This window comes from Salmo trutta, chromosome 9, assembly GCF_901001165.1.
Source record: "Salmo trutta chromosome 9, fSalTru1.1, whole genome shotgun sequence".
Taxonomy (NCBI): domain Eukaryota; kingdom Metazoa; phylum Chordata; class Actinopteri; order Salmoniformes; family Salmonidae; genus Salmo; species Salmo trutta.
The window spans coordinates 17,586,055-17,647,002 of NC_042965.1; the positions used below are offsets into that span (position 1 = coordinate 17,586,055).

The window sequence follows — 60,948 nt, forward strand, 5'->3', positions numbered from 1 at the left end:
TCAATTAAACACGAATAACCAGATACAACTTTCTTTCTTCAGATGTGTTTTATGGGCTCCCGTGTAACAGGGGAATTCAGCATAATATTCTCTACATCTACCCACAGTTGGCAATCTCCACTGCACGACTTAGTTCATTAGGGTTAAAAATGGTAAGCATTTTAGAGACAGATGTACTTGTTAAGTTTCATCAGGGACAGTTTGAAAATGACCTGGGTGGTGGGGGGTGATTATGTGCCAACGCACCAAACACGCCACACAACCAATAAACAAAGCATAACTGCATACCTATTACCGACTTCAGGTACTACGACGTCATGGTTTGAGTTTCAACACCACAATCAAATAGACTGTCTCGACAAACAGAAAATACATCCCTCCCTACCTTGTACTCAGTATTGAAGGCTTGGCTTGACAATTGCTGCATGTCATTACACTTTTGGTGTTTTGTAACAGATGTCTCTTTCCATTCATCAAATGCATGGCCGGTGCACAGTTCGGATGCTGGAATTATATTACAGTGGTGTGGACGAACATGCGCAGGTAGTTTCAGGAGACTTTTGAAGTAGCCTAATCAGATTAAAACATTGTGGCTGGTTATGTTCATTCCTCATATAAAAAGTAATACATGCTATATTGAAGCGTTCTAGGTAGTCGGTAAGTCGTTTTTGGTAATACACCTTATTATGAAAGTTAGATGCCAATCGCCATATAAAGTTCAAAGAAGAAAACACCTGGAAGGAGGAGAGATGACTAGAAATGATTAGGTTGACCGTTTTATGTGTAGATTAGTTGTCAGAAAAGAGGACGTTGTGCATTTCAGGCAAAATAACAACTCAACGTTTATATCCCAGGACAAATTAGCTAGCAACAGCAAGCTAGCTAAATAGGACAAATTAGCTAGCAACTGAAAGCTAGCTAGCTAAATTGCCATAAATGTTTAATGCTTTTCGACCTGTCCCCAAATTAATATAATTGGTTCAGAGTTTGTGTTGATATTTCAACCTTTGTGTCGTGATTGCATTTGGTATGGGGGGACAAAATCAATTTGCGCACAATGGCGCACACGGACACATGTGCGCTTCCGGTTTGGGCATGGTGTAAGGGAAGTACCAAAACTCCTTAATAGGGGAGGTGCATGCAAACAGCCCACTGGGCAAAAACTGATTTAATCAACGTTGTTCCACATCATTTCAACCATAACAATCTATGTGATGACGTTGAATCAATGTGGAAATCTGATTGGATTTGCAAAAAGTCATCAGCATTTAGTCTTTTTTTCACCCAACTTTTCACCTTAATCCAATGACATGTTGACATTAATAAAAAAAAACACAACCCTTCCCAAAGCAAAAGGAAAAGTTAGACAAACCTCACATATTTTGGCTCCCAATTAAAGCAGAGAAAAACTCTAACAGAAAAGTTTTTCTCTTTTCTCTGAAGTGTTGGATGTAACGTTTTCTCCCCAAGCCATAACTGTTAGCCACATCCTTATCAAGGAGAGACATCAAAGGGGTTCCTCTATACATTATTACCACCAACAGCCTGAGATTGGATCTCAAGATTATGTATATAATAAGAAAATAAACCACATAATCCTTCCTGGGAGATGTTTTGCTTTTCAAGTATTGAAACTAGGAATGTATTTGTACATCGGACAACATCGTGGACTAAACATCTATTACAATGATATAGGCCTACTCCCCAAAGCAATATGTGTTGTCTTTTGTATCACCCATGATCATTTTGATTCTTGAATACCAAAATCCATTCATAATGTTTTCCTCTCTAGGATCCTTAAATACATAAGTTAGTATACCCAAATCCAGTTACTGAGCTAATGCTGAATAGAATAATGAATACACTAAGTGCATTAACTGTATAAACAATCCCTCTGTACAAACTGATACAATTTCCTTTAATGTTGAAGGAGACTGTCATCCAGGTCAGGTATAAGTGTTTCAGAGGCAAACCAGGGGGAGGTTGGTGCCTGTGATGTGGCTAGCTATAGCTAGGCTCCAGTGGATGTGTCCTATGTGAGCAGTTGCAAAGGCGAGAACAAAGCCTTAGGCATTTCTCAGCCCAGAGAGGTGTGCTAGAGGCTGGGCTGCTGTGCCTTCAATTCGGTTACAGTGCTGTCACTATTCATTGAGAGGGCGCTCCTCCTTCCAGCACCAGAACCTCAACAGGGGCATCGCTCATGATAGAAAACAATGAGCATGATTTGTGAACTCTCGCCGTCTTTGTAATTTCATCAGTGTAATGGGATTATATTTCAAATCACCACTCCTTTGTTCATTACACATTTAAACTCCTCTGACAGACAAAAACTTAAATAAAATGTGCATGTCAACCCTGGTTGACTTCGCCAGCTCTCGTACTTGATTAGACAAACAGTGCACCAGGGCTCCGGAACGGGAGGAAATAATGTGCTCATTTATTCATTTTTCAGACGAGTCACAATAGATTTTTAACGACCAATGTCTGACCTCCCTTGGGTGCTTCATGTTTAGGGGGGTTAATAAAGCCTAACACTCTGGCGCTGAAACGCTCCACAGAAGAGCCGGGTGAGAAGACGCCTGCAATGAAATAAAGAGTATTAGAACACCAGCCCCAACTCCAGAGAGAAAGAGAAGAGAGAGAGGCGAGAGAAAGAGAGCGGGAGAGAGAGAGAGAGAGCGAGAGAGACTGGTATTCTACTTAGATTCCAATTCCACAGGTCTCTAAGGGACAATTAAACCAAGTGAGGAAGAAGTACTCTTTTTTCACAATGCGCTGGGGCATACATATTAGAAGCTTTACCCATGGCAATATACATACAGCAGGACCTGCCAAGACAAGAAGGGGGGAGCCTGTAAAGCGGCCCCTGAACATAATAACTATTTATTTCATGACAGAAAGGAATCTGTCCTTACAATGTTTTAAAGGTTCTGAAACCCAGTGTTTATACATCAAGGTTTACATAAACAGAGTACAATATAAAAGCGGTCTCTCTTTCTCAAGAGAACATTGAAAATATACCAGAAACGTCTTGAATCATGTAATGTCAACATAATAATCCATAGAACGTTTTGTTAGTTATTTTCATGTCAATCACTTTTCAAAACATGAAAATGAAATATTAGCAGCTTTGCTTTTATGTAGCTGGAGAAAATGTGAAAGTTTAGGCTTACTTACTCTCCACAGTGAGAAAAGGCCTGTGGTGTGTTGTAGTGTTGCCAGCAGACATCCATCTTGTTTCCCCTCAGCACAGTGCTCTATTTGTCTGAATCTATGTCATTTTAGCTCAGTCAGGTCAATGGCAATTCAACCTCCTCTTTCGTCGGAGGCACTTCAGATTCCTAATGTGATGCATGTACGATAGGAACCAGCTAAACACAATCCCTGTCACTGCACACACATAGCTGGATATAAATGATATATCCTGAGCTCACATTCTCCATATTTTACTCCTCATTTGGAGATACTGAATGATATGTTCTGTTTCCTTTCTTTTTGGTCCATGACCGGCATGCAAGCTCCCTTCTCACACCCTCTCAGGTAGAACCTTGTCATAGTGTTACATTGTAACCATTCCCCGCGGAAACAGCAGCCATCCCAAATGTAAGCAATATAATGTGAAGAGAGAAGTAAAGTACAATACTTTCTGTTAATTCATTCTGGTTTCTCTCTTCTACGTTAGTGCAGCTCTTTGTCAGGGGGCCACATGGGAGAGGAGAAAATTACAGACTACCTGATAATTACTAAAGTTCAGAGCAAACTAAAATCTGCAGGGCTCTCCCAGCTCTCCCAGCTCCCCGCTACTGGCATATTTCTCTTAGCAACTAATTAAGTCCGCCTCTGAGGTTCCAAGCAGCAACGATGGTGGATGCTGTAACAGCAAAATTAAAAAAGAAAAAGACAGGGAGAGGAAAGTGTGGAGAGAGAGAATCAGAGAGTGAGTGAGGTTGAGGGTTTTATTCTCGTTTTGTGTAGAAGAATAAAAAATGTCACTGGGGGCTTATTATTGTTTCACACTTGAATGGATTGAAATAGAAATAACAGTGGTGGTCACCATTATGTGCAGTTGTAAATAGCACAGCTCCCTCTGTTCATACTATTCTTTAATTATTACAATGTCATTATCCATATGCGGCAATGTTGCATGAAAAAGAAACCCAGGCCCACCGGGTATTAAGTGCAGCTTTTTAATCTCCTCACTGTTAAATGAGATCACACCATAAAGAAGGCATTATTAGTGATGCTATCATCATCAGTGCAACACAATACTGGAGACTTTTGGCAGATGTATCACACAAAGCCATTTTCCTATAGTATTCTCTGTTGTCTCCCTACATGATAATACTAGGATGCATATTTGTATTATGCTACATTTTAGTATTTTCTTTTGAAATTGTCAAGCCAGATATATATATATATATATATATATATATATAAATATATACAAGCTACTTTAGACAGGCAAGTTAGAAAATGAATCCAACATGTTCCCTTGAGTATCTATATTAGAACATGTATTAGTAGGCAAAGAAAAAGGAAATACCAAAGACCAGGATCTAGCAGTAGAGGAAGAAATAGACACTGGAGGTAAATAACGCAAAAACCAAATACATCACTTCATTCATAAAAAAACAACATAGCAGACATTAGAATAGAAGCCAATGGTAATCTGTCATAAAGCTCAAGTTAAACACTTTGAAGTAAGCACCTCATTAAAGACATCAGAGCCATTGGAGCACTCTGATGACTAGCATTGCAAATTGAGGATGCTTTAAAAGAGGACAGAGTGGCCTCCCTGATAAGGCTCCTGGTTTCACTTAGACTGTTTGTGATGCGCAATCCATGAGAGACACAGCAACCAGGCAGGCAGTCATTATTTTCTCCACAATTACCTGAAGTCCTTGATAATGAGCAACAAAAAAAGCCACATAATTAGAAAAACACCACAGACACCATTATTGTAAGGAGAACACAACTGTATAATGAAGCAATTATAAATGAGCACCTTTGTGCTTGTCATTCATTTCTGCTTTTAAGGATGTGGAGATGAATCATGGCTAAACGCTGGAACCTTGGAGAGTTTAGAGCATGTTTAAGGTAGGTTAGACTAGCGAGGCCTCTGAAGGGTTTCTCCTTAGTCAGACCAGGTCTGGAAAGGAAAGCCCTTGGTGATGACTCCATAGAGCCAGGCAGAGCCGAGAGGGAAGACATATCTACTGGGGCCAATTCAAGATATTACAACCCTCTCAGACACACTTCAATGGTACCAGTCTGCCTGACCTCCCTAGCGTATATGACATTACGTTCAGTGTAAAAACTGTGAGCCATGTGAGTGGCCTGTAAAACATGGCATAGATACTAAGGAATACATACCAAGCTTTCACTGCTTTTGTGACAAAAGTTTGACATGTGTTATCTGGGTGTTTGTTTGTATTGTGAGTGGTGTTAGAGGATAGTGATCTGGCTACAACTGAAAGGTAATGAGGAGAAAGTTTGCTGAACGAGAAGCATAATTGAGAGTGATCTCTACTGGGATTGGATTTAGGAAATAAATTCCTCATCTGATTTGAAATAGACCCATGTTTACTGTAGCTTTCCCTTTGAAATGCACACTGCACTCCTTGTAAAGCCACGCAATTAAGCCTGGAGTTGTATTTCATTGGAATAACGTGCTCTTCCTCCCCGACCACTGAGCGGATTGGAGACCCAACGTTTTATTAATTAGCATTTTTTCTCTTTGATTTTCAGCCCATATTTAGATTAGTAGTGACATGCAGAAATCCCAGGTTCCTCCAGATATGTGAAGAGTTTCAATGAGCTCAGTTGTTTTGCTGCCTCCACAAAGGCATCAAACAATAAACATGTGAACAAAGAAAAAAAGAGAAGGAGTGAGAGGAGTCACTCCGCCTAGTTTACACAGGGAATTCAACTCCAAAGGAATTGTCCTCCACAGTTGGAAACACCATCTTATTAATAGGCAGACACATGCTACAGGCACACTGCATCATTATTGTCTTGAGAATGCAATTGTATGGAAGGGGCAATTAGGATGGAGAAGCTGTGAGGTTGCCATTATTTTAGCATTTAATGACCAGGCAGTACGGCAGGAGCTTGATGTAGAAATGAGGACTGCAATACTAAAATTATGCATAATCTGGCAGATTTTACTGCACCCCCCCACACTCTCTTCCTTAGCCTTGAATAAATTTACATGGAAATGCTTATTCCTCTAATTTATTCGGAGAATTAGAATATACATTACAAATATTTCCATAGAAGACATCAACGACATGCAGTTAGGTTTTTAACGAATTATTTCTTTGTTTTCAATGGGTGTGGAATGGATTGTTACCCTCCCTAAAAAAGCTTTTTAGGAAATCAGATAAATAATTACTGTAGAGGTATGAATATATATTTGGATTTGTCTTAAATACTGTAGGAGGACCTATATAATTAAAAATCTTTCAGGAGGAAAAACTGTGGCACATACTGTAGGTAGTGCACATACGATAAATACCACAGACATACCACAGGATATGAATGTAAGATGGGTGTACGGACAGAATCCAAAAGCATGGGATATTGACATGTATGCTAGACCATTAATAAGCTGCTGTATCCGCTGTGTTCAGGGTCACCATTGCCTGCTGTAACTATACCTTGTCAAGACTGCCTCAGCCTCACAATATGTACCTCATGTACCTCCTGTCAGCAGACATAATTCCTGTGTGCTGGCACACCACTGACTTCTGCATAAGTGATGCAAGCCTTCCACTAGAGTTAGGAGCTGGCGTTTTTTTTACCACTGAAAGATGTTCATCATTCTTGATCTGTCTCTGTCAGGGCCTAGTGTTTTAGTGCCTCTCACGATTAGGCAGAATTGACAGGCCAAGAAGGCAGCGAATAGCAGAAACGTGTGCAACTAAGGGAGGTGTGGCGTAGGGTGGAGGATGAAGTGAAGTGTGGCCGTCATTTAATCTGCAATTTATCAGTTTAGGCTGCACCATGTAACATCAGGATATTACATTCCAGAGAGGAGAAGCAGTATCTCTCCTCTGCCTTCTTTTGTATGCTTCTTAATGTCGTCTAGGGAGTCTGGAAGAAGAGAGGGCGGGATTTCTTTATTGTTATTATTATTATTCCTGAAACCCTTCATTAATATATAGCATTGTGGACTCATCTGTGGGGTAGATGTGGAGTGTTGGTGACAGAGTGATGGAGTGAAAGAGGTGTGCTGCAGGAAGAGAGAAAGTGAGAGAGCATCTCGCATGATGACTGGTGTCATTGCCTGTCGTGAGACCGAGGTCATACAGTATTGACACACACACATACACACCCGCAGCGCACACTCCTGCACGCATGCACACACAGACACACACACAGAGCGAGAGAACTGGTGCCAACTATGTCTACAAAAACAGTATCTGCTATTATACATGTTCTCTCTAACAACACTGACTTCGATACATGACCTCTAACAACACTGACCTCTATACATGACCTCTAACAACACTGACCTCTATACATGACCTCTAACAACACTGACCTCTATACATGACCTCTAATAACACTGATCTCTATACATGAACTCTAACAACACTGACCTCTATACATGACCTCTAACAACACTGACCTTTATACATGATCTCTAACAACACTGACCTCTATACATGACCTCTAACAACACTGACCTTTATACATGATCTCTAACAACACTGACCTCTATACATGACCTCTAACAACACTGACCTCTATACATGACCTCTAACAACACTGACCTCTATACATGACCTCTAACAACACTGATCACATTTTGGAGTAATCAATGTTTAATTGGCACGTTTTCCATTAGGCATCTATTGATCCAAATGCATCTATTGATGTTTTTTCAAAGCCAATACATATGAAGTGCTTGCTGGTCCCACTCGACACTAAATAGATGTATTGATTTAGTGGATGGTTACATTCACTGTATTACCTTCAGTTGAAATTCCTTTACAAGATTAAATTGATTTACAAGACAAAAAAGTATGTAAATGATCCTGATGCATTGTAATTTTATAAGATGTGTGTTTTCCTCAATAGCATTTCCTTGTGGTAACCCCTAGGATGGGAAGCCCAGGGGCATTGTCTCCTGCTAGTAGACAGGGAGCAGCGGCCAGTGGCCAAATAAACTCCCTCCTCCAGAGGTGTCACTCAGATTACCTCCCAGTAAGTGATCCCCAGCCCAGTGTTTAGTGGACTGTTACAAAGCCAAATCACAGTTAGTGGCAAGGGGCATTGCGTTTCTCTCTCAAAATGGATTCATTTCCTCCTTTCTTGGGAGAGCTTACTCCACCTCATGTCCTGCACATACGGCTAGTAGTAGTGAGCAGACACTGCAAGTAGGGCCTAGTACAGGGGTGGGAAATTCCAGTCCTCGAGGGCCTGATTGGTGTCACAGTTTTGCCCCAGCTAACACACCTGACTCCAATAATCACCTAATCATGATCTTCAGTTTAGAATGCAATTTGATTATTCAGCTGTGTTTGCTAGGGATGGAGAAAAGTAGGATGTGTGCAAAATTATGAACCAAAAGTATGCTAACTGAAAAGAGAAATGCATTGATAATTATTAAAGTTAAAGTATACCTCAATTTTAAATCACCAATATACAACAATAGCATAGTCATCATGTAGTCTACTGATAATGTAGTCTGCCCAGTACATCACTGGGGCCAAGCTTCCTGCCATCCAGGACCTCTATACCAGGCGGTGTCAGACGAAGGCCCTAAAAATGATCAAAGACTCCAGCCACCCAGGTCATAGACTGTTCTCTCTGCTACCGCACGGCAAGTGGTACCGGAGTGCCAAGTCTAGGTCCAAAAGGCTCCTTAACATCTTCTACCCCCCAAGCCATAAGACTGCTGAACAGTTAATCAAATGGCTCCCCGTACTATTTGCATTGACCCCCTTTTTTACAATGCTGCTACACACTGTTTTTTTTATCTATGCATAGTCAGTTTACTCCTACCTACATGTACTGTACATATTACATCAATTACCTCGACTAACTTGTACCCCAGCACATTGACTCGGTACCGGTACCCGCTGTTTATAGCCTCGTTATTATTATTTTATTGTGTTACTTTTTTTAACTTTAGTTTATTTATTTCTATATTTTTTGCATATATTTTTTTACTTACTTTACATAAAAACTCTGCATTGTTGATTAAGGGCCTGTAAGTAAGCATTTCACGGTAAGGTCCACACCTGTTGTATTCGGCTCATGTGACAAATACAGTTTGATTTGATTTGTACAGTCAGTACGTATTAATAAGGCTGAGAGCAGCAGCTATTGATCAAGCTACATTGTGTTTTTAGTGGTTGATCCATTTGGCTTCCAGAGCAAGAGTCAACCTGGAAATGCAATGGGTGTTTAGGTCACAAAAGTCAGGCAGGATAATAAGAGCAGACCAAGGTGACCCGTCTGAGCTGGGTGTCTGTGCGCAGTCCACCTACAGCTAACGACAGACTGGAGCCTGGGCTGACACACTGGGCAGGGAATCAGGCTCTGAACCCTTTTAAGATAGGGTTCGACAAACAGACTTGCACAGCAGAAAAGTTATGTGCAAGTCAAGTACCTTCAGGGCATACGGGGGGGTAGAGAGGGGGAGCAATCTAGGGCATCTGAAAAGGTAAATTAGTAGGGAGCTATGACTGGATTATGTAGGCAGCAAGAAATAAGTGTTTTAGTTATGCATTGACTCTAGAAATACATTTACAATGCCTTCGGAAAGTATTCAGTCCCCTTGACTTATTCCAAATTGTATTGCGTTAAAGCCTTATTCTAAAATTAATTAAATAGTTTATCTACACACAATACCTCACTACCTCATAACGACAAAGCAAAAACAGGTTTTTAGAAATTTTGGCTGATTTACATGTATTTTTTAAACGGAAATATCACATTTACATAAGTACTGAGACCCTTTACTCAGTACTTTGTTGAAGCACCTTTGGCAGCGGCTACAGCCTTGAGTCTTCTTGGGTGGGACGCTACAAGCTTGACACACCTGTATTTGAAGAGTTTCTCCCATTCTTCTCTGCAGAACCTCTCAAACTCTGTCAGGTTGGATGGGGAGCGATGCTGCATAGCTATTTTTAGGTCTCTCCAGAGATATTCGACCGGGTTCAAGTCCGGGCTCTGGCTGGGCCACTCAAGGACATTCAGAGACTTGTCCTGAAGTCACTCCTGCGTTGTCTTGGCTGTGTGCTTAGGGTTGTTGTCCTGTTGGAAGGTGAATCTTCATTCCAGTCTGAGGTTCTGAGCAATCTGGAGCAAGTTTTCATAAAGGATCTCTCTGTACTTTGCTCCATTCATCTTTGCCTAGATCCTGAATAGTCTCCCAGTCCCTGCCGCTGAAAAACATCTCCACAGCATGATGCTGCCACCACCATGCTTCACCGTAGGGATGGTGACAGGTTTCCTCCAGACCTGATGCTTGGCATTTAAGCCAAAGAGTTCAATCTTGGTTTCATCAGACCAGAGAATCTTATTTCTCATGGTCTCAGAGTCTTTAGGTACCTTTCGGCAAACTCCAAGCGGGCTGTCATTTGCCTTTTACTGAGAAGTGGCTTCTGTCTGCCCACTCTACCATAAAGGCCTGATTGGTGGAGTGCTGCAGAGATGGTTGTCTTTCTGGAAGGCTCTCCCATCTCCACAGAGGAACTCTGGAGCTCTGTCAAAGTGACCATCAGATTCTTGGTCACCTCCCTGACCAAGGCCCTTCTCCCCCGATTGGTCAGTTTGGCTGGGCAGCCAGCTCTAGAAAGAGTCTTGGTGGTTCCAAACTTCTTCCATTTAAGAATGATGGAGGGCACTGTGTTCTTGGGGCCTTCAATGCTGCAGACATTTTTTGTTACCCTTCCTCAGATCTGTGCCTCAACACAATCCTGTCTCGGAGCTCTACGGACAATTCCTTCAAACTCATGGCTTGTTTGTTTTTGTTGTGGGACCTTTTATAGACAGTTTATAGACAGTGCCTTTCCAAATCATGTCCAATCAATTGAATATACCACAGGTGTTCTCCAATCAAGTTGTAGAAACATCTCAAGGATGATCAAAGTGTCTGAATACTTATGTAAATAAGATTTTTTTATTTTTATTATGTCATTATGAGGTATTGTGTGTAGATTGCTGAGGATTTTTTTTTACTTTAGCGATTTTAGAATAAGGCTGTAATGTAACAACATTTGACTGAGGTTCACCACAATTTATATTTTTATATTCCTTATTTTTCTTTGCAAACATTTAGGGATTTATTGGTTTTACTGTAGCTATTTAAACGATACCCATAACATATCCATGACATGTACTTCAACTATTTAAAAAACAGCATATAAGGTTACCATTTTGAATTACTTAGATAAGTGACTTACTGTATTTTCTCCCACAAAAATCCTGTTTCCCACCATGGAATAATGGAATAATCTACCCTTCCAGGAGGATCATAAGCTTTACTGTATGCAGGAGCAGCACAGTACTGTAGTTAAGTCTCAACAGACAGCTCTCTCTCTCTCTCTCTCTCTCTCTCACTCTCTCTCTCTCTCTCTCTCTCTCTCTCTCTCTCTCTCTCCACAGCAGAGAGAAGCCTGTTTCCCTCGCTACAGCCTCCTATTCCCCCCTGGATGCCTGTAACCTGAATACCGGACAGCTAGCCTGGGTTCATGCAGATCCTTCACAGTGCATGGCTTCTCACTGAACCCTGCACTGACACAGAGCTGTAGTAAAATGTTAATGCCTTTGTGCAATGCCTAAAAGAGATGGATGGGACACAAGCACAAGAATTACTGACTTTTAAATGGCTCCTATTGTAAATTGTGTCAATGCTACTGTTTTTGTAGCATGCTTATTCATACATTTTAGATATAGACTGCGACAATGTATGAGTATACAGAAATGTCAAACAGGGAAAGTGAAAAGCAGTTCTGTTCCTACCATCTTACAAAATGAAGCAAGAGATCATTTAAATGTAATCTTTACACCTTGATTAAATGCCATATTTTAAATACTGTATGATAGGGCAACTGTATGTCTGAAAAGGATAGGGACCTGAGGATACACGTATCTTCATGGGTTCTCTCCAATGACAGAAAACTCGATTCCTCCTGAAATGTGGATTGAACTCTTCCAAGATGAAGACATGACATGACATCTTCCGCTCACTTGATGTCAATGATAGGACAGCTCACTTCTAGATCGGGCACGTTGCCAGCCAGCCCTCCTCGGGTCCTGAGATCCAGTTGTCGTCTCAGAGCCCATATGAAAAAATACTATAGTATACTATGTTGAAATACTGTAGTATTCACTGTAGTGTTTTTGCGGACTAAAGTCTACAAAAACACTACAGTGAATACTGTAATATTTACTGTAGTTTTGCGGGCATGACTGTAGTATACTGTAGTATTTACAGTTTACTATAGTATAAATACTGTAGTAAGAAAAAAACTGTAGTGTATACTATAGTAATTACTGTGCCGTTTTTCTGGACTTTAATATACTGTAGCATTTACTGTATGGTTTTGCAGGCATTACTGTAGTATTTACTATAGTGTTTTTGTTTTATTATCATTGACATAGCAGTGGGGGATTTATCCTTCAGGAAACCTACTGGACAAAATACTAAAAGAGAAAATGTTCCATAACCTGTTGGTAGGTAGATAGGATTGAGGTCTGAAGAGAAAGTTCAGCACTTATGCTATTTTTATAACTAGTTGAGACCACAAAATATTGTCTATACTTGGCATGTAGATTTCTCACTTACGGATGGCACAAATTGGGATATGGAGGATGTGAATGGGCAGGGTATATGCAAATTAAATACTGTAGTATATACTAGTAATTACAGTAGTGTTTTTGCAGACTGTGGTGTTTTTGTGGACATTACGGTAGTATTAACTGAAGTCATTTTTGCGGACAGTAGTGTTTTTGCGAACATTACTATAGTATTTACTGTAGTGTTTTTGTGGTCTGTACTATACTGTAGTATTTACTATAGTGTTCTACATTATAATACAATATTCTATACTAAGTACTGCACATGATTGATGTATACTACAGTGTGTAGTATAGTATTCCACAGTATACTACAGTTTACTGTAAAATCCTATAGTAAGTAGTGTAGTATTCTATAGTAAACTGTAGTATTTTTTCATGTGGGAGCAGAGGCTGATGACACAGACAATGCCTAGAAATCCCATCAGCTATTGCTGAAAAGGGCAATCTGCAGTTGAAACCCTGTTATAGTTTTGAGGCTATACAGTGTTTGTTAACAATTGCGTTGTGAAGTTAACAAACAAAGATGGAAAACAAGCTTATATTTTGGGTTCTGATTGGTTAAGAGCTATATATACTGTATCGCTGTCGCGTTACAGATTGCCTAATAGAAATATAAAGGTAATTTCCGATTGAGCCGACATATGCAGCGTTTACCGTGAATCCAGTCCCTGCTTACGCAGGAACATTGCCTTGAAATTTAAATCACGCTGTAACTCTGAACTTCCACAATACAGATTGAATAGAGCCCTAAAACAGATGAGCTAAGCTCATGAGGCATGTATAAGTAATACTCTTCAAGAATCAATGGGTATATATCATGAATTTAAAAGTCAAAAAATGTCTGTAGCAAATCGCAGATTGCCCTTTTAAGGACAGCATAACCAAAGTAGGTCACACAAGGACAGGGGCGGTACCCAAGACATCTTCAGTACATGTGGGTGGGATGATCATCTAACCAATCCGATGCTCCCAGTCAAATCCCTTCTCAAGCTCACAACTGATCCGTGATATCCATCCTGACAGAGATCAACATAATCAGCAACAGCATCACATGCCCTGTCCAGATCATACTCACTCTGAAGGCCAGGCATTGACAGTACGTCCTGCTGGACAGCATGTGTGCAGTAGTAGCTGATGTTTTTGAGGAAATGATTCAGTTGAGAATAGTCTGTGGCACTTAGGCTGATTGTGACAGTATTGTGGGACTATGACTAGTTTATGTAACTGATGAATGGTACAGTATAATAAGAAAGAAGTATCACTTTTTGACTGAATACATCACACGCTCATGCACGAACGCACACACACAATTCACAAAACTGTATATTGCTGTAAACAATACAAAAGAGCTTTTCTCAGAAACATCAGCTCAATTCATTTAGAAGCATCAAAAACGTATGCTTTAGGAATCACATCATTCTCCAGGGGATCTTTTTTTAGAATAGAAGTTTTCCCTAACTATGCTGCTTAATTGCAAGAACAAAGGAAAAGTGCATGTACAGTAATAGCAGCATCTCATTGTTGCCATGTATGGGAATGCTATAATAATGTATGAAAGTGAAATGAGGGATTTGTGCACCTTCACTTGTCAAGTCCACCAGGTAATTGCATGTTGATTGTTTCCATTTACATATGATGGCTAAGTGCATCTAATTCTTGTTATATTTCCATTTCCATGGTTCAATTTGATGTCACCACCTACACTTTCACCCGTAGGTGATTAGACATGCATAGAAAACTGTTTGTCTCTAATGGCGTAGGTAAGTGCAATTTTATGAAGGTGCGCTGTGTTCTAACCACCACAAGCACAGATGTAATTGACACCAATGCCTAATTAACACTTTTTGGTACACAATAAAGGAACATGACAGACACATTTAATTTTCTATCTCTTATTTCAGAACTAAACCACTTCTATTCACTGGTGAGGATGAATTTGGCAGGGCTGTCTTTGACCTTACAGCCTAGTTCAATGTTATATTATATCTGCCTCTCTGTCTGCGAGTCTAGGTTGATACAGTCTCCGAGGAACAAAAAACCACTCTGAAAAACTATACATTTGAAAATGTTCTCTTGAATAATTTTCCTGATCATGTTGATGAAATCAGCTTTTTTATAGTACGCACCAATACCACAGGCTCCTGAATTTTTTTGTAGTCAATTATTTTGTACTGCATTTCAGATTGTAGAATGGGTCTATTGACATGAGACAGTGCTGAGTTTTCAGCTGCATCATATCAGCAGGAGATCTCCATCACGTTGCCCATTCATTCCCAGTCTGTGTAGTTTGGGAATCATCATAGAGAAGAAAGCTGAGTTTCATTATTTACGCCTGTTATCACCTCAGGCACAGATACTCTGTATCCTCCTGAGTTTTAATCTGCTCGTCTCCCAGCATCCTCCAGGCTATTTCATTTAGGTTTTAATATGTGTATTTGACATTTTGTTCATTTAGCCTCTCCTTTAATTGAATTGACGTGCTGCTGCCTTGTGCTGTTGGTATTCTCCTCGGTGAAAGGATTCCTTACAATTGCATGTCTACTTCTCATAGTTGGCCTATTGCTTATTTCACTTCTTGTCTTCACTGCATCCCCAGATGGAGTAGGTTGATTAGTATTAGAGAGGAGGGAAGAAAAAAACTGAAATAGGACTTTTGAAAATTTGAACTAAAATATTAATAGTGACCATTTAGACATACATAACACATAGACACACACACAGTCCAACTTCCAATGTATTTAGACAGTTGGTGTACTACTTTGAGTCATAAATATATAAATGTAACCCTATATGGGGTTAGATGGGGAGTTTTGCAATGCCATCATCAACTGTTTGACCACTTGAATGCACGCATGTATGAAAAGTAGTTAGGAATAGGGGAACAGTGGTGACCACAGACAGGTATGTATATGTAAATATGTATCGATTCTGTCTGTCTACCCAGTAAGTTGAATGTGATGGTAATATGCATTACTTCGAAAATAGCTTTGGATGTTGCGATTTGTTTGAGAGCGCAACTATGCAACGCTAATGGTGAACTGCCCATATTAATGGGGACGCACACCTTTCATTATTACGATTAGATTAGGTGGCGCCAATTGATGGATTCACTTGTGGCCAAATTTACCGCATTACCGCGGTTCCCATCAATTTGGTTTAAGACCAAATACAGGTCTTAATGTTATGGGCACTTGCTAAGTAGCTTTTTGTCTTTGTCAGTCATCCATTAATTGTAATGATAAGTTTACTTCTATCCTTAGGGATTTTGATATAATCTTTATTAAGTAGGGCGCCAAGTAGCCTAGCGGTTAAAAGCGTTGGGCCAGTAACCGAAAGATTTCTGGTTCGAATATCCGAGCCGACTGTGTGAAAAAGCTGTCGACGTTTAGGCCTACTTGGGCAAGGCACTTAAACCTTGTTGCTCTGGATAAGAGCGTCTGCTTAATAACTAAGATGTATATAGACAACAAATAAAGAACATAGGCTTCTCTACAAAAGTAAAGTTTTATTGATGTAATAAATTAAAGATATAGACACAATAATAATAAAGCGAATAGGCTTTATACAATTTGTGTATAACTTACTTTCTAACGCATTATTTGTCCATGCATTTAGATTTTATTTTTTATAATCCTCGTTCGCTCTATCATGGATATTGTTTACAATTACATCAACCGACATGCGTGTGTCCAGATACTTTTAACTTGATAATGTTCCATAGGTCCCTGGTGTTCTTTGTCTAAACTCAGCTCAGGGGACCGTCGTCGGGAATGGTGCGTCTGCCATCTGCAGGAGAGCGACGGCACGCCACATTAAATGACCGTTCCATTGGCCACAGTCCACACATTCAGACGTCCTCGCGGCTGCATCTCTTCTTTTCAGATTATTGATTTACCACATATCGTTAAAAAGGGAAGTGCACTAAACATGTCCAGTTAGAGTGAACCTTCATTTGCCTCAGTTCCCATGGTTTGGGTAGGCCTATTTTCCATTAGAAAACGTCAATGAACACAGTGGAGGCCCACTGTACACTAGTAGCCTAAATTCCTCTCTCTCTGAAGCTAACCTTTCAAATATTGATTGATGAGGCTTACAAAAATGTACCATGGTACTACTATGGTACTTTAATTCATACCATAGTACTACTATGGTACTGGCATAGATGTGGATCATGGAAATATCATGGTTTTAAAATGTGTTATAGCCTACATTCTACCACAGTAACGCACCATTATGATAAATGGTACCAAAAATGATCATATGGTCCCATCTGTATTAATGTGTTAGTTACCATAGTACAATGGCAGTATAATGCATTAACCCCCTGATTTCAAAAGAGGTTGGTTGGCATTATATTGATTAATCTATATACCATTATAGGCTAGTTTCTGATCAAGTCAGAGGCAGGCTACTAGTGGTCCTAGTTTGTCTGTAACATCAAAGAAAAAGGCAAATAGTTGCGGTGAAAAGGGGTAATACTTTCTGTATTAATAGTATAGTTTTTTGCTCATGTTTGGGTTCCCTGTGTTGCCAACCTGAAATGTCGATCATGTGAGATTTTGTAACCGAATTTTAGGCATTTTGTAATCATTGTCAGTATTTATAGTCAAGGGGTGTTGCTCTTGTTTTGTCCCGCAGAGGGAGCCGCTCGTTGCGCTAGCCTGCCTAGTCAGTGAGTCAGTTGAATGAGAGCCAAGCACCAGATAAACTAAATATTTTAAACGTTATCATCACAATGAGTGAGTTATAAAGCATATGATATGAAACCAAGTTAGACGGAGTGTAACGATATGGTTGTTGTTATTTTTTGACGATGTTTGATAGCTTACTGAATTCCTAAAAAAAAAACTAAAGTTAGCTCCAGTCAAGCTAACCTGTCTAGTCATGGCAGCAGGACCACCGAAAGTTCACACACTGTAAACAAAGGGAAACATTGTAATTTGCTGTTTTTAGGGATATGTTGAGAATTACATGATGGAAATGTGTCTATGAGATATGATGATAATTTATACATTTTTAAAAATAGTTTTTAAGTATGTTGACTATTTAGAATTATATAAGACTAGCCAAGTCAGTTGAATGAGAGAGAGACAACTGAAAACTGTAATGAAGAGAGAAGCACCAGATAAACTAACTTTTTTATATCTTCAAGGTGTCAGACTCAATTCTTCTCACCACACCCTATCCAGGTTTTTATTTTATTTTTATTTAAGCTTTATTTAACTAGGCAAGTCAGTTAAGAACACATGCTTATTTACAATGACGGCCTACCCCAGCCAAACCCTAACCCGGATGACGCTGGGCCAATTGTGCACCACCCTATGGGACTCCCAATCACAGCCGGTTGTGATACAGCCTAGAATCAAACCAGGGTCTGTAGTAACGCCTCTAGCACTGAGAGGCAGTGCCTTAGACTGCTGCGTCACTCGGGAGCCAGGTCCCCAGGTTTAAGAGGATGCACTACTCTGCTGGACCATGTGTGTTGTGGTTTTTCACTATGACCTAAAGGGGTTTAAGAGGGTACTACACCTAGACTTTGCCATTGCAGAGCGGATAGTCAATGTTGCATTATGTGAGTACCTACCATAAATTACTATGTTTTTGGTCACTTTACCTCAAAAATGGTGGGACACTTCACCCCAAAACTGGTGGGACACACACCATCATAATACATTGTAAACAACTACCATGCTTTCATGTTTCACTACATGCTGTTAGTACAAAACCATGGTATTCATTTTAATTGTACTACCATGGTTCATTTTTGTACCATGGTAGCTAGTATACTGAATAAAAATGTAAATGCAACATGTAACAATGTCAAAGATTTTACTGAGTTACAGTTCATGTAAGGAAATCAGTCAATTGAAATAAATAAAGTAGGCCCTAATCTATAGATTTCACATGACTGAGAATACAGACATGCATCTGTTGGTCACAGATACCTTAAAGAAAAAAATAGGGGCGTGGATCAGAAAACCAGTCAGTATCTGCTGTGACCACCATTTGCCTCATGCAGCGTGACACATCTCCTTCGCATAGAGTTGATCAGGCTGTTGATTGTGGCCTGTGGAATGTTGTCCCACTCCTCTTCAATGGCTGTGCGAAGTTGCTGGATATTGTTGGGAACTGGAACACGCTGTCGTACACGTCGATCCAGAGCATCCCAAACGTGCTCAATGGATGACATGTCTGGTGATTATGCAGGCCATGAAAGAACTGGGACATTTTCAGCTTCCAGGAATTGTGTACAGATCCTTGTGACTGTGCATAATCATACTGAAACATGAGGTGATGACGGCGGATGAATGGCACGACAATGGGCCTCAGGATCTCGTCACAGTATCTCTGTGCATTCAAATAGCCATTGATAAAATGCAATTGTGTTCATTGTCCGTAGCTTATGTCTGCCCATACCATAACCCCACCGCCACCATGGGGCACTCTGTTCACAATGATCACATCAGCAAACCTCTCGCCCAGACGACTCCATACACGTGGTCTGCGGTTGTGAGACCAGTTGGACGTATTACTAAATTCTCTAAAATTATGTTGGAGGCAGTTTATGGTAGAGAAATTAATATTAAATTATCTGGCAACAGCTCTGGTGGACAATCCTGCAGTCAGTATGCCAATTGCACACTCCCTCAAAACTTGAGACATCTGTGGCATTGTGTTGTGTGACAAAACTACACATTTTAAAGTGGCCTTTTATTGTCCCCTGCACAAGGTGTACCTGTGTAATGATCATGCTGTTTAATCAGCTTCTTGATATGCCACACCTGTCAGCTGGATGGATTATCTTGGCAAAGGAAAAATGCTCACTAATAGGGATGTAAACAAATTTGTGCACAACATTTTAGAGAAATAAGCTTTTTGTGTGTATGGAACTTTTCTGGGATCTTTTATTTTAGCTCACAAAACATGGAACCAACACTTAACATGTGGTGTTCATCACTACCATGGCACAAAAATACCATAGTATTTGTGACCTAGTGACCATGGTATTTTTTCATTGTACTATCATGGTACATTTTTGTAATGGACAGTATTGATATCTACCAAATCGTGAAATAAATTAGCAAAGAAAAAAAAGCCTCTCAATAATTGAGTTTGTTCTAAGTTTACTGAGGTCAGACTTACATTACATTTGCAAACACTATTCAATTCCCTCCTAATTCAAGGAACTCAAAGCACTGAGGCTGGACTACAGTATGTCCCCTGTAATAAATGTTATCATTGAAGAATATAGATGACCACAGTACTCTATTTTGTCTATAGATCTGTAACACATATATAATTTAACTACTCAATGTAGGCTACTAGTGGAGGAGCAAGGAGAGGTATGACTCTCCATGGTTCCCCCAGAGTCAATGGAAGTGTTTGGTGCAGACCAGTGTATGTGAAGTCATGCACAAGCCCCGCTGGACTGATCATCTGTTATTCCAGAGCCATCTGGGCCAGGCCCAGGGCTGTTTATATCCTCATGCAACAATCTGACATCAATATGAAACAAGAGTTGCGTCAGAGAAGCCCAGTCCACATTTTCTATACTTCATAACCCAACAAATAAAAACAGCAAGCATCTTTTGTATCTAATTTAAACATCAGCATAGAATGAAATGTATGCTGTTGCCCATATAGCAGAGGAAATTAGAGCGGTCTAATATGACCACATTGGGATCATGTACAAGCAGAGAAGGGGGAAACAAAGACCTCGTCCTCCATGTATCTGAAATCAACAGAGTAAGAAATAAACAAAAGAGCCAATCTGCAAACGAGGCTAGTTTAGCCATTGGCTTATGAATCCATCTAATAAACCTCAACATTTTGTATTTAAATGAACAATCGGGAGATATCAGGAGATGCAAGGTACCCCACAAGTAGTTTTTTGATAGATAACAATTACAGAAGGCTATTGGTGAAATGAGGGGAGCTTTTAGATGGGGGAAATCCTCAATTACAAATCAGCTGTACACTTGTCAGCAGTAATTCAATGTTCGGTGAGAGGTTGCCATTTGTGGCGCTGCCGAGATATGATCTTGCTCGAATGCCCTCTCCAACAGTTATGTTCCATGTAAAAATATGTGGTCAACATGAACCACCTATCGTGCAGCCTAAATCTCAGAATTTATCAGAACCTAAATCTGAATTACAGCGCTCTCTCTCCCATAGCATGATATTTATGTATTTTATATAACCTTTATTTAACTTGGCAAGTCAGTTAAGAACAGATTCTTTTTTACAATGATGGCCTACACCGGCCAAACCCAGACGACGCTGGGACAATTGTGCACCGCCCCATGGGACTCCCAATCACGTCCGGTTGTGATACAGCCTGGATTCGAACCAGGATGTCTGTAGTGACGCCTCTAGCACTGAGATGCAGTGCCTTAGATCACCGCCACTCAGGAGCAAAACAGAACAAGACTAAACTACAGCATACACCTTCCCTCCATCCACAAGAGAGCCCTCACATACTATACATACCTGCATGCACAGAAATAACAGGATACAGGTACAGAAAAATGCATTTTATTGTTTTAAAGAATTATATGATACATGAATAACCTTAAAAGACAAAACGCCTTCCCCTTCGCATATGTCATAATTGTGCAAGCTTACAAATGTAAAATTGATTATTTTCTGCTTGTTCTGCCTACTCTGTACAGGAACTAGAGCACAGAGAGGATTGTAAAGCTTTGAAGACCAGATTTCCATAGTCAAGTCTCTTTTAGTCCACCATTCTGGTAACTGTCCACTTGTTTGCATACAATCAATGCTAAACTCAGGCTATAGTACAGAATTATTCTCAATGTTAGGATGTGTATTTGTACTTTAACTTCACAATGTGAGGTATTCTGTCACTGTATGAACAGTATCAATCAGGTCAGACACGAAGGCTGGTTGTAGTTTTCTAGCTATTGAAAAGTATCTTTGTTCACTGATATGTAGAAGGCAACATTAATACACAAGCCAGGTCCAGATTGTTTGATCACATTGGTCTGTACTGTACATAATTCTAAAGTGACATCACAAACACTTCTGGATACAGTCCATCTACATTTTTTGACCGATCAGTACATGGGTGTGTTTTCAAACAGGTTAAACAGCAGTATCATCTATTTTGCACAGGTGTATTTAAAAACCATTAGATGCTGTACACAAATTACTCAAAAAACAGGAACATAAGTCAGGAAATGTGGAGACAACACTAATATCACAACTTTAGAGATTGCTTATAAATGTGTGTCCTTATGACTGATGTTATTGGATAAAGTGTAACAGTCAGACCTAGCTAAACTACCCATAGAAATCTCCGTTACAGTATCATTTGTAATGTCAGAGGCTTTAGTTAAAATGAGTGTGACTCATTACTAAAGAGCAGAGTAGAAAACATGTGAAGTTCTGCATGTCAAATGTACGGAGCAAGCTTCGCTAACCTTGTACAAAAAAAAATCCAGAGTAATTAAGCTCTGAACATTGAAAAAGAAATTACATCAGTGACACAGACAAAAGAAAACCCAGCCTCATTCTTCACAATCCTTTCAGAACTGGTCTGAGTTCGAAATTAACTCTAGAAATATTTGTAGTTTTTTCACCAACAAGGATTTACTGCTCATTGAGTAGTACTGTAGTTACAGTAAGGAGATCATCCTGACATTGTGAAAGAGGAGGAAGAGGGTGGACCTCTCAAAAACGCACTCTTAACAAACCAACATATCACACATTCACTGTACAAACCTCTCACGCAACACAGCCCACATTATCCCACACTGCCTTTTTCCAATGGTCAGTAACATATCAGATAGTGTTCTGATTATTTGCTCTTTTTTAGTAATGTCTATTCATGGGATACTGTTTGAAAGCAGTGATTTAAAAGAGAAAATATACATACACTTGGCACAATGCTAAGTTGCACAAACATAGGGGGCAGTGTTCCTGCTTTTTGTAGCTGCAAAATAAACAGATGATTTTGAGTTTTGGTGCCTTTGGCTGTAAGTGATTAGAAACATGCCTGTAAATGAAAGAACACGAAACTGGAATATCCCTGCACTCTAAAATGAAAGAAGAAATCAAATAATATAAGAGTGCATACACATTTAAGAGTCCCTTTTTTGATCGTGTGAGGAAGTAGAGTGCTAATCCAATCACTAGTCTTCCTGCTCTATGCTGAAACATACATGCATTATAACAACTTCAACTACAGAAATAGTCAACTTGTTCGTTTGGAAATGCTTTACTACCTTGTTATACCATGTAATTGCAAGAGAGCATTCATCAGTGTCAATAGAGGAAGCAGATGCTAAACAGTGAATACCTGTTCCATTACTCTTCATATCCAACCAATATTAAAGAGTATTGTGCACAAACAGAAACGTCAGGCTCATTGGTTCTAACTTTGAGGTAGGATATTAAATATTGAAGGGGAACACGGCAATGGGAAAGGAGATGAGTGCAAAGGGAATGAAGCGAAACAACCAGTGGTGTTCCACTCCCAGCACTAAGGTTGGAAAGAGGTTCCTCAAAGAGACCGGCTGTGGGAATCAATGGTGATAATGCAGGGGTGGGCAATCATTTAGGCTTGAAGGCTTTTCAAAATTCAGTGGAGAGGCGCAGAGATTTTTTTCCAGGACCGATTTGTTCGTCAAAAGTAATTCGCTGGCAGTTATTTGAAAACATATAGGTCATTATAACATTCAAATTTTTACATACTTGATCTTGTTTTAGACGTTCAAAAGTGGCCTGGATTATATTTTTAACCCAATAATAATAATAATAATAATAATAATTTCCCCAAAATAACTTATTTTTTTACTCAAACCTCCTGCGGGCCAGACTGAATATGGCTCGCAGGCCGGGCCGTATGTTGCCCACCCCTGTGATAATGGTATGGGGAAGTAATGCCTATCCTTTATGGAAAACCAAAAGCAGAACCCTCATTCTCAAGAAAACATTTAAAAAAAAAACTGACTTACACAAAGTGGCCCTCCTCAAGGCACATTTCAGTATTTCTAAAAATACCAGCACTACTGATATTGTGCAGGAGCTGATCAGTGGTGACCCTGTCTATAAGCTGTAGCAAACAGCCAACATCTTATCCTGGGCGCTTCTCAGTCTGAGGACAATGCTGCGCTTGCCCTCCTAACACTATTAAAATATCTCAACCCTTACAGCTGCCTTAAATCTCCTAAATAGGCATGATGTGTGATTTCATTTATAGAAATAAAATACAATTCCATTAAATAGAATGAAAGAAATAAATACATTTTATATATAAATATGTGGGCCCTTCTGTCCAAATTGCCACGAAAAGTATTTAGGGAAGGATGAACCGAATAATGAATACATCTGTTTACATTTTATGAAAAAAGCTGTCCTATTATTGATGTGCTAATGTAGAAAAAAAAAAAGACTAATATTAGCATGATTATTTTGGGTTGAATTTACTTTAGTCAGTATCTATTGAGTTTTGTGATTACCCAGAATACGATGCATCTTGAAGAGCATTAGGATGAAGAGTATTTCAGGGGAAAGATTGCACAATTTAACAACCTTTCTCTCTCTCACCTTCAGGTAGTCCCCCTTCCACAACATATATCTGAGATCATCTCTAGGAAACATGGTCCCTTTTCATCTGATTAGACGCTTTCATCCGCCAATTTAACGTCAGAATCATAACTTTAGATGTAACATTCAAGACATAGACCACCACACCATGACTAGAGAAGAGATTAAATGAAAAAATGCTAATTAGTTTAAGTTCAAAGTTAACATTTGCCATTTTTTTCCAAGGCCTTTTTCTCCATGATAAAACCTGGATTTTGTCCACATAATAATCATATATACTTTTAATCTCAAAGTCTCTGACTATGTACAGCTATACAAACAGAGAGCAGACAGACAGGGTGTGGGTCTGGGTCCTGGGGTGCAGAGGGAGAGGGAGCAGTTGGTTGGGAAGTCTCCCAGTCTCCCGTCTCCTTCCCCATACAGGTGGCGGTTCTGCTTCACTTGCGATCATCGATGGTCTTAATGAATTCCACTGCCGCGGTGAACTGCATCCACCAATAGCACTCCTCCCCACTCAGCCGGCTGGCGTAGAAATTATTGATGTACTGAATAGTGGACAGCAGGCAGGGCGGGTTTGCCTGGGGGGTAGGGGTGCTCACATTAACCACAGAGAGCCATACACCAGGCCATGTATAATACATGCCATGTGTAAATATGTCTATACAGGTTATCATACAGCAAGATCTTCATGCTACTACACATTTACTATACAGCTGTCAATGTGAGAAAGGATTGTCATAATGTGTGCGGAGGATTCAGTTTCTCCCTCTGTGCATTAGGGAGACTGGGTTCATACTTCTAGCAAGGCCTTTTGCTCACAGTTGAAGCAGTTTGACCATTTAATGAGGTATAATTTGTATTATCTAAAGTGAATATGATGTTGACGTAAACATCTCAGAGTAACTTCATATCAATGTGCGATGGATGCTCACCTTTATCAGGACAAAGACGAGCACAGGGACGAAGTCGTCAGCTCCAGGGACAGAGTCCTCGTTGGCCAGACTCAGGAGGTTCATGATGGTGGAACACATGCGCAGTATACACTGCACTTTGTCCCGAGGAGTCTTGTAGGCACTGATGGTCCGGATCTCCGACTGGGCAGACGGCCAGGGAGCCTCCCTCGCATACACCTGGAGCCAGACAGGAAAAAGCATTCAGCATGTCAACTCTGTACAGCTCCAAACATCAACACAAAATGAAAAACAGACTGATGGACAATTGAGGGGATACAAATCTGTGGGGAGTTACCTCTGGGATTTGAAGAGCTTTGTGATTTGCTGTCACCACTTTTGAGAGACGCGCTATGTGTTCCTGAAGAAGCCTAGAGGGGGGAACATACTGTATTGATTGGTCACTTAATCTAAGCTTGAAACCTACTACTATAGCAATACAGTGTAATCTTCATTCAAATCTGTAAAGGATAATGACGGTAAACTAGCATCCGAGGAGGACAGGAAGCTGGGTAATTTCTAAGCGTGAGTGGCAGCAGCCACACGAATGCTGGGGCCATGTGACCGAACTGGGGTGGCTGCGGTCACAGTTACTCACTGGTCTCTCAGGATGTCCCCATCCTGGTTGGGGTAGAAGGCCAGCTTGAAGATGCGGTTCATGACGCTGCGCTCTATGGCCATCTGGGCATCCTGCAGCTGGTCCTCGCTGGCGTACTGCCAGATGGCATCATGGGCCATGGCCCCATACAGGTAGCGCAGGAAGTCCTCCACCGCCGCCGTCTTGTCGTCTGATGCTGTGCACCCCTGGAAGGCTGGGGGGGGGAGGAATCAGAGATAGACACACTGAGCACTGGAACAGAAACTGAACACTGATAAACACGCTGAGTACTGTTCACCCTGGAAGGTTGGGGGAAGAACCTGAGGTACAGACACTCTGAGCAATTAGTATTTTAGAGGTTCCAGATTGTAAATGACACACTGCAATGTGATGCAGGTAGTTAGGTTGAATTCCAGTGTCTGTATTTTGAATTCCATACTATGGCCCTTCAGAGGTCAATCAACTAGCAGAGACACCATCAGTCAATTCATGGTTCCAAAGTCCCAGTGAGCACATCAGTAATAAGGAGCAGAGACCTTTGATGAAGTCCAGGGACTTCGCCTCCATGTGTTCCAGTAGGAGACGAACACAGACTGTGGTGAAGTAGCGGTTAGCCACCTCCTTGTCCCTCAGCACCCGCTGCAGCAGCCGCTCCAGGTGGGCCTGGGACGTCTGCAGGCCTTGCCGACACCGCGTCAGATACGCTATGTAGGGCGCCCGCTTCCTAACAGGGGGGGACACGGGGGCATTACGGATTATGCTTCTGAACGGTTGCGTTCAGTGACAGTGACAAAATTAGATAGTACTACTGAAATCAGACAGCCTATCAATGAATATTGTGAGTGATATCTAAATGTTTATTTTAGCCTTCCAAATAGAGCTACAGTTGAAGTCAGAAGTTTACATACACCTTAGCCAAATACATTTAAACTCAGTTTCACAATTCCTGACATTTAATCCTAGTAAAAATGCCCTGTCTTAGGTCAGTTAGGATCACCACTTTATTTAATAATGTGAAATGTCAGAATAATAGTAGAGAATTATTTATTTCAGCTTTTATTTCTTTCATCACACTCCCAGTGGGTCAGAAGCTTACATACACTCAATTAGTATTTGGTAGCATTGCTTTTAAACTGTTTAACTTGGGTCAAACATTTTTTTGGTAGCCTTCCACAAGCTTCCCACAATAAGTTGGGTGAATTTTGGCCCATTCCTCCTGACAGAGCAGGTTTGTAGGTCTCCTTGATCACACATGCTTTTTCAGTTCTGCCCACAAATGTTCTATGGTATTGAGGTCAGGGCTTTGTGATGGCCACTCCAAAACCTTGACTTTGTTGTCCTTAAGCCATTTTGCCACAACTTTGTAAGTATGCTTGGAGTCATTGTCCATTTGGAAGACCCATTTGCGACCAAGCTTTAACTTCCTGACTGATGTCTTGAGATGTTGCTTCAATATATCCATATAATTTTCCTTCTTCATGACGCCATCTATTTTGTGAAGTACACCAGTCCCTCCTGCAGCAAAGCATCCCCACAACATGATGCTGCCACCCCCGTGCTTCACAGTTGGGAATTTTCCTTCTTCATGACGCCATCTATTTTGTGAAGTGCACCAGTCCCTCCTGCAGCAAAGCACCCCCACAACATGATGCTGCCACCCCCGTGCTTCACAGTTGGGAATTTTCCTTCTTCATGACGCCATCTATTTTGTGAAGTGCACCAGTCCCTCCTGCAGCAAAGCACCCCCACAACATGATGCTGCCACCCCGTGCTTCACGGATGGGATGGTGTTCTTCGGCTTGCAAGCCTCCCCATTTTTCCTCCAAACATAACGATGGTCATTATGGCCAAAAAGTTCAATTTTTGTTTCATCAGACCAGAGGACATTTCACCAAAAAGTACGATCTTTGTCCCCATGTGCAGTTGCAAACCGTAGTTTGGCTGTTTTATGGCATTTTTGGAGCAGTGGCTTCTTCCTTGCTGAGCGGCCTTTCAGGTTAGGTCGATATAGGACTTGTTTTACTGTGGCTATAGATACTTTGTGCCCGTTTCCTCCAGCATCTTCACAAGGTCCTTCCTGTTGTTCTGGGATTGATTTGCACTTTTTGCACCAAAGTACGTTCATCTCTAGGAGACAGAACGCGTCACCTTTCTGAGCAGTATGACGGCTGCGTGGTCCCATGGCGTTTATACTTGCGTACTATTGTTTGTACAAATCAACATGTTACCTTCAGGCGTTTGGAAATTGCTCCCAGTGATGAACCAGACTTGTGGAGGTCTAAAAAAAAAAATCTGACGTCTTCGCTGATTTCCTTTGATTTTCCCATCATTTCAAGCAAAGAGGCACTGAGTTTGAAGGTAGGCCTTGAAATACATCCACAGGTACACCTCCAACTGACTCAAATGATGTCAATTAGCCTATCAGAAGCTTCTAAAGCCATGACATAATTTTTCCTAACTGTTTAAAGGCACAGTCAACTTAGTCTATGTAAACGTCTGACCCACTGGAATTGTGATACAGTGAATTATAAGTGAACAATTGTTGGAAAAATTACTTGTGTCATGCACAAAGTAGATGTCCTAACTGACTTGCCGAAACTATAGTTTGTTAACAAGAAATTTGGGAAGTGGTTGAAAAACAAGTTAATGACTCCAACCTAAGTGTATGTAAACTTCCGAATTCAACTGTACATATTACCAACAAAACAATACAAATCAACTGTACCACTGAACTATGTCCTTGCAGTAATAGAAGTGAATGTGCAGTGCTGCTCCTTTTGCAGCGTCTCTCTTCCTCCACAGTTACCTGTAATCCTCGGCGATGGCTGCCAGCAGCTTCCTGCAGGTACGTGCGTCGAAGCGGCTGACGCAGCGAGTGGTCTCCTGGATCTGGGCCATCTGGTTCTTATCCTGCAGGTTGATGGCCTCCGCCAGCTGGACCTTCAGGAAGCACACGATCTCATTGTCTGGGAAGGAGACGGGAGACAGACAGCGGTGGGTGAGACGCTCAGACACACTGGCCCCTCGCTGGGAGAAGGACTACTGCTGTAATCAGATCAGCCTGCCATGATGACTACCAAGAGTGTCTTATGGATTTCAAATGTAACCATTTCAAAGGATGTCACTTTCTATTGTGTAGTCGTGTCCTGCTGGTAAACATGCAGCGGGCAGGCTTACTTACAGGAATGAATGTGGCCAGATATAACATGGCCAGCAATAATAGAATGGTACCTTCAGAGTCCGTGTGGTCAGGCAGCCCATTGCGTGTGGTGGCAGGAGCCATGAGGGGGAAAGCCACAGAGTCTGCTGAACACAAGGCCAGTCTCAACTTCTTCTTTGCATCACTGCAACATATGAGCAGAAAAAAGGAAAATGTAGATTTGGTTTGGTTCTTATCACTTTTGTCTTTTGTTAATTTTCATGCCTCTGAAGCACTTCTTGTTAATAAAGCATTGCATGAAAGCTGAAGTATTAACACATATTGTATTATTACTGTTATCATAGCTGTGTGACTTCTGTGAGTTGGTAAGGGTTTACTGACCTGAATGAGAACTTGCTGGAGTCGTGTTGCTGGGCTGTCTGGCTGGCTGAGTCTGGCAGGTCGTCTGTGGACATGTTCTGCAGAGCTTCGTCGTGCAAACCCTCCTCTCCACATAGCTCTGTGCACAACACATTCACACGCTCAAATTAATTCACTGAATGTGTGTGTGTGTGTGTGTGTGTGTGTGTGTGTGTGAGAGAGAGAAAGACCCTGACCTCCTGTGGTGTCATAGGCTGCAGCGGTGGCTCCTTCACTGGGGCTGGTCCTCTTGATGTTCCTGTACTTGTCCAGGATGTCTTCTGCTGCCTGGGCCTGGGAGTTCCTGGACAGAGTGTCGTCTGACAAACACACACAGGACACATTTGGGTTAAACCTACCATGGGAAACATACCCCACCCCCCGATTCAGCAATATCTGAGTGCAATGACAAATCAGGACAGACCTTGTGGGACGCGTTCATGGCCCACATCATCTTTCTCCTGCCTGTCCCTTTTCCGGAAGGCTATCGGAGCTGTGGAGAGAGCATAATGAGTGGGCTAGGAGAAGTGATGCTCTACTCTCACTCTCTCTGGACCACAGTCTCATCATGACTCATGACAGCAGAACAAGAAGTGTTGTTGCACACATTGTGCATTTACCATTGACTAACAATGTAGATGAGAGATGCACACAGTAGCATAGCAGCATATAAACTGAACAAAATGAAGATGTATCCCTATTTTCACTGCCCGATAATAGCAAAGGAATGCTAGAGAGGTAAATAAAAGCAAAATGGCTGAAATAATACGACTGCCAGACCGTAATGGACAAAACATGTCAGATACACCCCGAATGTAGAAAACATTAGGAACATTTCCAATGACAGGCTGACCAGGTGAATGCTATGATCCCTTATTGATGTCACTTGTTAAAGCCACTTCAAATCAGTGTAGATGAAGGGGAGGAGACAGGTTAAATAAGGATTTTTAAGTCTCGAGACAATTCAGACATGGATTATCTATGTGTGCCATTCAGAGGGTGAATGGGCAAGACAAAATATTGAAGTGCCTTTGAACGGGGTATAGTAGCATGTGCCAGGAACTGTGTCAAGAATTGCAACGCTGCTGGGTTTTTCATGCTCAACAGTTCTGTGCGTATCAAGAATGATCCACCACCCAAAGGACATCCAGGCAACTTGACAACTGTGGGAAGCATTGGATTCGACATGGGCCAGCATCCCTGTGGAACGCTTTTGTAGTCCATGCCCTGACGAATTGAGGCTGTTTTGAGGGCAAAACGGGGTGCAACTCAATATTAGGAAAGTGTTCCTAATGTTTTGTCCACTCAGTGTACACATATTAAAAGATAAATATATACAGTGAGTGTATATATGTGCAAATAAGCAGGTGAGGCTATTAACACACAAGTGTCAACAGGACAAACAGGGGGTCTAGATCCAGATGACAGAATAATCTTACAGGTCGGTATTTACAGCCAGAGAACGTGGAGAGGTAAAGCAATGTATAAATGCGTTGCCATTCTGTGCACCCTAATGCTGCATTGCAAACATTACAGTACAGAAAAATGGGGGCATCCAAAAGAAATGCATGAATGAGGAGCCGGGACATCAACTCAGGCAGCACCATGTCACATCACAGCTCTCTCTATCACAAAGGGCCACGTCTACAAGCGTCATGGCTTACAGCACTCAGCCACTAGCACTGCCGTCAGGGCAGCTAGCTCGATGATGACAGCTAGTGTTGGAAGTGTTACCTGGGACTTCACTCTCAGCCGTCCAATACAGCACTGTGTGAGGAACACAACAGACAGGGTTGGCCTTTCACACACTCAAGTCTACCTGGCTGACACTGAGGGGTTAGGCTACACATCACCATGATATTTCACAGCACAGCAGCAGCAGGACCAGGCCAACAGAAAGGCCTTTTTGTGGACTCTGGTTCTCAACAGTTTGACAGAGGGGTTGATATTGAATGGATGGACAAGGACCTTTTTTTCCTAAAGACTAAAATATTAATAGGCTATTCCATGTACACTAAACGGTGCTCTGCTGTTCTTTCTATCAAACTCAAACTTAACGGGTTTACACTTCTCTGTGCAGACCAGGCTTTATTAAGACAATGTTTAATGTTTACTAAAGGAACATCATTATCTAAAAGAGTAATAAGCAGTCATCTCTTGTAGGCACAGCTCATTATTTCCCTGACACTTCTATGAGAGATGGTTTTGGAGTTTAACCGCAACAAGAGATGTGTAATCAATCAGCGGTGATGACAGAGAGGTCTATGTAATGACCATTAGGCTGGGGATGACAGGACCGCTGGGAGGGGTACCACCGCACAATCTACACCCGCTCAAGCCCCTCACATGATTGATTCGTTTTTAGAAACTAAAAATGAAAATCTAGTGCAAGTCAGATGTAAGAAAGCACTTGTCCATTTGTCTGGTGTAACTTTCAACAACAAGAAACTGTATTTTTCAATGCAGAACATTGACGGTGGAGTGGAGCGATCGTGCATCATTCTTCTCACATTACAAATTGTTAAAGTACAGGTCTTTAAAAAAAGTGTACATTTTCTGCAATAGATGTGATTGAGAGAACATCGTGAAAGAGTGAAAATAATGAACGAAACAGTAACAATTTCAAGCAATTTTCAAAGAAATTGTCAAAATGTTTAACCCACCAAAAGAATTGGTTGCAACATAGAAAAGAGGGCGTACCAAACTGACACAGAGATGGAGGGGGAAAGAGCAGGTTTAGAAGTTATTCCTTACCTTTGGGAATGGCTGACTGAAAGCGTTTCTTCCACCATGGTCTATTACGATCAGACTTTTCCTCATCACTGTCCTTTCTCTCCTCAACCTTTGGAAAATAAATATTCAAGTATGTTTTTGAATGCATACTGACGCTGTACACACACAGGAAAGAAAGGCCTAATATACTGACAAAGTGACATTCTACTTCCTTATCTCACTTCACCTTTTATAAATGTAATCTTTAGTGAAATGACTAAGACTGTTGTAACAGAATGCAGTTGGTATAAAACTGGGCTTGGAGTGCAGAGCAGTATGCAGGACTGACGTGACAGTGATGAACAGCAGCTCTCACCTCTCCTTTTAGGGAATCCTTGCTGGGGGACGAGGACGGCCCCATGGAGAAGTGCCCGGCAGGGTCCCGCTCCTCAGCTGCCGCTCTGCGGTTGAGGCCCGGGTCGCTGGTAGGCCGGCGGCCTTGGCAGACAATGTCAGAGCTGCGGCTGCGTACCAGCCTGTCTGGGTAGGAGTGGCGCTGCTTGGTGTGCTCCAGCTCAGCTTGGACCAGGCAGTGGGGCGTGAACAGGGAGTAGCGGGGCTCCTGGCCCAGGGCACAGGCCTCTGGGATGGGAGGGTCAGGGGGAGGATGAAGGGGCCTGGCGTAGTGCACTTTGGGCCTCACGATGGTACCAGTAGAGAAACCTTTGGAGAAAAAAAAAAGAAAAGAATATGGCTTAGTTTGGTTATACATCTTAGCACATAGGGGTGTATCTGAACAACAACTACCTCCTCATTCCTCAGAAACACTTTCACAATTATCGAGTGTGTCCAGAAACAAAGGAACCACAGCAAAACAATGAGGAAGTGGAGGAAAGTGAGGCTGGTTGGTGGGAGACAAGCCCTAGGTGTGGGTAGGCCACCTGTTCCAAGGGTAGATTCTCTCTCCTGAAAAGCTTCCAATGGCAGCCTGGTGCCATGAGCACAGTGGCACAAGGGACTGTGCCAAAGTGCCTGGGGTGAGGTCTCTCAACCCGTCATCGCCTCACCTTGCCACACAGCTCACCTCACTCAAATTAGCTAATTGAAATGACATTCCCACCCTGTAGACATTTTTATTGCACTAATGTTTTGTCCAGTAATTAGGGCAAGACTCTTTTGGTTCATTTTCTCAGAGATCAAGCTGTTCTGTGAGCCTACGCCACTAGAAACAACTTAATGATGCTAATTTCCTGGTCTGATTGGGGGAGCAGAAATTACCTTCCCCGGAGGATAGGGGATCGAACATGGCCAGTAAGGAGTCTGCCTGCGAGGCCGGAGAAGACAAACTGTGGTGTGCTCCTGAAACAAGAATGTTATTCATACGTTAAACAGAGAGCCACTTTCTGATAGAATTGTTCATGCCATTAAAAAAAAAAACACATGGGCTATTCTTTGTATTGGTCATCATGGACCAATGCTTTGTATGAGCCATCTGGTCTAAACATTCATTTGAAAACAAAGCAGAACATTTCCAACAGGGTCAGCAGCATTCTAGTGTAGTGGAAAGGTTATGGCAGCTCATCTGACAGGGATTGATAGGTCTAGCTGCTGACAGTGTAGTGATGCCACGGCCCGGCCACACGGGAGTTGACACTCTCTCCTACCATGAGACGACTCCTCCCCATCTGGACTGGTGACAGAGTCCTTCCCCCCAAAGTCCGAGCTGCACTCCGACCGCAGGTCCTCCGTCTTGCCTCTATCTTCTGATGTCGCTGCAGGAAAAAAAAGAAAAAAAGATCTTAAAATCTGTGCCATCCAGGATTTGGTAACATTTTGTGAAGACTTGGTTTGGATTTGGCTGACTAGCTCCTATTCTGAGTGACGGGGAATGTGTGACAGTTAGCAGTCAGAGCATACAAAGCGTATTGAGAGGATATGCTGAATGGTCCCTCTCAGGCAGGGGCCCACTGGGACCTCTAAATATGGTAGCAGGAGCTCCCATGGGTGGGAAGGGAGATGCAGCAGTAAGATTGATAAATCAGACAGAGCCTATCCATCGGCACGGCCCTTGTGGGACAGGTTCCTACAGGAGCTCAGCCGTGGGCACAGGCCTAGTCATCTTAATCTGAGATGCTACGTCAAGCATGTCAACACACCCTGATCACCTGAGCTACCAGTACAGAGTGCCAGTGTTAACCTCTGTGTCCTAGCCAAACTCTCATAAAGACCTGGTTGTACTGGCTTATCTAGCACTATCGGACTGATCTCCAGCTAACGCAGACAAAACCCAATATGGCTCTGAAATACATTCATTATAATTCTTTGAAATAAAACAAGTCTAACCAGTCAATCTGTACGTTAGTATAGAAACTGATGCGTTGGGTATACTGTAAAGCTTCTATGAGTGAAAGAGGTGCAGGGTACCTGAGATGACGCTGAGCCCTGGGGTGCTGGGCCGGGAGCTGACCTCTCTGATCTCTGTGTCATCGGAGGTGCTGCCCAGCCCTGAGCAGCTCTCCAACTCCTGTAGACGCTCTTCCTGCTTCAGGTCTGGGGCTTCTGGAGGGGGAGGAGCAACACACACACACACACACACACACACACACACACACACACACAGAGAGCACAGTTACATCCAGTTATAGTCAACAATGTAAGTTGTTCATAGGCACATAGTGTATGTAAGAATGCAAGTGTAGGCATATACCTTACTGTATGTTTAGTCTCCATTTTCTGGCAGGATAAAGTAATAGCTAAGAAAACTAATATGCACGAAAGCAAACAAACCATCTACAATTGACAAAGGGAAAAGCGTAAACTCGAGTCCAGGCCGTTTTGTGGCTGCCCAATGGAGCTGTTCAGCTTAACCCAGAGGCCCCAAAGTAACCGCAGTACTCATTTGCATGCTCGTTAGTAATAATGTGCTAGTGAAGTGCTCTTCGGAGTGTAGTTTTCTGCTGCCTAGCCATGAAACAAACGCTCAACTCCAGGCGCGCATCAGATAGGGCTATTACAGAGCAGAACAGGGGCAGCAAACGGAAACAAAAAGCAATCAAGACACTCATGCATGTCAATTTAACACTGCACATATTGCAATGGTGCACTTCAATTAACAGAGAGAGTCCGGGCTTTCCCAAGAAACACTTGTACTGCTGTTACTAAAGTAATCTATTGATATTCATGAAACGCTGACTTTCAAGGGGGTTTAACCACGTAATCTAACATACGATTTTAGGACATTGTGTTAACCAAAGAATAGACATATTTTAAGATTGATTTGACTCCTACTGTTCATAATGTTTGGTTTGTAATTGCTGCAATGGGACCATATTCACACTGTGCTGGAACTGCTCAGCACAACATGTCCATACATAACCCCCCCCCCCACTGTCAGAAGATTGTGTTGCAATGCCTACAGATTTGTGAGAGGATGTTGCCAGCAAAAAGGTTGACACCATGTCAATAGACTGCAAACAGCTGCTGTCCTTGAACATTTCCTCATGGTTGTTCCTCCACTACAGGTGCAAACACACCTGGAGGTTCCTTTGGGGAAACCCAGAGCTGTATTTTACTGGCAAAGGCAGATCTACCCTGATAGACAGGGTAGTGTACACAAACATGATGACAGATTGCACCCACTTCCTTGATATGGAACTGGGGGGGGGGGGGGGGGCACACCTGGTGTGTCCACCCACACACATGGAGTCATACCGTAAACACACCTACTGGAGTGATTCCTGCCGATGCAATGCACGGAGGAAGACAAGAAAAATACTTCTACGTAGAAACTTATGGAAAATGTTTGTAGAGTTACGAAACAGATAATAGGAGACTCCATTCAGCCCCTAGAACCCCTTCTCAACATTAAACCCACCTGAGTCGCTGGGCAGGACCTCCACACTCCAGGCCTCGCTGGTGGTCTCTGAGATGGTGGATCCATAAGGGTCTAGCAGCACTGAGCTGGAGCCTGGTAGGCACAGCAGGCTGCCCAGCATGTTCTCTACAGTCGCCCCTTAGCACAGACAGACAGAAAGAGAGAGCCTGAGGTCACAGGCATTTCACGCTGGGCCCACAGGCACACACTACTGTGCCAAAGTTCAAAGGTTAATGGTAATATCTCACCCCACCCCTGCCTCCTGAGCCATGACTTTGAGATGTTGATTAAGCCAGGCATTACTCACAACCAAATTACCCCACACCCACCCTCCCACGACGTCCTCCACACGACGTCCCTCCATTTCATTTGGGATGCGGCAGGTTAACAAGGCGGAAGAATGCGGAGGAGGGAAAAGATCTAGCAGGTGTGAGTGGGAGTATGGTGGCCGGGGAGCGGATCAGGAGTCGACCCGTGGTACCTGCACCCACAGGTACGCCATGTTTCCACTTCACAGCACACACACCATGGGCGCACGTGCGTGCCAGCGCCCAGGCAACAGTCTGCGGGGTTGGGCGGGGCAGGGCCCTTTCTAGCGGCAGGAGAGCTCTACCCTGCTGTCCATGTTTACAGTCTTCAAGGTAGGGGCGCAGAGCACTTGTCTTTCAGGTGGATGATTAAATGAGTGGCACAACAAGAAGTGAAACAATTAGAATTTCTGCCTCATTATCATGGTAATCTTATCAGTGGGATAATGAGGTATTAATGGATATTTAATGTGCATCTCATAACCCAATCCCTTGGAGAAAACACATAAGGAAATCGCTGTAAATTCACTTAATGATGGAAAAGTCCCCCAACGCCATATTCCAAGCAATGAAAAATGGTGGATGCAAATGAGAAGGAACCAAGGTCAATAAGACTTCAGGGACTGAGTGAATGTCAGAGCGAGAGAGAAACCAGTGAGGGAAGAAAGGAGAGCAGAGGAAGAAAGGTTTGCGTGGAATAAAATGAACATTCTGATAATTATGTCTTAGAGAACATTGAAGGTTGTCCTTATTTATTTAACAATTGAAAGAAAATAGATGGAATGCTCCAGAATATCGCCCCGTAGCGCTCACATCTGTAGCCATGAAATGCTTTGAAAGGCTGGTCATGGCTCACATCAACACCATCATCCCAGACACCATGGACCCACTCCAATTCGCATACCGCCCCAACAGATCCACAGAACGACGCAATCTATTGCACTCCACACTGCCCTTTCCCACTTGGACAAAAGGAACTACATGACAATGCTCTTCAGTGACTACAGCTCAGCAATCAACACCATAGTGACCTCCAAGCTCATCACATAAGCTAAGGATCCTGGGACTGAACCCATCCTGCAACTGGATCCTGGACTTCCTGTCACGCCGACCCTCAACACGGGGGCCACTCAAGTCCCCTCCTGTACACCCTGTTCACCCACGACTGCCTCGACCGCCACGTCTCTAACACCATCATCAAGTTTGCTAACAACACAACAGTGGTAGGCCTCATCACCGACGACGAGGCAGCCTATAGAGAGGAGGTCAGAGACCTGGCAGTGTGGTGCCAGGACAACAACCTCTCCCTCAACTTCAGCAAGACAATGAGCTGATTGTGGACTACAGGAAACAGAGGTGCGAGCACGCCCCCATCCACATTGATAGGGCTGTAGTGGAGATTTGAGGAATTAACATGGTCCAAACACAGTTGTAAAGAGGGCACGTCAGTGCCTCTTCCCACTCAGGAGGCTGAAAAGATTTGGCTATGACCCTCAGATCCTCAAAAAGCTCCACCACTGAGAGCGTCTTGACTGGCTGCATCACCGCTTGGTACGGCAACTGTAAGGCACCCGACCGCAAGGCGCTACAGAGGGGGGTGAGTACGGCCCAGTACGTCACTGGGGCAGAACTCCCTGCCATCCAGGACCTCTATACCAGGCAGTGTCAGAGGAAGGCCCAAACATTTTTCAAAGACTCCAGCCACCCATGCCATACTGTTCTCTCTGCTACCGCATGGCAAGCGGTACCAGTGCACCAAATCTGGACCCAACAGGACCCTGAACAGTTTCTAATCCCAAACCATAAGACTGCTAAACATGACTTCTAAATAGCTAATCAAATGGCTACCTAGACGACCTGCATTGACACTTTTTTTGCACAGACTCTATACACACACACACACACACACACACAGAAATTACATGCATACTGACGCCAAAGACACTCACCACATACGCTGCTGCTACTGTCTATCATCTATCCTGTTGTATAGTCACTTTACCCTACCTACAGTATACTGCTGCTACTGTCTATCATTTATCCTGTTGTATAGTCACTTAACCCTACCTACAGTATACTGCTGCTACTGTCTATCATCTATCCTGTTGTATAGTCACTTTACCCTACCTACAGTATACTGCTGCTACTGTCTATCATCTATCCTGTTGTATAGTCACTTTACCCTACCTACAGTATACTGCTGCTACTGTCTATCATCTATCCTGTTGTATAGTCACTTTACCCTACCTACAGTATACTGCTGCTACTGTCTATCATCTATCCTGTTGTATAGTCACTTTACCCTACCTACAGTATACTGCTGCTACTGACTATCATTTATCCTGTTGTTTAGTCACTTTACCCTACCTATATGTACATAGCTACCTCAATTACCTCATACCATTGCACATGGACTCGGTACTCCCTGTGCATAGCCACGTTGTTATTTTCTACTCCCTGTGCATAGCCACGATGTTATTTTCTACTCCCTGTGCATAGCCACGTTGTTATTTTCTACTCCCTGTACATAGCCACGTTGTTATTTTCTACTCCCTGTACATAGTCACGTTGTTATGTTCTACTCCCTGTACATAGCCACGTTGTTATTTTCTACTCCCTGTGCATAACCACGTTGTTATGTTCTACTCCCTGTACATAGCCACGTTGTTATGTTCTACTCCCTGTACATAGTCACGTTGTTATTTTCTACTCCCTGTACATAGCCACGTTGTTATTTTCTACTCCCTGTGCATAGCCACGTTGTTATGTTCTACTCCCTGTGCATAGTCACGTTGTTATTTTCTACTCCCTGTGCATAGCCACGTTGTTATTTTCTACTCCCTGTGCATAGCCACGTTGTTATTTTCTACTCCCTGTGCATAGCCACGTTGTTATTTTCTACTCCCTGTGCATAGCCACGTTGTTATTTTCTACTCCCTGTGCATAGCCACGTTGTTATGTTTTACTCCCTGTGCATAGCCACGTTGTTATGTTCTACTCCCTGTGCATAGCCACGTTGTTATGTTCTACTCCCTGTGCATAGCCACGTTGTTATGTTCTACTCCCTGTGCATAGCCACGTTGTTATGTTCTACTCCCTGTGCATAGCCACGTTGTTATGTTCTACTCCCTGTGCATAGCCACGTTGTTATGTTCTACTCCCTGTGCATAGCCACGTTGTTATGTTCTACTCCCTGTGCATAGCCACGTTGTTATGTTCTACTCCCTGTGCATAGCCACGTTGTTATGTTCTACTCCCTGTACATAACCACGTTGTTATGTTCTACTCCCTGTGCATAGCCACGTTGTTATTTTCTACTCCCTGTGCATAGCCACGTTGTTATGTTCTACTCCCTGTGCATAGCCACGTTGTTATTTTCTACTCCCTGTGCATAGCCACGTTGTTATTTTCTACTCCCTGTGCATAGCCACGTTGTTATTTTCTACTCCCTGTGCATAGCCACGTTGTTATTTTCTACTCCCTGTGCATAGCCACGTTGTTATGTTCTACTCCCTGTACATAGCCATGTTATTTTCTACTCCCTGTATATAGCCACGTTGTTATTTTCTACTCCCTGTGCATAGCCACGTTGTTATGTTCTACTCCCTGTACATAGCCACGTTGTTATTTTCTACTCCCTGTACATAACCACGTTGTTATGTTCTACTCCCTGTACATAGCCACGTTGTTATTTTCTACTCCCTGTACATAGCCATGTTATGTTCTACTCCCTGTGCATAGCTACGTTGTTATTTTCTACTCCCTGTGCATAGCCACGTTGTTATTTTCTACTCCCTGTGCATAGCCACGTTGTTATTTTCTACTCCCTGTACATAGCCACGTTGTTATTTTCTACTCCCTGTACATAACCACGTTGTTATGTTCTACTCCCTGTGCATAGCTACGTTGTTATTTTCTACTCCCTGTGCATAGCCACGTTGTTATTTTCTACTCCCTGTGCATAGCCACGTTGTTATTTTCTACTCCCTGTGCATAGCCACGTTGTTATTTTCTACTCCCTGTACATAGCCACGTTGTTATTTTCTACTCCCTGTACATAGCCATGTTATTTTCTACTCCCTGTGCATAGCCACGTTGTTATGTTCTACTCCCTGTGCATAGCCACGTTGTTATGTTCTACTCCCTGTGCATAGCCACGTTGTTATTTTCTACTCCCTGTACATAGCCACGTTGTTATTTTCTACTCCCTGTACATAGCCATGTTATTTTCTACTCCCTGTGCATAGCCACGTTATGTTCTACTCCCTGTGCATAGCCACGTTGTTATTTTCTACTCCCTGTACATAGCCACGTTGTTATGTTCTACTCCCTGTACATAGCCATGTTATTTTCTACTCCCTGTGCATAGCCACGTTGTTATTTTCTACTCCCTGTACATAGCCACGTTGTTATTTTCTACTCCCTGTATATAGCCACGTTATGTTCTACTCCCTGTGCATAGCCACGTTGTTATTTTCTACTCCCTGTACATAGCCACGTTGTTATGTTCTACTCCCTGTACATAGTCACGTTGTTATTTTCTACTCCCTGTACATAGCCACGTTGTTATTTTCTACTCCCTGTACATAGTCACGTTGTTATTTTCTACTCCCTGTGCATAGCCACGTTGTTATTTTCTACTCCCTGTACATAGTCACGTTGTTATGTTCTACTCCCTGTACATAGCCACGTTGTTATTTTCTACTCCCTGTACATAGCCACGTTGTTATTTTCTACTCCCTGTACATAGCCACGTTGTTATGTTCTACTCCCTGTACATAGCCACGTTGTTATGTTCTACTCCCTGTACATAGTCACGTTGTTATGTTCTACTCCCTGTGCATAGCCACGTTGTTATGTTCTACTCCCTGTGCATAGCCACGTTGTTATGTTCTACTCCCTGTGCATAGCCACGTTGTTATTTTCTACTCCCTGTGCATAGCCACGTTGTTATTTTCTACTCCCTGTACATAGTCACGTTGTTATTTTCTACTCCCTGTGCATAGTCACGTTGTTATGTTCTACTCCCTGTACATAGCCACGTTGTTATTTTCTACTCCCTGTACATAGCCACGTTGTTATTTTCTACTCCCTGTACATAGCCACGTTGTTATGTTCTACTCCCTGTGCATAACCACGTTGTTATGTTCTACTCCCTGTACATAGCCACGTTGTTATGTTCTACTCCCTGTGCATAACCACGTTGTTATGTTCTACTCCCTGTACATAGCCACGTTGTTATGTTCTACTCCCTGTACATAGCCACGTTGTTATTTTCTACTCCCTGTGCATAGCCACGTTGTTATTTTCTACTCCCTGTACATAGCCACGTTGTTATTTTCTACTCCCTGTGCATAGCCACGTTGTTATGTTCTACTCCCTGTGCATAGCCACGTTGTTATTTTCTACTCCCTGTGCATAGCCACGTTGTTATGTTCTACTCCCTGTACATAGCCACGTTGTTATTTTCTACTCCCTGTGCATAGCCACGTTGTTATGTTCTACTCCCTGTGCATAGCCACGTTGTTATTTTCTACTCCCTGTGCATAGCCACGTTGTTATTTTCTACTCCCTGTGCATAGCCACGTTGTTATGTTCTACTCCCTGTGCATAGCCACGTTGTTATGTTCTACTCCCTGTACATAGTCACGTTGTTATGTTCTACTCCCTGTACATAGCCACGTTGTTATGTTCTACTCCCTGTACATAGTCACGTTGTTATTTTCTACTCCCTGTGCATAGCCACGTTGTTATTTTCTACTCCCTGTACATAGCCATGTTATTTTCTACTCCCTGTGCATAGCCACGTTGTTATTTTCTACTCCCTGTGCATAGCCACGTTGTTATTTTCTACTCCCTGTACATAGCCACGTTGTTATGTTCTACTCCCTGTGCATAGCCACGTTGTTATTTTCTACTCCCTGTATATAGCCACGTTGTTATTTTCTACTCCCTGTACATAGCCACGTTGTTATTTTCTACTCCCTGTACATAGTCACGTTGTTATGTTCTACTCCCTGTACATAGCCACGATGTTATTTTCTACTCCCTGTACATAGCCACGATGTTATTTTCTACTCCCTGTACATAGCCACGATGTTATTTTCTACTCCCTGTGCATAGCCACGTTGTTATGTTCTACTCCCTGTACATAGTCACGTTGTTATTTTCTACTCCCTGTACATAGTCACGTTGTTATGTTCTACTCCCTGTACATAGCCACGTTGTTATGTTCTACTCCCTGTACAGAGCCATGTTATGTTCTACTCCCTGTACATAGTCACGTTGTTATTTTCTACTCACTGTATATAGCCATGTTATGTTCTACTCCCTGTACATAGCCACGTTGTTATTTTCTACTCCCTGTATATAGCCATGTTATGTTCTACTCCCTGTATATAGCCATGTTATTTTCTACTCCCTGTACATAGCCATGTTATGTTCTACTCCCTGTACATAGCCACGTTGTTATTTTCTACTCCCTGTACATAGCCATGTTATTTTCTACTCCCTGTGCATAGCCACGTTGTTATTTTCTACTCCCTGTACATAGCCACGTTGTTATTTTCTACTCCCTGTACATAGCCATGTTATTTTCTACTCCCTGTACATAGCCACGTTGTTATTTTCTACTCCCTGTATATAGCCATGTTATTTTCTAGTTCCTGTACATAGCCATGTTATGTTCTACTCCCTGTATATAGCCACGTTCTTTTCTAGTTCCTGTATATAGCCATGTTATTCTTACTCGTTATTGTTATTCCCGTGTATTTTATTCCTTTTGTCACTATTTCTATTTATTTTTGTATTTTTTATATTTAACTCTGCATTGTTGGAAACGATCCGTAAGTAATCATTTCACTGTTAGTCTACACCTGTTGTTTACGAAACATGTGACAATTAAAATACAGTTTGATTTGATGAAGGCTTAACATACTGTTTTAGCCATAAACCACAAGGTGGCAGTATTGTGCTACATTTTCTGACATAGTAAGGACCTCTATGTCTATGGGAGAATCTCAATTGCATACTCCTCATATCCTCTCTCCTTGCCCCCTTCTCAAAACCAATTGTTAGAGAAGGTCAGAGGGGAGGGACCTCTGGCTTTTAAATCCAATGGATTTTGAGAAGAAGGAGGCGAGGAGAGGACACAAAGAGTACGCCATTGAGATTCTCCCTATGACTTACCAGCTATTTCCTGCAGTCGATCCTCATCCATGTTGGGGTCAAAGTCGCTGCCCAGCACGTCTGTGCTCCAGGTCTCACTCACTGTCTCAGAGATGTCCCGGTCATCTGTCAGGCCCATCATGTCGCGGATCTCAAACTTACGCAGTTTGTCATCCAGGTTGTCCTGAGTGGTGGCTGGGGGTGGGACAGGGATAATGACAATGTTATCACAGCTCAATGTAATGATCCCTGACATTGATTTCCCACAACACACCATGCTCATGCTCCAGTAGTTGTAGAGCCTCCACCCCATTGCTCCCTGATGGCCCAGCTCCCAGCTCAGACACAGACTCTCCCTCCAGGTCCAGAGACGACACCGAGTTAGACCGGTTGGACGGGCCTGTGCAAAGAAAACAATTACATTTAGACATTTCCAACTACAACGCATCAGATTACACAAGGTCCTCTTTTTGTGGTACATGAACAGTTACTGTTTACATAAGAACAGATACACTTATTACAGTAGTTTAACAGCCATTAACACCTCATTCCATGGTGAAACATTAAAAACATTATGTTGTGTTGCTGTAGTAACTAATAAGTCAGCAGGGCATGTGGGCTGTTAGAACGCTGACCCTCTGAGATGCCCTCCAGGTTGTCACTGCAGAGGGAGAAGCGCAGGGTTTTGTCTGGCTTGCCATGGTGCTTGGTGTCATCTGCAGGAGTGTCCCCTTGTGACCCATCAGTCAGCTGCATGGTCAACACCTGAGAGGGAACAGCACTGGTTACTGCCATCCTGGCTCTTACTGTGGGCTTCCGATAATGACAAATATACCTGTTATATAAAAAATGCATTGATCCTTCATTTCCAATGTTGTGTGCAAGTGTATATTACACCATATACTCTCCATAACAATGTGAATGTTCCACGCTCGTTAGTTACCTCATTCTCTGACATCATCCCAGGGATGGTCTGCTGGCTGCTTCCTAGTGAGATCACCAGCACCTCCTCTGGCATAACCTCCTGCAGGGACTCCAGAGAACTAGCCTCTGCCTCCCCCTGCTGGGCCAGCTCGGAACGGCTACGACTGCGGGAGGCTGCTGGGGGAGCAGGGAGAGAGACAGGGTATAAGGCTTTACTCATTCACTGACAGATTCAGGGGGAGCAGGGGCCGAGGTGTTAGTAACTAACAGAGGAGCAGGGGCCGAGATGTTGCTAACTAACAGAGGAGCAGGGGCCGAGATGTTGCTAACTAACAGAGGAGCAGGGGCCGAGATGTTGCTTACTAACAGAGGAGCAGGGGCCGAGATGTTGCTAACTAACAGAGGAGCAGGGGCCGAGATGTTGCTAACTAACAGAGGAGCAGGGGCCGAGATGTTGCTAACTAACAGAGGAGCAGGGGCCGAGATGTTGCTAACTAACAGAGGAGCAGGGGCCGAGATGTTGCTAACTAACAGAGGAGCAGGGGCCGAGATGTTGCTAACTAACAGAGGAGCAGGGGCCGAGATGTTGCTAACTAACAGAGGAGCAGGGGCCGAGATGTTGCTAACTAACAGAGGAGCAGGGGCCGAGATGTTGCTAACTAACAGAGGAGCAGGGGCCGAGATGTTGCTAACTAACAGAGGAGCAGGGGCCGAGATGTTGCTAACTAACAGAGGAGCAGGGGCCGAGATGTTGCTAACTAACAGAGGAGCAGGGGCCGAGATGTTGCTAACTAACAGAGGAGCAGGGGCCGAGATGTTGCTAACTAACAGAGGAGCAGGGGCCGAGATGTTGCTAACTAACAGAGGAGCAGGGGCCGAGATGTTGCTAACTAACAGAGGAGCAGGGGCCGAGATGTTGCTAACTAACAGAGGAGCAGGGGCCGAGATGTTGCTAACTAACAGAGGAGCAGGGGCCGAGATGTTGCTAACTAACAGAGGAGCAGGGGCCGAGATGTTGCTAACTAACAGAGGAGCAGGGGCCGAGATGTTGCTAACTAACAGAGGAGCAGGGGCCGAGATGTTGCTAACTAACAGAGGAGCAGGGGCCGAGATGTTGCTAACTAACAGAGGAGCAGGGGCCGAGATGTTGCTAACTAACAGAGGAGCAGGGGCCGAGATGTTGCTAACTAACAGAGGAGCAGGGGCCGAGATGTTGCTAACTAACAGAGGAGCAGGGGCCGAGTTGTTGCTAACTAACAGAGACTCAGGGGCCGAGATGTTGCTAACTAACAGAGACTCAGGGGCCGAGATGTTACTAACTAACAGAGACTCAGGGGCCGAGATGTTACTAACTAACAGAGACTCAGGGGCCGAGATGTTACTAACTAACAGACACTCAGGGGCCGAGATGTTACTAACTAACAGACACTCAGTGGGAGCAGGGGACGAGATGTTACTAACTAATAGAGACTCAGGGGACGAGATGTTACTAACTAACAGACACTCAGTGGTAGCAGGTGACAAGGTGTTACTCTGTAATACTCACTTACTGAGATTCAGGGGGCACAAAAGAAAGGGATCGGCTTCAACTATAATAATAATAATAATAAAAGCAAAAACGTAGGCTATACTAACTATAAACACAAAAACTCACGTACCTATACACAACTAGATACGGACTGCATTGCTTCTTAGATTACCTGTTAGCTGCTCCCAACCTTTCAGTTTTGCATTGTGAAAGAGGTATTGCAGTGAACAGAAAAATTTGACTCAATTGGATTCAATCATTAAAATCAATCAATCAATCTTTCCTAATAGAGACTGGATATTTTGCTCGACACTGCTTAGACAACCTGTGCTGTGTAACCCGTCCAGTGTAATACAGGTCAATGAGTACATCCAATAAGGTTCACAAATCACAAGTGCATGTCGGACTCGGTGAAGCAGTCACACTCCACATCCCAATCAGCACGTGGCATGCATACCATTCTAATGACTGACCTGATTGTGCTCTGGATGGTAATTATGATGCATTGCTTTATGCAGAAGGATCTAAGATCCCAACATCAGCAAAAAAATGTCTGACTTCAATTTTCTCTTTAGCCAAAAGCACGTATAATTAAACACAATAGAATTTACCACGTGAGTGAAAACAAGCAGCAGAGAACCAGGTATAAACCAGGTCTACAAGACTAGAGCACAGGGCAAAGCAGGCATGGTGAAAAGGCATGGTGACAAGAGCACATCTAGCAGCTAGCTCTATCTGGTGGTGAAGCAGTGGGACTGCAGCAGGGACCATGGCTATGAGCATGGCTGGTACTGGGTGTATGTGACTGGCAGTGGCACATGACTAGGTGGCACAAACACGCTTTAGTTCTAGTCAGCTTCACAGGGCTGCCAGGCTACCCACCAAAAGGGGTAACTAATGGAATGTGAGCAGACAGGGTGGTGGTTGTGGAGTCCCAGGAAGTTGCTAACTGTTGTCCTGGGTCGATCACAGGCAGCAAAGGAGGAAAGGAGGAAGAAGGTTGAGGGCAACAGAGAGAGAATACAGAGCGACTAGCAAGCAACTGTGTAAAACAGCTTCAAATTGAAAAGGTTCACATTTCAGTAGGGAAGCTTAAAGTGGCTTATTTCAAATGGAGGAGGATGTTGTCGCCATCACATTTAATTGATTTATTCCTAATGATGGAAGGTATATATTTCTCCATCCATACCAATTAAGAAAGGGTTCATTTATATTTTGTAATTAAATTGGCTTTCATTTGCGTAATGGATCTCCAATCTAGAGGCTGCTAATTACCTGTAGAACAGGCCTAGAACCTCATTAGCTTCCTATATAAGAGGCTTCCTGCAGCCATTACAACTTTAGCTACTTCACCTAGTTATTTATTACCATGAATGAAACAACCTATAGTTAGTACATAAAAAGGCTGGTTTCATTGTAATTTCAAACTGAACTCTCCAACTGGTGCAATGCTATAACAGGAATAACAAGTACTGGAGATAAACCCACGTATATCATTGTGCAGTACGTATTTCTCTGTCAGAAAGCCAGTGGCTGCAGGTCTACAGTAACAACAGCCGAGGAGGTCGGTAGGTAGGTACCTATGTTCCTGTTTTTTTTGTTGGCGGGGGTGGTGGCTGGGGAGAGCTGGGGGGTGTTGGAGGGGGTGAGCTCCAGACTGTTGCTCTTCACCGTACGGGACTGGGGCACGTTGGCCAGCATGGTCTCCAGGAGCATGTGCTCCTCCTCCCGGAGGTGGTCCCCTGCCATCACACTCCGTACAAAGTCCACCTGAACACCATAGGAGTTAATTACTTCATTTAATACTCTCACATCCTAGTTTCTATGAGGAATCCAATTACTTTTACTAAGGCTTCAATAGCTAAGCTGGTGGAGAACTTATGACACGGGTGATAAGTGCAGGGCTCTTCACAATTAAACTAAAAAGTTGGGCTTGAGACATGCCAATAGAATACAGCTAGGGTAATTATTGATTACCACACTAATGTTATAAGGAAAGGTAACTAAGGGAGGAGCCACAGAACAGCAATTCCCAGAGGATGTGGTAATACTTTGAGTACGCTACGGTAACTCCCAGTCCTTGAGACATAACAGCACTCTCAACAACCTGTGTGAAATGTCTCCTCCCTTTTTGGTCTGACAAGCCTGGACATGTCAAATTCACTTCCTGTAACATAGGAAGGTTTACTGTTGCCTGTCTAAAATGTGTACATACTGTTCCAGACTAGGCTAACTACAATATAAGCCACACAAGATTCAGACTGAAACAGTCAGATCAGCTGCGTACCAGGCAGAGGAGCTGACTGTGTGTCATGTACGCCACAGTCCTGCTGAGTCCTTCTAGTAGGTTCATGGAGGACATGGGCGGTGTCTCCACAGCTCTCCCTCCGATTACCACATCCAAGAAGGCAGCTACACAGCTCTGAGGTGACAAAAGCAGACAGTCAACTTCAATAATAAGGCAAGAAGCAAAACATGTATTCAGAATGTAATAAAAGCTACCCCATGGACAACCCGATTATATATTAAGATGTGTGTTTGAGGATCTTACCTTATCAAACTTGGCCAAACTGTTTTTCCTCCGGGGGTCTCCATCATCGTCAGCCATTGCCAACTGTTGAAGAAGCTGCCCTACCTACAGGACAAAGATAAATATTAGAATGCATAAAGGGGAAAGGTAACAATATTTGATCTTATCTAACATTTCAAATAGGATTCGTAAGCGGTCAATGTCCAGGCATGGATAAGAATAGTGTGGATGTATGAGTCTGTTGGGTCGTCCACTGACCTGCATGAGGTTGAAGCGAGCCACCTCGTTGATAGGGGCGTCTGAGATGATGCCGTACTGCTCAGGGTTGACTATCGCTGGGCAGATGAAGCAGGTGAGCAGCAGGTCCGTGCACATGGTCCGCACCTCTCCCACCTCCAGTCGTTCTACGCACGACAGCGTCTTGTACATCTGAGACACTATCCAGCGCAGGTTGTGGGGGAAGCAGTAGGTATTCTGCTTCAGGTAGCCGATGAACTTGTTGACCAGGGTCACCAGCTTGGCCTCGTTGGCTTCCACGGCGGCCGCCACCTTCTGCCTGTAGCCCTCCGAGCCCTTCTCCCCAAACAGGCGCTCCTGCTGGGCCGGCGTGAAGCGCTCCGTCACTTTGGAGGGGTCCGTCTCCAGGTGGTCCTCGTCCTCCACCAGCAGCTGCATGATGGGCTCGTGGAGGGTGGCGGTGAGGAAAAGCTTGGCCGAGTACAGCCCCTCGGAGAAGAGCTTGAAGAGGATGCTGAAGGCGCACGTGCCCCGCCGCAGCAGCCGCCGAGGGTTGTCGCTCTCCTTCAGCTCAAACTCCACCAAGTAGCGGAGGACCTGGAATTGATAGAAACAGCAGCACCATTACCATCAGATTTAGCAGTACAGAGGTTATAAATGGCCTCATCACACTACCTATGAGGACAGGTAGTGTTAAATAAGAGGTGGCTGCTGTGCATTTGGTGAGTGCATGTGGCTAATGGCTGTGTGTTTATAGTATAAGTGTATAGATCATAGATAAGAAAATGTCGGGGCTGCTCACCTGCAGCAGGTAGCGCTCATCCTCCTGCATGATACAGTTGCCGTAGAGTGAGGTGAAGACGGTGTAAATGACCCCCTGTGTGTGCTCCTGGTTCAGCCTCTCCCCAGCCACCAGGCAGGAGGCCAACAGCCGAGGGTTCTCGCGCACCCGACCCAGGAACTCCCCATAGATGCTCTCCTGAAAGCCCAGAGTCTTGTAGCCGTCCAGGAACTGCGTGTCCTCCAGCACTTTGGCATGCTGGCAGCATTCAGCCGGGGAGGCCTCAGCACTGTAGGACAGGGAGCTTTAATTACTACGAGAGCAGAAGGCTCCACAAACCAGTGGTTGGAAATGGGCAAGAGTGAGCTGTTGATTACTGATTGGAGTGACATGTAATTGTATGACATGCTTGCTGATCGCAGGACTCCTCTGATTCCTTGCAATTTCCCTTTTGGGCTGCTAATCTAAATAGTGCTCGGCTGTCTCTGACATGCACCGTGTTCGGCAGGATTTACAACAAACAACATGATCACATCAGGAAGATAAGACAGTTTAATACGGTGGGATCCTACTTTAGAACTACTAGTCTACTAGTTCACTAAAGGTCACACTGCCGAATGCAAACAAGATGAGGACAACTCAAAATGTATTTTTATAATGGTGAGTTCCTATTAGAACTGTTTCTATTCTCCAATTGGATCAATCTCGTTGAAATGCCCTGGTAACAACAGCTCTGGGGGACCCATGCTGACCTGGTGAGGATGAGCCGGTCGAGGTTGATCCTCTGCTGTTTGGTGATCCAGGCAGCACGGTACAGCCTCTCAGCAGTCTTCAGCACGTCCCCGTTGAGCCGCTGGATCAGCTGCTTCTCTGAAGCCACATACAGCCGCTCCTGCTTCAGGTGGTGGGCCAGAGTGTGGATGTCTGGCTTCACCATCTTTACCAGCTCACTCAGAGGCTAAAGACTGCAGAAGAGTGAGAGAAGAGGGAGATCAGCGACACTGGGGGATAAATGGTAATGAGGATGGTAATGACATCGTTGGCGAGAGAATGAGTACTGTGCAGTCAGGACAGAGCTACAGTTGAAGTAGGAAGTTTACATACACTTATGTTGGAGTCATTAAAACTTGTTTTTCAACCACTCCACACATTTCTTGTTAACAAACTATAGTTTTGGCAAGTCAGTTAGGACATCTACTTTGTGCATGACACAAGCCATTTTTCCAACAATTGTTTACAGACAGATTATTTCACTTATAATTCACTGTATCACAATTACAGTGGGTCAGAAGTTTACATACACTAAGTTGACTGTGCCTTTAAACAGCTTGGAAAATTCCAGAAAATGATGTCATGGCTTTAGAAGCTTCTGATAGGCTAATTGACATAATTTGAGTCAATTGGAGGTGTACCTGTGGATGCATTTCAAGGCCTACCTTCAAACTCAGTGCCTCTGCTTGACATTATGGGAAAATCAAAAGAAATCAACCAAGACTTCAGAAAAAAAATTGTAGACCTCCACAAGTCTGGTTCATCCTTGGGAGAAATTTCCAAACGCCTGAAGGTACCACATTCAACTGTACAAACAATAGTACGCAAGTATAAACTAGAGAATTATGACTTACGCCAATACCGATTGGAGGACCAAAAACTGCCGATACCAATTAAATCTGACGATTTTTATTAGGATATATAATAATGACAATTACAACAATACTGAATGAACACTTAATATAATACATAAATAAAAATCTATTTAGTCTCAAATAAATAATGAAACATGTTCAATTTGGTTTAAATAATGCAAAAACAGTGTTGGAGAAGAAAGTAAAAGTGCAACATTTGCCATGTAAAAAAGCTAACGTTTAAGTTCCTTGTTCAGAACATGAGAACATATGAAAGCTGGTGGTTCCTTTTAATATGAGTCTAAAATATTCCCAGTTAAGAAGTTTTAGGTTGTAGTTAATATAGGAATTATAGGACTATTTCTCTCTATACCATTTGTATTTCATATACCTTTGACTATTGGATGTTCTTATAGGCACAATAGTATTGCCAGCCTAATCTCGGGAGTTGATAGGCTTGAAGTAAAAAACAGCGCTGTGCTTCAAGCATTGTGAAGTGCTGCTGGCAAAAGCAGTAAAATACTGTTAGAATGAATTACATTTTGAATGCTTACGAGCATGCTGCTGCCTACCACCACTCAGACAGACTGCTCTATCAAATCATAGACTTAATTATAATAAACACACAGAAATACGAGCCTTAGGTCATTAATATGGTCAAATCCGGAAACTATCATTTCGAAAACAAAACGTTTATTCCTTCAGTGAAATACAGAACCGTTATGTATTTTATCGAACGGGTGGCATCCACAAGTCTAAATATTGCCGTTACATTGCACAACCTTCAATGTCATAATTATGTAAAATTCTGGCAAATTAATTAGTCTTTGTTAGGAAGAAATGGTCTTCAAACAGTTCGCAACAAGCCAGGCGGCCCAAACTGCTGCATATACCGACTCTGCTTGCACAGAACGCAAGAGAAGTGACACAATTTCCCTTGTTAATATTGCCTGCTAACATGAATTTCTTAACTAAATATGCAGGTTTTAAAAAAATATACTTATGCATTGATTTTAAGATTGGCATTGATGTTTAGGTACATTGGTGCAACGACAGTGCTTTTTCACAAATGCGCTTATTAAATCACCACCCGTATGGCGAAGTAGGCTGTGATTCGATGATAAATTCACAGGCACCGCATTGATTATTTGCAACGCAGGACAAGCTAGTTAAACTAGTAATATCAACCATGTGTATGTAGTTAACTACTGATTATGTGAAGATTGATTGTTTTTTTATAAGTTTAATGCTAGCTAGCAACTTACCTTGGCTCCTTGCTGCACTCGCGTAACAAGAGGTCAGCCTGCCACGCAGTCTCCTCATGGAGTGCAATGTAATCAGCCGTAATCGGCGCCCAAAAATGCTGATTACCGATTGTTATGAAAACTTGAAATCGGCCCTAATTATAAATCGGCCATGCCGACCTCTAGTATAAACACCATGGGACCACACCGAATTCATACTGCTCAGGAAGGAGAGGCGTTCTGTCTCCTAGAGATGAACGTACTTTGGTGCAAAAAAGTGAAAATCAATCCCAGAACAACAAAGGACCTTGTGAAGATGCTGGAGGAAACCAGTACAAAAGTACCTATATCCACAGTAAAATGAGTCCTATATCGACATAACCTGAAAGGCCGCTCAGCAAAGAAGAAGCCACTGCTCCAAAACTGCCATAAAACAGCCAGACTACGGTTTGCAACTGCACATGGGGACAAAGATCGTACTTTTTGGAGAAATGTCCTCTGGTCTTATAAAAAACAAAAATAGAACTGTTTGGCCATAATGACCATCGTTATGTTTGGAGGGAAAAAGGGGGCAGCTTGCAAGCCGAAGGACACCATTCAACCGTGAAGCACGGGGGTGGCAGCCTCATGTTGTGGGGGTGCTTTGCTGCAGGAGGGACTGGTGCACTTCACAAAATAGATGGCTTCATGAGGTAGGAAAAGTATGTGGATATATTGAAGCAACATCTCAAGACATCAATCAGGAAGTTAAAGCTTGGTCGCAGATGTGTTTTCAAAATGGACAATGACCCCAAGCATACTTCCAAAGTTGTGGCAAAATGGCTTAAGGACAACAAAGTCATGGTATTGGAATGGCCATCAAAGCCTGGAACATTTGTGGGCATAACTGAAAAAGTGTGTGTGAGCAAGGAGGCCTACCAACCTGACTCAGTTATACCAGCTCAGTCAGGAGGAATGGGCTAAAATTCACCCAAGTTATTGTGGGAAGCTTGTGGAAGACTACCTGAAACATTTGACCCAAGTTAAACAATTTCAAGGCAATGCTACCAAATACTAATTGAGTGTATGTAAACTTCTGACCCACATAGCTTTTATTGCTTTCATCACATTCTTAAATAAATCTCTACTATTATTCTGACATTTCACATTCTTAAAATCAAGTGGTGATCCTAACTGACATAAAACAGGGAATTTTTAAGGGTTAAATGTCAGGAATTGTGAAAAACTGAGTTTAAATGTATTTGGCTAAGATGTATGTAAACTTCAGACTTCAACTGTACATGCAGGGCAGTTTGGAGTAGATTTACAAGTGAGGACAATGGATCATTTTTATTCTCAGAGTAGAATCCTGAGGAAGAGCAGGAAAGGCCATGTTGGCAGAATCCTAGCTCACACACTGACAGAGGAAGTAGACTGTCAGTAGTCAAGGCAGAAACACTAGTTCTATTGGCTAAGATTGACAGTGGGGGAGGGGCTTTTAAACAATAGCAAGCCACTACTCTCGCTCACACAAGCATCTGGTAGCATTATTCACAGCACGAGAGTATATGCAAATCATATTAGTCTTCCTTTACTTCACACACAAACCAGACAGAATGCATGAAATTTAAATGATTTCCAAGAGCATTCTTTGACACAAGGTTCTTTGTGGATGGCTGCTACCAAGGAAAACTGACAAGATTGTGAGGCTAGGAGGCCTGTGAAAACAGCCAAGAGAACCCTGCCTCAGAGCTTGCACACAACTACAAAGGCTTCATACTATTAAACGTATGTAGTTTGAGGCATAAATATTTTAATGAGGCTTAGAAGCGTTTTCTTAACCATGTCATGCCAGATAAGAAAGGTTAATCATGGGTTATACACAAAGTCTCTGTGATCCTTTAGTAGGCTAAATCCAATGATGGACTGGCCACTGTGGAGTTTTCTGGAACCATGAAGACACTGGGGGATCTTGGGTAAATAAATAAAAATCTGTCAAACACTTACTTAAGGCTAATCAATAGATTAATGACCAACATAGTGTACCAGTCCATGAGAATAAGCATGTGCGGTAGGCTCTTGAAAGAGTAGACTACATTTGTCACAGTCCTGTGTGGAAGTAAAGGATGTAGGCCTAGGGCCGACACACAGGTGGTACTGTAGGACCTGTGGCCTGGTAGGGGTAAAGCAGTTTCCGAGTTGAAGATTTGTTGAGTAGACCTACCTAATGAGTAAGTAATGGAAAAGGACGGGGAACTCAAAAGCAGAAGAAAAACCACTGTAGGTGGTGTGAAAAGGCACAGGCGGGGGTGTGCGAGACAGAATGGTAGTTAGCGGTAGGTAGGCTAGAAATAGAATTCAGTCCAAAGCCATCCCTCCCAACATTACGTACATGATGCTTAGGCTCAGAACAAGGAATCATTGTGAAGCAAACCATCTGGAAAAGAAAACTGAAAAGCACCTCAACCAGTGATGCAGCTCACCACACAGCACATTTATGGAGGTGTTTGGAACACAGCCCAAACATTCCCTCAGTTGAACATGCAACACAAGCCAACAGAACAAAGTGCTTTTTATAGACACACAGAAAGGAATCACTTTCTAAAGGCACTCGAAACTCAAACACAAAGTCCCCTTTTCACTTCCCCTCAACATGAGATCAAATAGGACTGTTTGCATGAGCAGGTTAAGGACTCCAGTTGTATTATCTGTGGTACGCCACGCCACTGCCTAGCCCAACAGCTGAGCAGCAGCTTCAAGGGCTGTGTCCCTTTGAAATTCGTCAGGCCTTCTTCCGTTGGACTGCAGACATTTTACCAGCTCCTGTGTGCAATGGTTTGGGGTGCACGCTGCACCTCCCAACAATCACCTCTCAGAAGGAGCTCACACACCACAAAAAGACATGGCAAAACTCTACCCAACCTATTCCAGCAATCCAGCCCCACCACATCCAATTGACAACATAAGATAGTCAGATATTTGGTCTTAGATAATTAGGAAAATACAAATATGAAACTGAAACCAGGGTAAGCAGGGTAGCTGAAAGTGAGGTAGTGGTGGAGGTAATAAACAGCCTAAAGTACTTCAGTCAGAACGAGGATCTGAGAAATTATTCACTACATCACCGAAGCTCAGGAATAGTGAGTGTTGGACAGCACAATAAAAATGTGAATAGGAGACCCGTGTCTCTTTCATGCGCGAGTTCCCCACAGACATTGTTTGTCACATCTAGTAGGCCTACCCTATGCCTGTCCTACAACTACTGTGTAGGAACACGTTTATTTTTTATTTTTTTAAAAGACCTCCCACATACTTTTGTATATGCGTTATACAGTGTAGTGTATGTGGACACTCCTTCAAATAAGTGGATTTGGCTATTTCAGCCAAACACGTTGCTGACAGGTGTATCCAATTCAGCACACAGCCATGCAATCTCCAGAGACAAACATTGTCAGTAGAGTGTAGAGGTCGACTGATTAATCGGCATGGCCGATTAATTAGGGCCGATTTCAAGTTCTCATAACAAATCTGTAATGTGCATTTTTGGACGCCGATTATGGCCAATTACATTGCATTCCACGAGGAAACTGCGTGGCTGGCTGACCACCTGTTACGCGAGTGCAGCAAGGAGTCAAGGTTAGTTGCTAGCTAGCATTAAACTTATTTTATAAAAAAAAACATCAATCTTCACATAATCACTAGTTCACCTAGTAATATCATCAACCATGTGTAGTTAACTAGCTTGTCCTGTGTTGCATATAATCAATGCGGTGCCTGTTCATTTATCATCAAATCACAGCCTACTTCACCAAACGGGTGGTGATTTAGCAAAAGCACAATCGTTGCATGAATGTACCTGACCATAAACATCAATGCCTTTCTTAAAATCAATACAGAGAAGTATATTTTTTTAAACTTGCATATTTAGTTAAAATAAATTCATGTTAGCAGGCAATATTAACTAGGGAAATTGTGTCACTTCTCTTGCGTTCATTGCACGCAGAGTCAGGGTATATGCAGCAGTTTCGCTCGTTGCGAACTAATTTGCCAGAATTGTGCATAATCATGACATAACATTGAAGGTTGTGCAATGTAACAGCAATTTTTTTAACTTAGGTTTGCCACCCGTTAAATAAAATACGGAACGGTTCCGTATTTTACTGAAAGAATAAACGTTTTGTTTTCGAAATGATAGTTTCCGGATTTTACCATATTAATGACCTAAGGCTCGTATTTCTGTGTGTTTATTATAATTAAGTCTATGATTTTATATTTGATAGAGCAGTCTGACTGAGTGGTGGTAGGCAGCAGCAGGCTCGTAAGCATTCATTCAAACAGCACTTTACTGCGTTTGCCAGCAGCACAGCTCTGTTTATGACTTCAAGCCCATCAACTCCCGAGATTAGGCTGGCAATACTATTGTGCCTATAAGAACATCCAATAGTCAAAGGTATATGAAATACAAAATAGTATAGAGCGAAATAGTCTTATAAATTCCTATAATAACTACAACCTAAAACCTCTTAACTGGGAATATTGAAGACTCATGTTAAAAGGAACCTCCAGCTTTCATATGTTCTCATGTTCTGAGCAAGGAACTTTTGACATGGCATATATTGCACTTTTACTTTCTTCTCCAACACTGTTTTTGCATTATTTATTTAAGACTAAATCGATTTTATGTATTATATTAAGTTAAAATAAAAGTGGTCATTAAGGATTGTTGCAATTGTCATTATTACAACAAAAAACTAAGTAAATAAAAATATATAAATAGGCAGATTAATCGGTGCCGGCTTTTTTTGGTCCTCCAATAATCGGTATCGGTGTTGAAAAATCATAATCGGTCGACCTCTAGTAGACTGGCCTTATTGAAAAGCGCAGTGACTTTCAACGTGGCACCATCATAGGATTCCACCTTTCCAACAAGTCAGTTCGTCGAATTTCTGCCCTGTTAGAGCTGCCCCGGTCAACTAAGTGTTGTTATTGTGAAGTGGAAACGTCTAGGAGCAACAACGGCTCAGCCGCAAAGTGATAGGCCACACAAGCTCACCGAACGGGACTGCCAAGTACTAAAACGCGTAGCACGTAAAAATTGTCTGTCCTCGGTTGCAACACTCACTAGAGTTCCAAACTGGATCTGGAAGCAACGTCAGCAAAATAACTGTTCGTAGGGAGCTTCATGAAATGGGTTTCCTTTGCCGAGCAGCCACACAATCCTAAGATCACCATGTGCAATGCCAAGCGTCGGCTGGAGTGGTGTAAAGCTTGTCGCCATTGGACTCGAGAGCAGTGGAAACGTGTTCTCTGGAGTGATGAATCACGTTTCACCATCTGGCAGTCTGATGGACGAATCTGGTTTTGGCGGATGCCAGGAAAACACTACCTGCCCCAATGCATAGTGCCAACTGTAAAGTTTGGTGGAGGAGGAATAACGGTCTGGGGTTGTTTTTCATGGTTCGGGCTAGGCCCCTTACTTCCAGTGAAAGGAAATCTAAACGCTACAGCATAGAACGACATTCTAGACGAGTCTGTGCTTCCAACTTTGTGGCAACAATTTGGGGAAGGCCCTTTCCTGTTTCAGTATGACAATGCCCCCGTGCAGAAAGTGAGGTCCATACAGATATGGTTTGTCGACATCTATGGACTTGTATGTTTTTCTGTCATGCGTAATGTGCAGTAGCCTATATCACATATGTATTGGATAACGGCACAATTATTTTGACTTTTTGGGGCTTGGGATCATTAAATGTCTAATGTAGGGCTCGACTTACAGTAGTGAATGCATACATTTCATTTTCATTTCATACATTTATTTTTTTCTTCGTACTTGGCCCCCCGTGGGAATCGAATCAAATCAAATGTATTTATATAGCCCTTCGTATATCAGCTGAAATCTCAAAGTGCTGTACAGAAACCCAGCCTAAAACCCCAAACAGCAAGCAATGCATGTGAAAGAGGCACGGTGGCTAGGAAAAACTCCCTAGGAAAAACTCCCTAGAAAGGCCAAAAACCTAGGAAGAAACCTAGAGAGGAACCAGGCTATGAGGGGTGGCCAGTCCTCTTCTGGCTGTGCCGGGTGGATATTATAACAGAACATGGTCAAGATGTTAAAATGTTCATAAATGACCAGCATGGTCAAATAATAATAATCATTGTAGTTGTCGAGGGTGCAACAAGCACGTCCGGTGAACAGGTCAGGGTTCCGTAGCCGCAGGCAGAACAGCTGAAACTGGAGCAGCAGCATGGCCAGGTGGACTGGGGACAGCAAGGAGTCATCATGCCAGGTAGTCCCGAGGCATGGTCCTAGGGCTCAGGTCCTCCGAGAGAAAGAAAGAAAGAGAGAAAGAGAGAACCCACAACCCTGGTGTTGCAAACACCATGCTCTACCAACTGAGCTACGGGGAAGGCTGTGTTATATATGCTTTATAATGTTTTTGAATGACACCGGTTTTGGCGAGAAATACTGTGTTACCCGGGAGAAAAATTATTTATTCTCGGGGTTGAAACATTTGTAAAATACCGGAAAAATAACCCTAGTGATATCTTTAATGCCTACAACCTTGGGTTAGGCTATCAGATCCCAGGGATTACAAATTAGTAAACGCTTCCTCTTACACAACCATACCCAAAAGGAGGGCATTCTGTAGGTCAAAGCAGTGCAAGCATGAAATATCTGCAAAGGCTTTAAGTTCAGAGGTGGGAGCAAATGGGGAGACATTCTGTATGCCTAAAATCAACACCTTCACTGAGATGTACGCTCAAAATCTTATTTTGCTAAATGTAGGCCAAATGCTGCCTGCCAGGAAGACAAAGCCTGACAGTGCACTCCTACGCTGAATGAGACATCCTGATCCTCTGCTCTGGAGCGTTCAACATCCTAACTCCTGACCTTGCCAAAACATAGACTACTACCTTGCCTCGGAACAACACTACTAGTACTCCAGGGGCAAGGTCAGTTGAGATTCAAAGGAACCTGAATGATGTCCAATGTCTGGTAGATCACAATAACTCAAGAATAAAAAATAAAAAAATCTATGAGCACACTTCTCTTCATTTGTGTGATTGAGATGTATTCATGTTTTGGCTCTAACAATTAGCCTAATCAAAAGGTAAAGTGCATTCCTTAAATCAACATAAATTAGTGTGACCATTCTGTTTTGAAAACCTTTGAGCCCCGCTTGATACACACACACACACACCTGGTTCTCTACGGTTCATCCTACTACCCTAGTCATGAACAGTCACGGCCACTGCACTGGGTGGGGCTCAATTCTACACCTAATGTAGGGGATCAGGTGGGTAAGGAGAGGCGACCGCCGTTCGCTAGCTAGTTAATTATTCAAGCAACCAAGACAACTTGCCCATCTAGTAATTTTTAGGGCCCCAGTATTGTCTTGTTTAACACAGTCGACATCTTGCGTAATTGTTAGTTTAACTAGCTAGTTAGCTAACTAACGTTAGTTACTAATACTAGCTAATGTGTCACCGTCGGCCTCTGTTGTAAACAGTTAGCTAGCTTCCTTTCATTATACTGGCATACGTTAACAGTGAAATGCTAGCAATCTAGCTAGTTAGAAAGCTTGCTATTAGAGGCGCATTGGTTAGCTATCTAGCCAACTATCTAATTATCTAACTAACGTTAACACTAACAGGTCGCTATAGCGTAGTTAGTTTGTTAACTAGTATCTAGGCACCTATCAAAATATTTAACTAGTTATCACAGAGAGCATAGCTAACGTTACTGTACTTAGCTATCTATCAACAACGGTAACCGTTAACTAGCTTACTAGCTCGTTGGTTAAGTAACGTTAGCTAGCGACCTAGCCAACTTGAAATGTTGCAGCACTGTTACTAGCCAAACATCGAGCTACGGTGGGATACCTTTATAGGGATATGTCAATGTTGCCTGGGTAGGCCAGGCTGGCCAGTTGTGGAAGAAAATAGCGTTCAATCACGGAGGACGTCCAAGAAGTAGCTAGCTAACGTTAGCAGAAGAAGGCCAGCGATGAAAACAGAACTAGCTAACGCTTTAGCTATAACACGAATTCAATGACTTACCAAACAAGTTGTTGATAGTATACCAGTTCTTTATGGAATCCCTATAACCGTGAAATAATGTCAGTGTCTGACCAGTTAAATCGCTAGATATGTCTATTCCAGACCGTTCCTGATCTCCCCTCTTCGTCAGAGCGCTAGCTCAGTCAGCTGTCATCTGCTGTCATCACGAGTAGGCGCGCTCCACCCGCATGCGCGCTGGGCCACTGAGATTTTAGTAAATATCTCAACCTGGAATAGTTTGGTGAGTTTTCTGTTTTTACATTTAATAAGAGCTAAGTAAGAGCTTGTTTATAAATGTCGTCTGTAGTGGACTTCAGGATGCTAAACTATGTTTTCTTACTTACTGTACACATTTACGGTAATGTTAAACAAATATCACATTTACTAATAACCGATTCCTCTACATACACATACAGTTAAAAAAATACACCAATAAAAACAAAAACACTTATGTAAAACATATATACAGTACCAGTCAAAG

General features: G+C 42.7%; 1 protein-coding gene across 7 annotated transcripts; it reads right to left on the reverse strand.

Annotated features, from left to right (window-relative positions):
• Positions 1-21,338: 21,338 nt before the first annotated feature.
• On the reverse strand, positions 21,339-60,645 carry LOC115200062 (GTPase-activating protein and VPS9 domain-containing protein 1). 7 transcript variants are annotated; one of them, XM_029762755.1, is made up of 29 exons: positions 60,468-60,642; positions 50,311-50,523; positions 49,580-49,847; positions 48,799-49,374; positions 48,562-48,645; positions 48,298-48,432; positions 47,591-47,780; positions 46,893-46,967; positions 44,502-44,659; positions 44,194-44,323; positions 43,833-43,958; positions 43,580-43,753; positions 36,084-36,221; positions 34,634-34,768; positions 33,874-33,981; positions 33,488-33,568; positions 32,586-32,932; positions 32,252-32,339; positions 31,232-31,264; positions 29,922-29,990; positions 29,695-29,817; positions 29,480-29,597; positions 29,170-29,282; positions 28,745-28,904; positions 26,475-26,662; positions 25,939-26,152; positions 25,639-25,711; positions 25,323-25,520; positions 21,339-24,968 (listed from the first exon to the last, which is right to left on the reverse strand). In XM_029762755.1, the coding sequence occupies exons 2-29, from the start codon at positions 50,493-50,495 to the stop codon at positions 24,828-24,830; spliced, it is 4,428 nt and encodes a 1,475-aa protein (XP_029618615.1). In that variant the 5' UTR covers positions 50,496-50,523; positions 60,468-60,642; the 3' UTR covers positions 21,339-24,827. The 7 variants fall into 7 exon arrangements, with proteins under 7 accessions (XP_029618615.1, XP_029618622.1, XP_029618616.1 ...); XM_029762756.1 differs by having other exon boundaries at positions 24,828-24,968; positions 44,502-44,656; XM_029762761.1 differs by lacking the exon at positions 36,084-36,221 and having other exon boundaries at positions 24,828-24,968; positions 60,468-60,645.
• Positions 60,646-60,948: the final 303 nt, after the last annotated feature.

What these genes read in the sequence shown, in the direction of transcription:
- LOC115200062 (XM_029762755.1), bottom strand. Translation starts at nt 50,495, where the DNA reads ATGGTGAAGCCAGACATCCACACTCTGGCCCACCACCTGAAGCAGGAG. An exon ending in CTCGCTTCAACCTCATGCAG is followed by an intron (nt 48,646 to 48,798) that starts GTCAGTGGACGA and finishes TTTGTCCTGTAG; the next exon opens with GTAGGGCAGCTTCTTCAACA. An exon ending in GGCTGAGAGTGAAGTCCCAG is followed by an intron (nt 29,991 to 31,231) that starts GTAACACTTCCA and finishes CTCTCTCCACAG; the next exon opens with CTCCGATAGCCTTCCGGAAA.